Source organism: Macrotis lagotis, chromosome 1, assembly GCF_037893015.1.
Source record: "Macrotis lagotis isolate mMagLag1 chromosome 1, bilby.v1.9.chrom.fasta, whole genome shotgun sequence".
In the NCBI taxonomy this organism is placed as follows: Eukaryota; Metazoa; Chordata; class Mammalia; order Peramelemorphia; family Peramelidae; genus Macrotis; species Macrotis lagotis.
Genome location: NC_133658.1, coordinates 775,784,895 through 775,856,983, shown reverse-complemented (window position 1 = coordinate 775,856,983; position 72,089 = coordinate 775,784,895). Strand labels below are relative to the sequence as shown.

The 72,089-nt window shown below is 34.6% G+C and overlaps 1 protein-coding gene across 1 annotated transcript; it reads left to right on the top strand.

Annotated features, from left to right (window-relative positions):
- Window positions 1-17,254: 17,254 nt before the first annotated feature.
- Window positions 17,255-68,682, top strand: MMP20 (matrix metallopeptidase 20). The gene is made up of 10 exons (XM_074188147.1): window positions 17,255-17,380; window positions 24,243-24,490; window positions 29,736-29,884; window positions 31,575-31,700; window positions 33,969-34,130; window positions 35,194-35,335; window positions 51,726-51,862; window positions 53,964-54,120; window positions 67,322-67,425; window positions 68,582-68,682. Exons 1-10 carry the CDS (start codon window positions 17,255-17,257, stop codon window positions 68,680-68,682), a joined length of 1,452 nt encoding a protein of 483 aa, XP_074044248.1.
- Window positions 68,683-72,089: the final 3,407 nt, after the last annotated feature.

The following is a 72,089-nucleotide window of genomic DNA, read 5'->3' as shown; positions in this document are numbered from 1 at the left end:
TATACTCACATTGAAAATTTAACAATTTGCTCTTGAAACCTAAACTACCACACCCCTTGCTTCATTCCTCTAGTTATCTTCCCAAGTCATTGTCCAGCATCGCTTCCCCAAAGATAGACCTTTTAAATGCAAGGCTTCAGCAACTGCTATTCTAGAATTGTAGCAATTACTATTCTAGAAATATCTCTGACCCCCAAGCCTCTGAAGATTCTGGAAACCAATTATTGATTTACATGTAAAGGAATTATGCCCCTGGGTTGAAAGTCATTGACTTAACAAATCTAAAAAGCCAAGATGGGAGGATTTTTATTTTTTTTAAACCACAAATATTTGCCAAATGTTGCTTAACAATCTGAAAACACAGCTGGGTTTATTTTCCTAATTAAAACTCTGCATGATAATCAGTCTGGAATGTGGGACTGTGAATCCCTGCTGTGTCGTTCTTTTCTTTCTCTTTTCCTCTAAAAGGAAACAAAATTCATTAGACCTGACTTTAAAGAACATTCATATCTCTAGAATTTTTAAAAACTATACTGTAACAACCCAGAAACTCACATTTTGAAAAATGACAAGTGTCCTAGGAGACATTAGAAATGCATTTGATATCAGCAATCAAGGGCAAGAGCAATGCCTATTTCACAACCAGTCAAAGGAATGAAAGGGGGAAAGCCCATCAAATGAGTCATTTTTTTTATCATGAAGTCCAAAAAAAAATGAAAAGACTTTAACTATAACTTAAAAAAAGGAACTCACCCAACTTCAGTTATAACTATGATTGCAAAGTTATTACTGAAGTCCATAGTGAATCCTAAACAAAAGTATCTTAGTATAATGAAAAAAAGTATCAGAAAAGAAATCTTGGATTCTAATTCCAATCTGTGCCACTGATAGATCTCAAAGTAACATTTTAAAATTAAAATTTTCCTCATAACAATCCTGGGAGGAAGATAATGCAGGGGAAGCCTGAATCTCGGGCTAAGAGACTCACCTAGGATCACAGCTCAAAAGCCTCAGAGCTAAGTCTCAGAAGCCAATATTCAATCCACTACCAAACTGCTTCTAACTAGTTGAAAGATATCAAATTAGCTGCCTTTTCCTGGAATCAGTTTCCTCTCCTTTAAAATGAGGTGGTTGGACCTCTCATGTCCTCCATAATTCTATGAGATTCTGTAATTCATAGTGACTGCAGGGTCTTGTGCCTACCTTGAAAAAAGGCAGGTGGCCTATCTTGTGAGGATGGTAATAGCTCTGTTTTCATTGTGCCAATAACTGATGCTTCAGTTATGAGAAATCAAATTTTTTTAGAAATAAAAACAAATGCAAGGGAAATAATGTAGCAGTTTGAGCTGCAAGGTCTTTGTGTGGAGGAAGGAAAAAAACTTGAGATTTTTGTTCTTTTTTGAAATCAGGAAAGATGAAAATAAACACCCTGACCTGAAAGAAATCAGGGCAGACCTAGCAAGACTCTGGCAGTGAATATAATGAGAATCAGGCAGCAGGACTAATGAGAGTCAGGAGGGAGGACAGCAGACAAGGAATGAGATATATGACTGCAGATCCATTCTGGTCCCTTTATATTCAGTTTTCATGGGCTTATGTGTGTTTGTAGAAAGATGTTGAATTTTTCTATTGATCCAGGATGCAAAACAATGAGGGGAAACAGGCCAAAATAGAAAATATGACCAGGGTCAATGTAAACATTGCTGCCAATGGAACTGATTAATAATTTTATTTCAAAATTTTAAAAACTCAATTGGGGTCAGTATATATAGTCAATATAAGCTGAGTACCCACTATGCTCAGAGTACCATCAAAGGTGCCATGAGAAGTCACAAGGAAAAGAGAAATTTTGGGTTTTCAGTTAACAACATAAACATCAGTGAGGTATTAAATAGAGCAGGGGTTCTTAACCTGGTCCACAGACCAGATTTCAGGAGTCTGTGAACTTGGACAGCAAAAAGATTATGTCTTTATTTCAGTATTATTGGTTTCCTTTTAATGTCTAGCATAGAGTAGGTGCTTAATAAAAGGTCATTGACTCACTACTATCTATTTTGTTTTATGCATTTTGGAACATAATTCAAAGGAGGGATACACAGATTTCTCCTGACTGTCAAAAGCCACAAGAAAAGATTAAGAACCCTTGATATCGAGTCAGTTATCAAATATTTATTTATTTATTTATTTATTAGCTATCTACTCTATTATAAGCACTGTTACATGCACATGCAGAGTGTACAAAGATAAAAATAAAACAGTTCCTGCTCTCAAAGAGCTTACATCCTGTCTGTGCAATAGAACTGAATTTATCATTAGAAGATCTAGACTTGACTCCTGAATTGGGCAAATCATTTCACCTCTATGAGCTTCAATTTTCTTCTCAGCAAAATGAGAATAATAATTCCTTCCCACCCTTACTTACAAGGTTGTAGAGAGTTCATACAGCTAACATATGAGAAAGTACGATACATCCAAAAAGTATTATTATACATCCATATACATATATATGTGTGTGTGAAGTGAATGAAGTTGTTCAGTTTTGAGATACCTACTTATCTGTTCAGCTCCTATTTTGTTTTTTACTTTGGATTTGATTGATAGAGACAGAGAATCTTGATTCACAGAGATAAGCAATTTAAAGTCTTAAAGGCTGGAAGCAAAAGGAAAAAAATCATCCTTGGGAGGATTCAAGGAGAGGCTACTTCTAATACTGTATATGGGAGGATTCAAACAGAACAGTAAATGAATAAACTGGGTATGCCCGTTTCCAAGGAATGAACAGATTTATCCAAGCACTACTTTTCTCTGAAATGCATTTCAGGGCTACTTTGTCATCTCATTACAAAAACATCACCTATTCCCTAAATTGGCAGGCCAAGTCTTCTTTAAAATGCATTGTTATTCTTGTTGAGATAATAGTGGAGTACAAATGAATCCAACTTAAGGACTGTCTTCTTTATCATTATATCCAAATTAATGAGAAAAGAAGTTAGCAAAACATCATTTGAGGATCTTGTTTAACCATTATTATATTCTTCAGAAATGATTATTGGAATACTGACAAACTTCTACATAATTAATGATAAAGTAAAAAGATAAGTTTTATGCCACCAATGAAGGTGGCATTATTTAAAGTCAACATTATTTAAGAAGTTTGATGAATGTAGAAACATATCCATATTCAGACCTCATTCTCTAGGAACACTGCCTGAGAAATCCTGTTGTTTTTACTGTGATTATGTGGTATGGGATAGGCAAAGGTGTCATTCATATTTTTTCAAGGTCAATAAATATTTATTAGGCACTGATAAATATACAACATACCAAATATTTTGTTAGAAATGGATTCCCAAGTTTTCTTCATCTCTAAACCCATTGACTTTCAGTAAACCTTCTGGTACTGCCCTCATCAAATGTGAAAAGAAATAAATTGTAGAGTTTATCAGTCATTTTATTATAAAGAAAATTTGGAGATCAATTAATTTTTCATAAAGAAAATTTTATTTGACATATAACAATTTGATGTCATAAAGCTGTTAGGTATTTATCAATATTTAGTCAAATGAAGCAGAATCACCTTTGATTCTGTTTTTTGCCAACCAATGATTTCGGCTTACAGTTTGTTCTGTTTCATTTTTGAGATTTCTATGTATATTCAATTTTTATTTTGTTTCTTACCTTGGATTTGATTGAGAAAAAGAGAGAATCCTGAATTGCAGAGATAAGTTTCATAAATTAAAGTCTTTGTGAAAAAAGAATGGCATATACTTCTCCAAGGTACAGCAAAAGTTTTGTAATTGGATTGGAAATTCATATTGTTTCTGATCACTGAAAATATCAGTTAGCTTATCTTTCACTGAGTCAATACCAAAGATTTTTTTCTCACCAGATATGAAAAAGGGTTTTAGCTTTATTTGGTTTAAGTCAGTTGGAATTATCTCTGTAAAAATTAGCTCTGGCCCCCTTGTTTCAGGATCAGACCTAAGACATTTCCCCCCCCCTCAGGTTCTCTACCCTGAATAAGTTAGGGTATCTTTTTTCTGCCATCTGTTTGAGAAGCCACAGCTGTGCCCTCCATTTTTAATGTCCATTAAGGTGATTTTTATAAAAAGATGTTGGTTTCCTAGATATATCTATAGTCTGGGGACCTGGAAGCTTACAACTATGTAGCCTAGTCCCATCAAGTTCATGTCCAAAAGCAGTATCAATGCTGATTTCTAATGGGCTGAGATGAGGATGGTCATTCCCTATATCTGAATGCTCCATACCCCTGGGTTGATGATGCTGGAATAACTGTAACATCTAGCCTACCTTCCTGGAATCCTATATTCCTGCGACTCATACATCCACTCTTTGTAACTACAAGGCTGGAGCATTCAAAGGACCTCCTTTTCTCATGGGAAATCCCTTTTTGACTCTTTACTATTCTGACATGGTAGATCGACAACATTGCCTTTGAGGCAGTATTTTTGGTCCACTGAATCAAATATAATAAATACAACAATTTAATTTTGTAATGCTATTTGTAGTATTTAATTTATGGAACTTTCCATTTATTTCCTTAAAGAAAATATTTATGATGCCTACATATGGACATATATATATATATATATTAGATATGTATCTAATATATATATGTCTCTATGAAACCTACATGTCTTTGTACCTGAATCATATTTTCTAAAATAATAATAATAATAATAACTGACATTTATATGCTGCTACATGCTGGGCATTTTGGTAAGCACTTCATAATTATTGTCTCACTTGATCTTCACAACAAGACTAGGAGTAAGGTGCTTTTTTTAAATCTCCATTTTACAGATGAAGAAACTGAAATAGACAGACTTGCCCAGGATCACACAGAAAGTATCTGAGACCAATTTTGAACTCAGATCTTTTGAACTCAGGTCCTGGCTCCAGACTTGGAATTCTATCCACTAGGTCACCTACTTGTTCATAATATGTTTTTTTCACCATCCATTCTTATGGCCACCTTTACATTAAAGTCACTGAAGATCAAAGTATATGTTGATTTTATTTTGCAATACAAACTTATGTCGCATTAATTCATGAGTAGTATCCATAAAAAGAAAGTCAAAAGCATTTTAATATTCTTTTCTGCTCAGCCTGCATCTAGAGTATTTTGTTCTGTTCTCAGATAACATTTTATAAAGAACATTGGGAAACTAGTGCCTAAACAAAGTAGAGTGGCCAAGAAATCAAGAAGAGTGAAGACAGGGCCACATGAGAGTCAATTGAAGGGACTAGAGATATATATCCTAATGAGGAGAAAAAGAAGGAAGATGGAGGAGGAGGAGGAGGAGGAGGAGGAGGAGGAGGAGGAGGAGGAGGAGGAGGAGAAGGAGGAGGAGGAGGAGGAGGAGGAGGAGAAGGAGAAGGAGAAGGAGAAGGAGAAGGAGAAGGAGGAGAAGGATGAGGAGGAGAAAGAAGGAAGAGGAAGATGATGATGAACAAGAAGAGCTAACACACAGGAAGCAGTGGGTTCTCCCTCAATGAACCTCTTCAAGTGAAGGATGCTTGTTCAGGTATGGGTGCAACATGATAATCCCTGAGGTTCCTTCCAATTCTGAGAAACTATGAATCTGTGAACTTCCGAATTCAACTTTTTCATTGAGCTTACTTTTCCTGCCTTTAACAAGAGTGTGTTATCTAACTCTTTTATAACATGACTCAACTTTCTTTACAAATTTTCCATCTTCCTTTTACCCTATGAAAGTATAAACTCCTGCTCAATTTATGACTAATAAGTGGGAGTAAAACTTGTGTCTACAAGATGTTAATACTCCAAAATGGGAAATCACATTAACATGGATATTAACAATTTCAACAGAATTTCAATGGATGTATATCAATCACCATAATGAGTCATAGCATTTAAATAATGCTTTAAGGGTTGTAAAGCAATAACTCTGGGAGATAGGTGCTACTATTATTATCATTTTCTAAGAGAGAAAAAACTGAGGTTTAGAGAAATTAAGTGATTCCTTGGCTTCACATAGCTAAATAGTATCTGAGATGACATTCAAACCCGGGTCCTGTTGTCTGCAAGTCCAGGATTCTAGCTACTGGGTTACTCTTAGTTGATTCAAAGAATCTAAAAACAGCCTTAGTTAAGAAAAACCTGATCTATTTACCAACAGAGAAACATGGCAGCCAAGACCAATACTAGTTGATGATAGATGCCTAATTTACTAAAAAGTTGGTAAAAGATGATGGTAGAGTCAGATATGACAAAAAAAAAAAGACTGAATAACAATGCCAACCGGGAAAACAATCTTGTAATTGGGAAAATCAGATCCATCTCCGTGCCTATTTGCAAGTTGCATAGCCCAGCATAGTATAATGCAGTATAATAGTATCATTAGTTCCCATTTCATTGGGAACTAATTTGTAGAGAGGATTCCTAGTCAGGTACAGATTGTGATATATCATGGAGTTATTGATTTCGGATTAGACTAGACCTTAGAGATTAGATTTAATCAGACCTCTGGTTTTACAGATAAGGAAAATGAGCCTGTAAAGGTGATGTGATTTGTCCAGAGTCATGCAGTCAACAAGTAGCAGAACCAAGATTTGGGCCCAAATCAAATGTTTTTTCATTCATACGGTGCTGACTCTCCTCTTAGCTCTCTTCCAGTTCTGAGATTCTATAGCTTTTTCCCAGTTCCCTCCTCCCTGCCTATAGAAACTGCCCTATATTAAAATAATTATTACAATCAAAACTATCAGATTAACTGTGTTCTAGATTCAGTCTTACTTTGAATTGCTATTAAAATTCCCACTTATAAAATTATTTTGCTTCCAAACTTCATTTGCTATTGTTGTTGTTCAGTCATTTTCAACCATGTCTGACTCTTTTTGATCCCTCTTTGGAGTTCTCTTGGGAAAAAACACTGAAGCAGTTTGCTGATTCCTTTTCCAACTAAGATAAATAGGATTAAGTGATTTGCCCAGGGCCACACAACTAGTAAGTGTTTGAGGCTGCATTTGAACTCAAATCTTCCTGAATCCAAGTCCAGTTCTCTACCCACTGTATTACTAAGCTGTTCTAAACTATATTTAAATACATTTAATTTAAATATATGCTTCTCTACATGAATCTTCAGGAAATACTAAGTTGCTTATAAAATACTGCATCTACATGGTGTTGCTCTTTTGTTATTCACCCGGCAGTTACCTCTCAAAATGGTTGAACTACCAATGAGAGAAGAATTACCTGCTGAAAAGATGGAAGCTTCAAAAGAAAACTGCTGGGCTCTCAGCTTCCAGAAGATGCTGAATCATGCCCTGAGATAGGTCTATAATTTGGCAAATTAACACACTAGAAGCACGTGAGCAGTCTAGAATTTTTGAGGAATGTGTTCTAATCTGCTTTTGCCATCCCTCCTTCCCTCTCTTCTCTGTAAACATATTTACAACCTGCATTTCTGTGTTTTTGAAGGCTGGTGATCTACAAGAATAAACAGAAGTGTTAAATATTTATGCAGAAACATGTTCTCTTTCCATCATCCAGAATCCTAAGTGAATATGAATGTTATTTGAGGGACACCATAGTGTGTATGCATAACAATAGCCCAGCTGACTAATATTCTAGATTCCTTCCCATCTGTCATTGCTTCTAGTGCATAATGTAAGGACAAATTTTTGCATCAAGATTGACATTCAAATTCTATCTAAGATCTTGCATTCTATAAGCATACTGGAAAACTATATATGGATTTTTCTACAGAATTATGTGAAATTATATATGTTAACAAAGCAGCTGGAAAAGTCAATTAAGTCACCCCTCCACTGGTAAACAGATAATAAGATTTTAAAGTTGTAAGGGAACTTTGAGATGAGTGTGGAATTGAAGATAGCTTGCTGTTCTCTGAGTAGGGAAGCCTTGGGTTTGACTTATGCTTCAAGTATCTATCACCTATGTAACTATGGACAAATGACATTTTTTCAATGTCCCACCTTCTAGCTCCGAATTTGTAATTCTATTTCAATCACCTCTATTGCCACATGGAAAAGCTGAGGCATACAGAGGCAGATATGACTTTCCCAGTAACCTACAGATAATAAAAGTGGTCACACAAGTAGGAAGAATCCCTTCTTCACCCAATCTTTTCACCTCACATCCCCCAAATATTATCTCTACTATTTCTCCTTTACTAAAGGATCTATTAAGATGGAGGCCTATCTTCTTGCCAACCTTTTTACTTATATCTTGAGTTCCCTCCTTTCATATCATCAATATTTTTCCTCTCTTTTATTCCCTCTCTCTCTCTCTCTCTTTTTTAATATTCAAACTCTTCTTCTCTACTGTTTCTAACATTTAATCAATCATTGTTGAATTAGTTGATTTATTGCAACAGGCTAAGAATATCTATTTTCTTTTGTTCTCTTCTTGGTTAGGAGGACAAAAGCAGGTCACCTACTTTGGCAATGAGCTCACTCAGAAACTTCCAAAAGACTACATTCATTTTCTACTAATCAGGAGAATTCGAGCAGAACCCGGAGAAGATTTCAATCAGGAGTTGGGAGGTAAAAATGCAATCCTTCAATCAATAAGAATTTATCAAGGCCTACAATGTGCAAAGTACTGTGCTAAGTGAACGAGGTGCAATCACAAAGAATGAAACACCCACTAATCACAAGATGAGAAGGGAATGAGGTATAGGCATCAAGGATAACCAGGACAAAGCCCTAGAGATGGAGAGATGTAGTGTTGTAGGTACAGAGAGAAGACCAGTTTGACTGGATCACAGAGCACAGAATGTTCAGAGAAGCAGGAAAGAAAGGTTAGGGCCAGGTTTTGAAGAACTTTAAAGACTAAATAAGAGGAGGTTACATTTTAGCTTAGAGGTGCTATTGGAGCTCTTTGAGCAGGGTCCTAGCAAAGTCATATCTATCACTGATGAACTGGAGTGGTGAAACTAAGAACATAGTAACAAATATAACAAAACTTAATAACAATATGAAAAAATAATTTAAATCTGGAAAATTAATAAATTGAAAAAGGTTTATAAAAAATAAAAAATTGCATAATATCAAAAAAGAACCACAATAACATAAGACTATGGTGGAAATGTCTCCTAAGAGAGGTACTGAAAGAAAGGAAGAAAGAAACAAAGATAGAAAGATAGAAACAAAGATAGAGAGGAAAAAAGAAAGACTAGTTCTACATACTTTTTTGCTCTTCAGCTTCAAGGATTTGTAATTTCATTGGTGTATAAACTCCTTGAACCATTGAAGATATCAACACACCCATGCCATAACAGATGGTTTTCGTGAGCTTCTGTGACCAAAAAAAAAATCATTATCCAGCACTCAAACTTCTGGCAACGACCCATTTTGAACTTTGCTATTTCTTGCACCATTGGTTGTACAACTAAACCACTCAAGGGGCCTGTCTACAATCACTCCCAAGCTTTTCTCTTCTGAGATATGTGTTGGTACCTACAGGCATTTATAAACTAATGTCTATCTGGACACATAGCAGTAGCTACTATGAACACATAGCCACTATTAGAAGAATTCATACACAAGTACATATTCACTCCCTGGTTCTAGAAGACCTTAGGGTTTCAGCAGGCACCCTAAGGAGGATCATCTCTGAGTTCCAAGGCAGTAAACAAATGAGTAATAATCCCTCTGCTTCTTTTCATTTTAAGTGATAAAGTGTGAGTTTCACAAGATACACAGATGTAGAGGGGTGCATACTGATCTGCATACTGATCTCATTATATCATTTCCCTAAAGCTCACTATTCTTCTAAATTTCCCTATTTCTATTGCACCATCATTCTTCCAGTCACCCAGGTTCTTGGTATCTTGGTATCATCTTTTTCTTTTGACTCTCCCTTACCCTTCAGATTCAGTCAGTTGCTAACTCTTCTTGATTCTGTCTTAATATTAATGATCAAATCTGTCTCCTCTTGACAGCCACGTCTATGGATATACAAATATCCATCACCTCTTCCCTGAACTTCTGTAATTGCCTCCAAAGTGGTATTCCTGACAAGTCTCTTCCCATTTCATTGTCCTTTAAGTTGCAATGATACTTATAGTTTCCATATTACTTCTCTGCTCCATAAATGCCAGTGGTTCCCCATTGTCTTGCAAATCAGATAAAAAATCCTGTTTAACTCTGTCTCTCCCTTTCTCTGTCTCTCTCTGTGTGTCTGTCTGTGAGTCTCTCCCTCTTCTCTTTTCTCTTTCCTCTTTCTCTCATTCTCTCTTTCTCTCCTCTCCTCTCCTCTCTCCCTCGCTCCCCTCTTCTCTCTCATTCCTCTCTCTCTCTCTCTCTCTCTCTCTCTCTCTCTCTCTCTCTCTCTCTCTCTCTCACTTTTCTCTCCTCTCTCCTCTCCCTTCTCTCTCCCTGTCTCTGTCTCTCTCTTTATCTCTCACTCTCTGTCTCTGTGTGTGTCTATAATTTCCTCTCTCTTCCTCTCTCTCTCCTCTTTCTCTTTTTCCTCTCTCTTTTCTCTCCTCTCTCCTCTCTCTCTCTATCTCTGCCTCTCTGTCCCTTTCTTGTCTCTGTGTATGTGTCTATATGTGTCTCTCTCCCTTTTCTCTCCTCTCTTTCTTCTCTCTCTCTCTATCCTCTCTCATTTTCTTTCTCCTCTCTCTTTTTTCTTCTCTCTCTCTCCTCTTTCTTTCTGTCTCAGTCTCTCTCTTTGACTGTCTGTCTCTGTCTCTCTGCCTCTCTTTTTCTCTCTCTTTCTCCCCCCCATTCACCCACATATAATATTTTGTCACCCCTCATTTCCCTTCCTACCCTTTACAATCCTAAGAAACTGGATTTTTCTCTACTTCAAAAATGGTACTCCATCTTTCCTCTCTGACTGTCATGCCTGAAATGAACTCCTGCTTCACATCTACCTCATTCCCCTTCCTTTTAGCTGACCTCATATTTAACTTCTTAATTATTCTGTAGTTAATTATATATTCATGTTTCCCCTAAGAGAGTGGGGTTTGGTTCATTCTTTGTATTTGTATCCTTAGTACTGACATGTAGTCGGAATTTATAAATAAACAAATAATACATACATCATTGGTGCTTCTTAAACTTCTTTTTTTAAAAGATGGGTTGTATAAGCTAAAAAAGTTTGAAGAGCATCGTTTAGTCAATAGATATAATCCATCACTGGTCCTTTATTAAAACTATCAAAACTTTTTCTCCATTGGCAAAGATACTGAAACTTCAAGGTCAGACTCATACTAAAAATGAGGCATCAGGATTTTAGTGGAAAATTTGACTTGTATTTATCTTTTTTAAAAAATGAAGGATAGGGGCAGCTAGGTGGCGCAGTGGATAAAGCACTAGCCCTGGAGTCAGGAGTACCTGGATTCAAATCCAGTCTCACTTAATAATTACCTAGCTGTGTGGCCTTGGGCAAGCCACTCAACCCCATTTGCCTTGCAAAAAAAAAACCCTTAAAAAATGAAGGATAGCATAAGTTTCTCTCCATCTTATTCTACCTGCTAAAAAAGCTCTGGAGGAACCAAAGGAAGAAATAAAACTATAGGTAATAATAATAATAATAATGGAAGAAGTAAAAATAGTAGTAGACATAACAAAAATGAGAAGATGGTTGCTGGAATCTTTTAAGTCTCAAATTCTATAATTCTATGAATAGACATGCATAGCAGAACTAAGAATCAATGGCAAATAACAAATATTGCAACTAATTTATAGTTTAAAAAAGCTGATGCAACCATGCAACCCAATGAAATTTGGATTAACCAGACAATTTATGGAATGGAAAAGAAAGTCATTGTTCAAATCTAAGAACCTGAGTATAATTTTAACTATTACTTATTTCATATGTGGTCCTTGACCAGGTCACTCTGATGTTTCCTTCTAACTCTATACATATGATCCTAATTAACTACATTTTATGGTTAACTTGAAAACTATAAGCAGAGAAGAATATTATTTGAAGAATCAGGATCTTGCTGACCTCCAGAGTAATCAATATGAATGGTGTAAAAGATCCTAGATGTAGTCACTAGGATTAAAATACAGATTTCTAAATTGACATTTCTCCCTAGATACCTAATAGTTATGAGATTATGGGTAAATTGTACATCTCAAAACCTCAGTTTTCTTTAAATAAAATAAGAATAACACTTGCACTCTCTACTTCATAAGCACATCAATTGAAAAGCTCTTTATATATATCATAAAGCCCAATATAACTGTTTTATTTTTATTTATACTAAATCTAGGACAAATCAGGAAAAGTATGCAGGAATTTTTCCTGTTGTTATTCAATCATGTCTAGTTCTTCATGATCCCATGAACTATAACACACCAATGCTGACAATGGAGTTTTCTTGGCAAAGATACCAGAATGATTTGCCATTTCCTAATCCAGTAAATTAAGATAAAGAGAGGTTAAGTGGCTTGCCCAGAGTCACACAGCTACTAAGTGTCTGAGAATGGATTTGCATACTGGTGTTCCTAATTTCAGGCTCAATAATCTATCCACTGAATCACTCAGATGTCACCATTTACCTATATTAATTTGCTTTCTTAATCTTTTGCCTTTTTTCACAGAAGTATAGAAACGTACCTCAAAAACCTTTGGATCCAAATAGGATATGAACAAGAATTCAATGTAAAATATGCCCAATAAGTGATCATCCAGCCTTTGCTACAAGATCTCTGCCCATCTTCATTCCCTCTAGTGAAGGGAACTCACTATCTACCTGAGGAGTCCAATGAAGATCATGCTCATATTCCCAAAATAGTCTAATCAGGATATAGTGAAGTAAAATTATCAACTCCTGAGGCTTTAGTTCTGTGCCTTTCTATTTTTTTTTTTTTAGTTTTTGCAAGGCAATGGGGTTGAGTGCCTTGCCCAAGGTCACACAGCTAGGTATGAGTCCGAATTTGAACTCAGGTCCTCCTGACTCCAGAGCCAGCTCTATCCACTGCCCCAACTACCTATCCCCCTCTGTGCCACCTAGCTGCTTCCCCACTGTGCCAACCAGCTGCCCCTGTTCTGTGCCTTTCTAACTGAAGCCTAAACTCTTTAGAGAGCTTTGAAGTTGTTATTTCACATTGTGGTGAAATAATTACAAGATAACAATCCACCTGAAAAGGTTCTGGCCATTCTTTTTGGACTTGCTGTTCCTTGGAATACTCAGGTAACTGCTATCTAGTAATTGTCTAGTTTGCCTCTACCTTCTTGGATTTTTGGAAGTTGATTTCCTAGATCACAAGGGAAGAACTTTACATTCATATCAATCAAAGCTGAGACACTGTATCATCTGTAAATTTTCCAACAAGTCTTTAGGAATTGGTCATTCAATTCATCAAACATGTACTGAGATTTTACTAAGTGCTAGATGTGATATTTTTCCTTTGTTCTCAAAGAAGACTATGATATCAGGGAGGTGATGCCATGGCAAGAACATGAATTGGATTTGAGTGAGGCAGTGCTGTGCTAGGTCACCAGCCTCACTTTCTTTTCCAAAGCCATCTGAGTCCATCGGTCAGATATGAATCAGGATGACTGGATATAGCCCTGGATGAAAGGCAATCAGGGTTAAGTGACTTGCCCAAGGTCACACAACTAGTGTCAAGTGTGTGAGCCCAGATTTGAATTCCCATCCTCCTGATTCCAAAGTCAGTACTTTATCATCTGTGCCACCTAGTTTCTAGGTGTATATATATATCTATATATATATATATATATATATATATATATATATATATATATATTGCAAACACATGGCACCCTGCAGGAGTAGAGAAGGGAGAGACAAATAAATGCCCAATGTAAAAGGTGACCTTTGAGTCAAGTCTTAAATGTAACCAGAGATCCCAAGAGGTAGAAGGATCATGTGAGGAAATAGGATGAAATCCCTTAGCTAAGCTCTAGAATTCACAGTCACTGATTTGTCCAAATCATTGATAATATCTTTAATAAATAATCTGCTTTAGAATTATGCCAAGAATTGAATTCAATCTCACTAGCTTAAAATCTGCAAATTTCATTCTACTACTTTTAAAAAGAAGAATGTCTTGCTCTTTTCTAGACCTGCAATATCTTTCCCATTCTTGAAAGTCTTTCAAAGATTACTGACAACTATTTTTATTATTTTTTCCATATCCAGGATTATAGTTCATCTGAAACTAGAGTCTGATGCTAATCAAGAAGCTGGGTGATTTATTTATTCTATATATTCTATTATATATATATATATATTTATTTATAAATATTACTCTTTTCTTTAGTAAGAATGTGTCAGTTGACTGTTGTTTTGTTCCATTCATTATCTATGTGACTTTCCAGGCATTACTCCCTGATCTGGCTACCACACTCCTGCATGCATTATCTTCCTCTACTTGAATATCAACTCTTTGAGGGTAGAGACTCTCATTTTTTGTATTTGTATTGTCCAAGCTTGGCATAGTACATGTGCTGTTAGCAAACATTTAATGAATACATCTTATTAATTAATTCATTCCACTTATCTTAGGTACAACTCTGACATTTTTGTTTTGGTCTTCCCAGACTTAAGATAATTCTTACTGGTAGAGAAAACAAAACAAAAATAATAATGAACAGCTTCTCCTTCCCTCGATTATTCATTATTATCATCTCATCCACCCTGGAGTGGACCTATTCTTTCTTTGATCTTCTTTCCCTACTATGATCCTCTTCTTCTGATTCTTAGTTTTTTTTTTACTTCATTTTGACTTTTAGAATTCCTGACAATATTTTTTCTCTCTATTGATGGTCAATGTCATTTTAATAATATTTTATTAATAGTTTGTTTTTGAAGCACATTAATTTCAGCATAAAATTCTTTTCCCTACTACTGGACCTGAATTCTTTCTGTGTAAAAAAAAGTTAAAACAAAAAAATCATTGACAATAATTACATGTAAGAATATCTGTAATATTCTGTCTCCATGGGTTCCTCCCGAAAGTATGTTTCATTAACTCTTCTTAGGAAAGAATATTTTTTAAATTATAATAATCAGAATTGAAATTCTCTTGTTCATTTACATTATTGTATATATCAGTATGTCATATATACATTACATATAATACATGTATTAATGTATAACATTCTGGTTCCCTTAATTTCATTCAACATTAGTCAATATAAATTTTTCTATTTTTTCAATAAATCTTAATTCTTCATATTTGCCATTTGTTATTGAACAATAACATTCCAGCCTATTCAGATACCACAACTTGTTCAGCCACTCTCCAATCTGTGGACTCTCACATTTATAGCTTTTTCTTGCCATCAAAATGATTCTATGAATAGTTTGACACTTATTGTGTATACTTTTCATTCTGATTTTAACTTCGAAGCATATATCTAATAATAGAAACAGTAAGGCCCAGTTTAGTGAATTTTCCTCACATAATTCCAAGTCACTTTCCTGAATTGTCAGACTAAGTCAGAGATCCATCAAGAGTTTATTAGTATCTAGCTTCCCATATCTCCTCCATCACTGACAGTTTCCTTTTTGCTTAATCTTTGCTAATTAACCATATTGTGAAATCTCTATTGAAGCATTTTTTCATATTACAAAACTATTTAACCATTGACAATTCGAATTTATTCTCTTGAAAGCTGTTTACTTATGTAATTTGATCACTTACCTACTGGGGGGTACTGACATTCCACAGATTTTATATTTATCCTCTATTACCATCTGTTTCTTTCATTTTCTGCATAAGTTTTTCCTGAAATCTAATTAAGCTGATGAGTTCCCTGTATATTCACAGTGGTATCTTTAGATAACTCCCCTTTCCTATCCTCACTGGAGTTATTTTTCAGTGTGTTTTCAAATTTTCATTTTTGAGAGCTTTCCCTTCCTTCTGGACTACATTCTATTGAATTTTAACTTAGGACACTCTACTTGCTCTTTCTCTGAATATTTTGAAATTTGCTTTCTCAAAATGTAGGCAGTATATCAAACTATATATGGATTTCCTCTCTTCTTCTATCTTTTTACTTTTATGGTAGATTGGCTCATCCCTGTTGTTGGGAATAAGATACAGAATAGAATTTTCTCTTGTTGATTCCTACTCTTTGAAAGGTAAAAATTATCATTAAAGCTATTAGTTTTTGTGTTTTTTGCAAAGAAAGAATCCAATCAAATGTTTAAATAATTATACTCTCCGTCATTGTAATACATTTGATTTGTGCCTCATGTGATCTATTTTCCAAACTCCTCACCTCCACTTCTCTCCATGTGTTCTCTTGTATACACCAATGACAATATCATAGTTCTGCTTCTATTAATCTTCATCCATATGTTCACCATCAACACTTCCTGAATTTTCTCATTCATGTATATTTTTTCTTAATATATAATGCAATCTCCCGACACCCTATCTACATAACAATTGTGTTTCTTTTGAATGGAAAACCAAAGTCCAATCACAGATCTCATCCCACTAAACTTAGAGGTGCCTAAAAGGTCAAATTTGCTTCTGCATTCAGTTCTTTAGTTCATCTCTTTTGCCACTCGTTCTTTCCTCATGTGTGTATAGATTTCCCATTTCATAGATTTCATTACTGGATCTTTTTGTAAATCTCATCTCTTATGAATTTCTGGATTCTCCTACTACTGTGCTTCTCCCTGTCTTGTAGCTATGGCATTTAGACTGGTAGATAATTAAACAGTCCCTCTCCTTTCTCATATCTTCCTTTTCAATTTAAACTCTTTCTAATTAGATTTGTAAGACTCCAGACAAGTCCACTCCATGCCTGATCAGGAACCTGCCATTCCTGTGTTGTTCCTGTTGCTTTTCTAGGAAAAAAGAGGGGGATGAAAAATTACAATAGATTTTAGGTTTAGTTATAGACTTAGAGAATGTTAGGGCTAGAAGAGATTTAACTCATTCATTTTATAGAATAGAAAACTGAGACCCAAAGAAATTTATTGATTTCTGGTTAACTGAATTCTTGCCATTTGTAATAGGTTTTTTCCATCAGTCATAAGAAATAGTTGTTTTTTCTTTCTATGACTTTTCCAAATCACCAAGAATGAAGCTTTTCCTGAAACTTGTGAACCATTGTGATACCCCTTCATCAAAGATAAACAAAACAGCTGTATAATTACCTTCTGAGACATGAATCATCTTGGCCCGGAGTTCACAGACCTGTTTGGCTTTATAAAAGCTTCACAAGGTCGAAGTGCAAACGTGTACTATCTGCTGCTTGCACACTGACTGATAGGGTTTCCAACCCAGCTTTAAGGAAATGAAGATACTACAGGCATCTGGCCTTTCTTTTCTCCTGATCACTGTTTTGAAATTGTCAGCTGTAGCCTCGGCTTTATTTGCATCCCCTTCCAGGTCAACAAGGAGGGACTATTATATTGCACAGGTTAGTGAAACTTTGCACATTCTTTTATCTGTGAAATTAGAGAGACTATAAAGAGAAAATAAACTGCATTGTTCATAACTTCTAGACTATTTGGAGCAACTCTTCTTCAAATCATAAACCCTAATCTGTGTTTTTCCTCAAGGGTTGAAATTCAGGGCTTTATAGACAGTAGATACTCAATGAATAACTGTCAAATAAACAATTGAATGAATGAGTCAATGTTTGTTTGTTTGTTTTTCTTAAATTCCTGGCTGCCTTACTTTCAGCATCATTACATCCCCTCTGGTGTGCACTCTTCCATGTCTCCAGAGGCTTAAGGCTTCATTTCATTTCCACTTCTATTAAAAGATAATATCATTTGGAAATAGATCTTCCACAATTTATCCCCAGACTATCTTTCTGATATTACTTCCCAATATTTTACTTTCCCCTTCAGTCCAGGAAAGTGGGACTATAGGATATTACTTGAGTGTACTCTGCCTTTGTTGTGACATTTCCTCTCTGTGGAATGCTTTTCCCTGTAATTCTGCTTCCCTTACTTCCAGGCCTCCAAGAAGCTATCATTATTTCTCCCAGGTGGAAGCAATCTCTCCCTGCTCTGAATTCCTCTAACACTCCATTCCTCTCTAACTGCACTTCCACATTTGATCTTGAATTGTAATTATGAGTGTACCTATTAGCAGGTAAGCTCCAAGAATGTAACCACATTTTACTCAGTTAAGTATCTCAGTATATCATAAGGGATTGTGCAAGTAGAAAATAAACATTATATAATGTATAATACATAATATATGATACATAATAATAGTAACAGAAAGAATTCTGAGGGTTTCTTAAAATTTTTACTCAGTTCTCCTTCTCCCTGACATCTTCTTTTGATACTTTTAACATCTATCAATCCTTCCTCCCAGGAGCTCCCTTCTCTTTGCTCCACTGATCTCTTCCAGGTGACCTCCCTCTGATCACTCCTCAGTCTTCTTTGCTGAACCATTATCCAATATCTGCCTCCTTAGCATCAACATGCCCATGATTCTGTTCTGGACTCTCCTCTCTTTATATACTCTCTGTTGGAAATCTTATCAGTGCCCCAGCTTCAAGTATTATCTCTATGCAAATGATACCTAAATCTGCATATACAACCCTGATTGCTTTGCTGAGCTATAGTTTATATAATTTACCATCAAATGATCTTGAATACACATTCCTGGATATCCTATCAACATCCCAAATTCAACATGACTAAAACAGAACTCATTATCTTCTTGCCTAAATCCATCCTCCTCCAACCTTCCTTTATTTTCTGTTCAATGAATCACCATCCTCTAGCCATTCAGATTTATAAACTCAAAGTCATCCTTGACTCTTTTCTCTCTCTAACTTCAGAATCAGTTGCTAAAATGTGATTATCACACTTCCATATTTCTTATATCTCATATGCTTTAAACAACTTCATGTTCTTAGCATATCTTCCCTATACTATTTATAATAGTCTCCTAATTGGTCTCCTGGTTACCAGCTTCCTTCCATCCAATTCAGTCTCCTAAGAAGAAAGTCTAACTATGTCACTCACTCACTCAAAAACCTTCAGCAATTTCTCCTTGTCTATGACATGCATTAGAAACTGTTTAGTCTGGTATTTAGGAGCCTCTAGAATTTAATTCCCACTTATCTTTCAAACTCTATTTCATACCACTCCTCTTCATGTTATATCTACATTCTAGTAAAATTGGACTAGCTGCTCCCAGAATTTGATATTCCATTTTAATACCTACATGTATTATTTATATAACTCATCTCCCATCACCTCTATAGTGTTAAATTTGGAGACAGAAAGATAAGTTAGATTGTAGCCTTAAATGCCAACTAGCTAAGACTCAGGCAAATCATTTAACCTGTTTGCTTCAGTTTCCTCATCTATAAAGTGGGTCTCATAACAGCACCTATCTTCCAGGGTTGTTGTGAGACTAAAAGCAGATATTTTTAAAGCACCTTTTTAACATTAAAATACTATATAAATGCTTTGTTTACTATTATTGTGGTTGTTCTTATTATTCGTTTCCTTCAAAGATCAGATCAAATGACATCTAAAAATTTTCCTGATCTTTCCTCACCTGTTTTTAATTATTTTTCCATCCTTAATATTCCTTGAACCCAACTTATATAAATGCATACGTGTCCCATCTGTTGTTGTTTGTCTGTCTTTCTTGAAGAGGACCATGGCATTAGGAAGGTGATGCCATGACATATAAGTGAATTGAATTGAAGTGACGGGAGGGTTATACAAAGTCACCAGCCTCACTTTCTCCTCTGGAGCCATCGGGATCTAATGGCATGATATAGATCATGATGACCCTCAAGGCAGTGGGAGATCATGGTCTTTTTAAACTAAGATCTTTCCCAGGTCTCAGTTTGACTGAGGCAATACCCGTTCAGTAATTAAGGCTAGATAAGAAATGATGTAATGTATAGCCTCATTTACTTAGTGTCAAAAAAAAAAAAAAACCAAAAATCAACTCAGTCAGGAAGGGAAAGACTGTGGGAGTTCCTGGCCAAAACAGAAATAGTTATTTACATTCACTCTGAACCATGAAGGCAGAAACAATAACCAAGTTGGATTTGAACTGGAATCTATTGTTGGTCACTCAATGAGAGTCAAAGTGATTTGGGTTTAAGGTTTGATCCTTAAGAAAGAGATCTTGGTCATAAATCCCAAGATATCTTGAGAGATTTCAGGATTCAAAATTTACATTTCTTTGGGTAGAACACCACAGGTAAGGATATGATCCCTATGTAGACAAAGGAAAAGAAAATGAGGTTAAATGACTTGCCCAGGGTCACATCCACAACTAGAAAGTCAGGCTGATTTAGCTCAGTGAATAGACCTCTGGGCCTGGAGTCAGGAGGACTTTAGTTCAAAAGTCCAGCTTCATACACTTACTAGCTGTGTGACCCTAGGTAAATCACTTACTCTCTATTTGCTTAATCCACTGGAGAAGAAAATGGCAAATCACTATCTTAGCTAAGAAACCCCACTATTGGCATGCTTTAGCCCACAGGATCATGGTAGATTAGTTTGACACAACTAAATCATTGCACAACACCATCAACAATTCCTGACTCTAGACACTACCCACTGTACTACATAGCTGCCTTAAAAAACCGATCCAAAGAGAGTTTCATAGGTTAGAACAGTGGGTCAGAAATGAAATGAAATTTAAGAGAGATAAATGTAGCCACATGACTGCTCATAAAACCAATTTTGGAATCATGAGATTGAGGGAACAACAAAGGTCTTTACCAAAGAGCTGTCAATTGGAAGAGGAATTACACTTGTTCTGTATGGCCCCAGAAGGGATTTATGGAGAAGCTATTAAGGTTCAATGTCAAGAAAACTTTATAGCAAATAAATATACTCAAAAATGGAATAAGCTTCTTAGGGGAGTAGAAGCAACCTGGTGGTCCAATGGATAGAGTGCTGGACCTAGAGTCAGGGAGGCCTGAGTTCAAATTCTACCTCAGTGTGGCCTTGGGCAAGTTACCTAACCTCTGTCTTCCTTAATTTCCTCATCTATAAAATGAAGTTCATTATAGTGCCTCCCCTCCAGGATATTTGTAGCATGCTTAGTACAGTTATCTATCCCATGTAAGCACTTAAAAAATGGTTGACTCTTTCCTTTCTTTTCATTCTAGGGTATGTCCTAGAAAGGAGTTTTTGTTCATATTCAGATTGCTTCCAACTGTAAGGCTTTGAGATTCTTTGAATATTAGCAAAACATCTAGAGTATATCCTTGCATCCTGGAAGACCCAAACATAGTACCCTACATACTGTCACTCAGTATGATGTCACAAATATAATAGAAGACATTCAATATAATAGGTCTAGATGAAGATATAAAATAGAAGCAGTGAAGTTTTGAACTTGGCACCAGCAAAATGATTTCAAATCTGACTTCTAATTCTCATTAACTGTGTAATCCTAGGTGGTCAATTAGATGCAATTTTACTGGAACTTGTTTACTAAGTCACTGATGGTTTGCAGTCTACACAGGTAAAGGAGTTCTCATGGGGGAGTTCTTGAACATTAAAAAGTGATTGTAAGATAATTTGGGATGAATTTAAAATAAAACAAATCCATTTAATGTCACTGGGTCCACTTGGGCTGTATCTCTCCCTTGTAATCTTCTATTTCCATAGCAAGTAACAAATAGCTGATTTTAATCATAGATTTTTTTAGTAGAAGAGAAACCCAAGACATCATCTGATCAACATCATATCTTATAGATGGGGAAATTGATTTCCAGTAGCAGAAATGACAGCTCAATATAGCAGAGGCAGAATGTGAACCCAGATGCGCAAATTACAAATCCAATGCTCTTTCCACTAATCCACACTGGCAAATGTTTATCCTTAATTCTTGAAGAAGACCACAATATCAGGGAGGTGATGGCATGACAAGTACATGAATTGGATTTGAGTGAAGGGATGCTGTGCTAAGTCACCAGTCTCACTTTCTCAGAACCATCTGGTTCTAGTGGCCAGATATGAATCAAGATGACTGGAGATAATCCTGGATGAAAGGAAATCAGAATTAAAGGACTTGCCTAAAATTACACAGGTAGTTAGTATCAAGTATCTGTGGTTGGATTCAAACTCCAGACTCCTGACTCTGAGACCAGGGTTCTATCCAATGCCCCACTAGCTGCCCTAATACCTGTAAATAGGGACATTAGAGAGTTCTATACAAATCCTGATTACTTTTCTCCCCCAAATGGAGCAAACTCTTTCAAAAGACAAGTGATTTTAAGTTAATTTATAGTCAGTCCACTATCTTATAACATTTAGATTAATACCAGAATGCTGCCATCAAAAGGAATCTGACTCCAGTGACAATACCTAGGTTCAAATGCTGCCTCAAATCCTGTCATTTTCTACACATGTGACCGTGAGCATCCAATGAGCCTTCTTCCACAATAAAATTCAGAGAACTAGACTAGTTTACCTCTAAGGCTTATCCAAGCTCTCAATCTATGATTGTGCATGTAAGCATATCATACTTTTCTTTATTATATTAAGTAATAGGCTCATAAAACTTAAGAAATGTTAAGTAGATCACTTAATAATATATGATTTCATAAATATCTCCATATAGATACTTGTTTTACCCTAGGACTTTTATATGAAGCCTTAATTTAACATTTTCCATTTTGAAAAAATAATTATTTTTTAAACATCCTTGATATAGATATTTCCTCCAGATGAACTTCCAGCCTGCCTACATATGATTACCCTGTAAAAATTTTTTATGTTCTCCCATAAATTCACTACAAAAGGCACAATTTAACATGCTGAAGACCATCTTCACATTTTCTTGCTATCTTGACAATATCAGTAGAGCACATGAGCTATCCAAATGTTATTCTTCCTTCTGATATAATATATATATATATATATATATATATATATATAGCCTATCTTTTGAGTATTTTTTGTATGTATGAGTATTTGGGGGGGGAGGGGGGTTTGCAAAGCAATGAGGTTAAGTGCCCCAGGTCACACAGCTAGGTAATTATTAAGTGTCTGAGGTCGCATTTGAACTCAGGTCCTTCTGACTCCAGGGCCAGTGCTCTATCCACTGTGCAACCTAGCTGCCCTAATGTATGAATATTTTTGACTCCTACCTCTCTTTGATGACATCCTTTGTACCACTTAACTTTTATAATCCCAATTGTCATTGTGTTACAGTGTTCACATTCATGACAAGTCTTTCCATTGCCTTCTATGTAATACCCATTTTCAAGTCTTAATTCTTATCCATTAGCCATTTATCAACTGGAACCTGAAAAATGGTTGTATGTATAGAATGATTTTACATATTATATGTATAAATATATATATATAGATATATACATATTTATATCTAATAGTAGCCATCTCAGGTGCAGGATGAGAAGAAACAAAGGAAAAAAGAAAGCTACATGATAACTATTATATATTTAAAAGATATAGCTAGTTGAACAGTAGGAAAAAACACTAGGCTTGGGGATTTGAAGACTTGGCAAAGTAATCTTAGTTGAGTAAGTCACTGCTCCTCACTGAACTTCATCTATTCAATGGACACAATTATATCCTCACTACTAGATCATGAAGACTAATTGAGATAATACAAGTAAAGTACTTTACAAATTGTAAAGTATGATACAAATGTAAGGTAATAATATTAATAGTAAATAAAAAATACCATACCAAACTGCTCATCAACACTTCATTTCACAGAAAGAGAATGTGTCATAGTAGATAGAATGTTAGACTTGCTTGGAATCAAGTAAACTTGGGATCAAATTTTCTAACACAAGTTACAGTTGCCTCATCTGTAAAATAGATCTGTAAAATAACTTAAAGGGTTATGACAGGGAACATATGTTATAATGTATGTAAAGAGCTTTGCAAACAATAATGATTGAATTAGGATTTATTAAGTATCTGCCATGGTCAGGTACTGTATCAAAACTGGGGGTACAAAGAAGGAAAAAAGTCCCTGTTCTCAAGAAACTCACCATATTATGTTTAGAAGTACAAAGGTTGATCAGTATTTCACTAAAAATGACTTCTAACATCAAAATACTTTTAGAATTTCATAGAGTATATTTATATTAAATATTCATATTGGGCGGCTAGGTGGTGCAGTGGATAAAGCACTGGCCCTGGAGTCACGAGTACCTGGGTTCAAATCCGGCCTCAGACACTTAATAATTACCTAGCTGTGTGGCCTTGGGCAAGCCACTTAACCCCATTTGCCTTGCAAAAACCTAAAAAAATAAAATATTCATATTAAAGAAACATTTGCGTCTCTCTTCCTTATAGGCTTACCTTGACAGATATTACACAAAGAAAGGAGGACACCAGATTGGGGAGATGGTTGTAAAAGGACACCACACCATGGAAAGGAAAATTAAAGAAATGCAAGCATTCTTTGGCCTCCAGGTCACTGGGAAACTGGATTATTCTACGATGAAGGTGATGAAGAAGCCGCGATGTGGTGTTCCTGATATTGAAAATTATCGTCTGTTCCCAGGTGAACCCAAGTGGAAAAAAAATACTTTGACATACAGGTAATGACATAAGAGTTTTTCAAGAGTCAGAGAACAATATATTTTTTGATGCTTCTTTGATAATCTGAGGAATGAATTTGCCAATATACACTATGTTAAGTGTACACAGAAGGGGATGGAAATCATTTAATATCATGACATCATGGACAATGAACTAACTAGAAGGGGCCTTTGAAGTCACATGATTCATTCCCCCCCCCCAATTATTTTACCGATGAGGACACAGAGTTTCAGAGGTTTAGTGACTTGTTCATGGTGAGATACTTAGGAAACAGTAGAGCTCAGAATTCAAACTCAGGTCTTTTGATTCTCAAACCTATGTTCTTTATTCTTCATCAATTCCAACTTTCATAAAAAGCAGGCAGGCTTTATGAGGACACATTCTCAGGATGATTGTGACATTAGGCAATTAGGCACCAAATAGGATCAACACATTAAATGTGGAAGGGGAAAAAAGGAATCTTTGAATCAAGTGATTAAATGATGCTGCCTTCCAATTAATTTTTTAGAACTTTTGATATGATAAAGATTTCAAGGATATGATAAAATCTACCTTTTTGGTAACCCTTGAAATAAATGTTTAGACATGTATGGTCATAAGATGGTTAATCAAGATGTTTTTCTAGGCAGTGAGTAAAATACTATGGCTCTGTGTAACCGTCAGATGGGGCTCTGAAAATATATGATGAATCTAATTGAACAAAATTTTAGCCAGTTTTATTATGTAAAGAAGACTGGATTAAGAGTCAGAAACAATAGATTAAGGTTTATTAAGTGCCTACTTTGAGTTAGGCACTATATTAAGCACCTTATAAATATTTCATTTGATCCTCAAAAGAAACCTGAGAGGTAGGTGTATCTATTATCCTCATTTTATAGCATTTCTGGATGCATTAGATATTATGACCAGGTAAGATCAACACAAGAAATGTGGAAAAGGAAATAAATTCAAGTGATTAAAAGAAGGTGCTGTCCAGCTACATTTTTTTAAAACTTTTGGTTTGAAAAAGAATTCAAGGATATTATAAAATCTACCTCTTTTGAAATAGGAATATATATTCAAACATGCATGGTCATATGATGGATAATCAAGGTGTTTATGCAGTGAGTTAAATGATATGACTCTGTATAGCCATCAGGTGGGGCTCTGAAAATATATAATGAATTTAATTGAATAAAATTTTAGCCAGTTTTGTGGTATAAAGAGGACTGGATTAAGAGTCAGGAAATGACACCATGAAAATTATTTTGTAGAAAGCTTTCTTCAGGTTAGAATAGGTGGTTTCAGGGAGACTTCTTAGGAACAAGGAATACTGAGTCTTGTACAACAGATGAGGGGTAAAATAATTATCTATAGTAGACTGAAGCATTTTTCTATGTTTTTAAAGAATAAACGATGCCTGAGAATGAGTATAACTATAAATGTGCAACAAAGGATCTAAGCCATAGATAATTTGGTACAAACAAATTTTTAAAATCTTTTGATTTTCAAAAGTATGAAGTATTTACCAGAAAATGGAGTGATTCTTCTGCTCCCCTCACTCACCCCAGGAACAAGATCAGTCCCTAGTCAGATGCAAGTGGTTACCCTCCTTCCCATACTCATAACCCAAGTAAGTGCCTTGAGGTCAATTTATTTATTAAGTACTATACTAGGCACTTAATAAACATTTCCTGAATTTAGCTAAACCAAGGGTATTTCTTCATATTGTCCCACTGGATCTCATAGAATCATAAAATTTGACAGTGGAAGGAATCTCTGTGATCATTAGTTCAATCCATAATTGAAAGGAATTCTTACTATAATATGTGAAGCTAGTAATTATCCACTCCTTGTTTGAAGACATAGAGCCTGACCTGTCTAAATATTATATAAATTCCTTCTATACATACATATATACATATATACATATATACATATATGTATATATGATCTGGCAGTTGAGTGAAAGATCAACTCGAGTGGGAAAAGATAAGCAGTAAGATCAACCATCAATGTGGCAATAGTTTAGACAAGAAGTGAAGAGACCTTGCTTTGGATGGTAGCAGTGTTAAACAGAGGACATACAGTGGCTAGACTATAGGGTATATAAAAGGGAGTATGTTTAATAATCCTGGAAGGGCATATTGTAACCAGATTGTGAAAGTCATGAAATGCCAAACAGAGCAGCTTGTATTTGATTGTAGAGGCAATAGCAAACTACTAGACTTCATTGAGAAGGGGACTCACAAGGTCAGACTAATGTTTTAGGACTATCATTTTGGAAATTGTGTGGAAGATAAGTTGGAGAAGGAAGAAAATCAAGGAAGAGACACCAACTAAAAGACTATTGAAATGGTTCAGGGTTTTCTTGTTTTTTTTTTAATTGAGAGAGGAAGTATATATGAGTATTCACTGAAAATATATTTTTAAAGAGGTGATGATAATCTGATTAAACTTGGTGGCTATATGAGAGGGAAGAGGATAAAGTGCTTTATAGGGATAATAAAAACAATACTATCCAAAACTATATAATTATCTCAATAGATGAAAATAAATCTCTGACCAAGGACAACACTCATTTATGCTAAATTTCCTACAAAGTATAGGCATAAAAGACTTTTTTAATATCATAAAAATATTTAAAACCAAAATAAAGTATCACAATGAATAAAGAGATATTAGAAGTTTTCTCAATAAATATAGGAGTTGAACAAAGTTATCTGCTCTTGGGGGCAGCTAGGTGGCACAGTACATAGAGTACTGGCCCAGGAATCAGGAGGACCTGAATTCAGATCTGAAACTTGACACTTACTTTGTGACCTTGGACAAGTCACCCATCCTCATTGCCTCAAATTTTTTTTAATTTAAAAAATTTTTAAAGATACCTACTCTCTATCATTTCATGTAGAAGTAAAAAGGTCAGTTAAAAATATTAGTCAAAAAGAAGATAAAATTAATTATATTTGTTGATGACATGGTGTTTTATTTAGGCTACAAAAGAACTTTCAAAAATCAATAACATTTCTATATAATAATAATTACAAAACCATAAAGAGGGAATCCCTATTCAAAATAATAATAATATGCACAAAATAATAGCAATCTACCAAAGCACAATGACTCAGTGGAATTCAACAACCCAACATTCAATAAGCCAGACAAAATAAATTATTTGGGAAAGAATGCCCTATTTGATTAATAAAAAAAAAACCTTCTGGACATAGAGAAAAGCAGCCTGTCAGAAATTAAGTTTATACTAATATTTTACTCCAATTACACAATAAATTCAAAATAAATACTGACTTTAAAAATGTATTAAAGATCATATTATTAAAAAATAGAGTATATTATACATCTCTCACAGCAATGTAAAGGAGATATATTCTTACCAAATAAGAAATAGACAAAATTACACAAGATATACTAGATAACTGATTATATAAAACTGAAAAACTTCTGCAGTTATAAAATTAATATATCTAGGTCAAGAAGCAAAGCAGTTAAGTGGGAAAAAATCTTTACAGAAAATTCCTCACATAAAAATTTTATATTCAAGATATAGACAATTAACAGATATATGTACATAGGAATATAAAATGTACATTATATATTTTATACATATGTGTATAATATATATATATATATATATGATGAAAAGCTGTTCCTCATAAATAAGTGATTAACGGATTTGAAGAAATAGTACTCAAAAGAATTGCAAACCACTAGCCATATGAAAAAAAAAGCTCCAAACCTTTTTTTTTAGTTTTAGCAAGGCAATGGGGGTTAAGTGGCTTGCCCAAGGCCACACAGCTAGGTAATTATTAAGTGTCTGAGGCTGGATTTGAATTCAGGTACTCCTGATTCCAGGGCTGGTGCTCTATCCACTGCGCCACCTAGATGTCCTTCCAAATCTTTAATAGAAAATTAAATGCAAACCCAAACAACCCTGAAGTTTCACCTCATACTCAGCAAATTGACAAGATATCAAAAATGGAAATAATCCATGTGGAGAGGTTGTGGGAAAATAGAAAATCAGTAGAAAGTTGGTAGAAACATGCATCGGGGGCAGCTAGGTGGCAGTGAATAGAGCTCTGGCTCTGGGATCAGGAGGACCTGAGTTCAAATTTGACCTCAGACACTTAATAATTACCTGGCTGTGTAACCTTGGGCAAGCCACTTAATCCCATTGCCTTGCAAAAACTTCAAAAACAAAAGGAAACATGTATCAAAATAATCATTTTGGAAAGCAATTTGAAATTATGCAAACAGCAGTCCTTACACTCTGACTTATAAAGTCTCATTACTGCTTTCTCCATCTATTATTGGTCTTTAAAAAAGAGACCCTTAGCTCTACACAATTGTACCTATCAGTGTCATTAGCTCATCTAGTCCAACTTTTTTTTGCTTGTTCATTTAATTTCCAGAATAAAACAAGCATTTCCATAGCATAGTATAGAAAAAAAAGATGATTACATATGAAACTGCAAAAAACATTATATACAACTTGCTATTCCTTTTAAATACATAATAAAGTTATCATGCATTTTTTGCTTTTTTTCCTCCCCCTTCCCTCCTCCCTAGAGATAGTTACCATCTTTTTTAAAAATCTAGATCTGAATCCCTTTCAGCTTGGACTCTTTCCAGAGATAAACAATACACCTAAGTATGTTAACAGCAATTGGCCCTGGTTCTCAATTGACCCTCCCTCCTCTGTAAAATGAAGAGGTTTAACTAAGGGTCCTTCCAACTCTAAATTCTATTTCTTATGTCCACATTGTTTTGCCATAGAATATTTAGTCTAAGTTCCTTATCTCTCTATTTGACAGTGTTCATACCTTTTTTATCTTTTATTTTCAAGAAATGTATTTAAAAGATTATGTATTTAAAAGGATTATGTATTAAAAGATTATGTATTTAAAAGGAATAGCAAGTTGTACATAATGTACTTGCAGTTTCATATGTAATCATCTTTTTTCTATACTATGCTATGGAAATGCTTGTTTTATTCTGGAAATTATTAATTATTAATATTCATTAAATTAAAGAAGAATGTTCTTAAGTCCTTTGTTTTCTCACCTTTTATCTCAGTTCTCCATTTTAGTCTGTCAGTTTTCTAGAATATTTTATTTAATCAATAATAAAAAATACTTTCTTAAAATAAGGTCTAAACAAGAAAAATTTGTTTTTTTAAATTTAAAAATATGATTGTCTCATTATTAATGATTCATAAAAATGGAAAACATTTTCTTTTTATTTGTACAGAATCTCAAAATACACATCCTCAATGAGCCATGCTGAAGTTGACAAGGCAGTAGATATGGCCTTACAGGCTTGGAGTAATGCTGTCCCTCTGAATTTTGTTAAACAAAACACAGGAGAAGCAGATATCATGATCTCATTTGAAATTGGAGGTAACATTTCTTTTTTATGCTCTGTCCATAACCAGCATACTAGTCCATCCTTGGGTGACTTTGAATGAAGTCATTCAGTTCATTCTATTCATAATGAGATTTGATCAGTGGAGACCCAGGTTACAAAAAAAATTACCATAATTGCTACCTATGCACTATTTGAACCAGAAGTTACAGCTTAAACAGTTCTCAGAAAGTTTTGGTCCTCCAAATTGATTTGAATAGATCATTTATCATTTAATTTTAATGCTTATCCTTGACCTTTATACTAAGACCTACTTGATTTTATTCTTCCTTTTCAATAGAGACTACTATACCAGAATGCCACCCTTAGGTCTATATTCCAAAAGAGATGAAAAACAAAAAAGGAAAAGGACCTATATATATATCCAAAAATATTTTACAGAAGCTCTTTTCTGGTGGCAAGGAGATGGAAATTGAGGGAATGCCCATCAATTGGGGAATGACTGAACAAATTGTCACATATGATTATGATGAAATAGTATTCTGCTTTGGGAAATGATGAGCAGGATGCTCTCAGACAAACCAGGAAGTTAAGTCAGCTGACTTAAAAGAAAATATACTATGTACAAAATAATAGCAATATTGTAACATGATGATCTGTGAATGACTTAAACATTCTCTGCAATACAATTATCCAAGACAACTCTGAAGGACTTTTGATGAAAGAAAGAATCTGAATACAGATTGAAGCATACTTTTTTAAACTTTATTTTTCTTAAGGGTTTCTTAATTCTATGACTTTTGTGGAAATGTCTTGCTTGACTCTACATGTATGACCTAAAGAAAGAAACTACTATACCTGATCTGTGAATTTATACCTCCTTTTTTTCTTGCTCCTTTCTTTCCCACTGCCTGTCTTCCTCTCACATTCTTGCTGACTCAAGTCATGTCCAGAGTTCACTAATGATGTGATTTTCATGGGCCATGCACTTTGGCCAGTCAGTGACTTAGACAAGGCAGGCAAGTGAGAAAAAAAAAAAGAAACAATCCATTCTAATACTAACCAGTACTCAAGAAAAAACCTGAGATTCAAATACTTAATGATTCCTCAAGGCTCATCATCACCATTATCACCATCATTAAGGCCCAAACTTCTTAACTATTCTTTCATATACGCCTCTAAGAAGCCCTTTCATGACTGCTTTTGACCATTAGGCTGCTCTTGATATCCATTTTAAATTAACTGTAACTGGGGAGAAGTAGGGTGAAAAAGAGGGAGAAATACAAATTCTTGGTGGGATCAGAATAGGCATGATGAAGAAGATAAGATTTGACCTTTAAAGGAAACTAGGAATTCTCAGACACAAAGTAAGAAATTTACCTAGTCTCAAATTCCTAAATTTGACCATGGATATTGGTTTATCTTATTGTGGGAGCCACCAAGAATGCATTATCCATCCTAATGCTTTTTTTACTTTACCTTGAAAACTCAAGAAGCTTTCTCTTACTGAAAGAAGGGAGAATTAAGCTTTTATATTCTTTTGTGACATGGTATTAATCTTCTTTATCACTTTTTCTAGTGTCTATTATACTGAAATACAATTTATACAGTATACAATGATTCTATTTTATCAGGATCTGTGTGCATGGTTTGGGTGAAATATGTTGAACTGAAACCAAGGGATGTCATACTAAATTTTGTTGGCATCTTTCTCATGTTTGGTAGATCATGGGGATTCGTACCCATTTGATGGTCCTCGAGGGACTTTGGCCCATGCATTTGCACCTGGAGAAGGCCTGGGAGGAGACACCCATTTCGACAATGCTGAGAAGTGGACTATGGGAACGAATGGTATATATGCACAATTCACCATAACCTGGAAAATATTGTACCTTCTCCTGGGCCTCCAACATGAAACCCTGTGGCTCAACGGTCCAAGCCACCCTTTAACTAGGGGACCAGGCTAAGGAAAACAAGTAAGCCAAAAATCACAAAGGTCATTCAACCCTATAAGGGGAAAGCTCTGCCCTCAGTTTTGCTGCTGAAACCTTGTTTGATCTGTTTCACTTCAGCATAAGCCATATATTCCATTAGAAAGAAGCAGCAACAGTCTCTTCTCCAGCCATTGTCACCTGCAAGTAATTCAACTCAAATCAACAAACTTTTATTCAGTGCCCACTAAGTGCAAGGAAGGCATTGTGGAATGCATAGACAATAGGCTTCAGAGTCAGGAAGACCTGAATTCAAGTTCCACTCCTCTCATCTACTGGCTGTGTCATTCTGGACAAGTCATTGAAATCCCAGTGCCCCAGGAATCTCTCTGAGTTGAAAAGCAGTTGCTTATCCACATTCATAGAGTGTTATCATCACCTGGAGTTTCCTACACCCATGAAATCACAGGTCCAAACCACAAAAAAAAGACAAAGCATTCTACTAGACCCTAGAAAGATTTAAAAAAAAAGCTTAACTGTTCCTTGCTTTGAAGGAGTTTCTATTCTGGATAAATAGGAGAAAAGGAGAAGGTGATACCTATTGACTCCTTAAGAAAACATATAATGTTTTGAAAGGGAAGGATTTTCCCCAAAGTGTCTGAAAGAAAAAGTTTTGGGATGGCCAATCCATAATATGAATAGAATGTGTGTGTCTTTAATGAGGAATTGGCTAAGTTTTTATTCTAAGAGACAGAACTAAAGGTATGGGGAAATTCATAGATCCCACTCTCCATCTTACTTTTCAATTGATTTTAGTGTCCTTCATTAAATCATTTAGTAAGTAATTATTATAAGAGCATGAGGGAATGGCTTAGGGTAGAGGGTGCCTTAATGGATAGAAAGCTTTCTTTGGAGTCAATAAGCTAGTAATCCTAGGAAAATCACTTAACCTTTTAATGAGCTGGATAGCTCTCTTGGATTATAAATTATAGAACAGTTATGAATGGGTATTGGTAGAGTCAATTTGCACACCAGCAGTTGAAATGATTATATTATGGGATGAAATTAAATGCTCTACCCAGAAAACAAATAACTAGCAAAATTGACTAATCTATCTTAGCTCCTCTCTCTTTGCCTTAGGATTTAGTTATTGCATATTAACAGATTGCATCAAATGAGGGATTTTTGGAACCTGGAAATTAGAGTCTTGTTAGGATGAGACAAGTGATTCAGGAAAGTCTAAATAGGTCTAGGAGAGACCTAAGCTGATGAATGGAGAATCAAGAGAATATGACACATCCAGTTACAGAACTCTGGTTGATTATCAACATCTGGGAGTTCTAAGTCTAGGAGAAGTTATCTCAGTAGCTTGATAGAACACAGCATCAGGGTAGCCTGAGAGAAGAAGGCACAGACAAAGCAACAATTGATATATATGAAGAATTTGTCTGTGTGATCTATGATTTACTAGAAGTTCTCCAGTTTCTTCTCTGGAAGATATGAAAATTAGGACAAGGTAACAAGACAGAAACTTATATAGGGGAAGATATGGAACAGAGTTACTGGTACTGGAATATATAAAATGGGGGTTGTTCACAATGAACAAGGCAAGAGACCTGTAACTAAATCTAAACAAAATTGAAGAATAGACTTATAGACATAGAAGGGATCTCAGGGGTCATTCAGACCAATGATTATCTAATGAATTTCAGTGACAGGGAATTCACTATCCCCAAAAGTAGCTCATCCTATTTTTGAATTGCTCTCATTTTTTAGGAAAATTTTCTCCCATATATTATCCTGTAATTTCCACCCATTGATCCTCATTAGTCAACTTGCATCTTCCCTTAGTGGACCCATCTGTACAAATGTATGGAAAAGGATTCAGGTCAAACATTATTAAACTTCCCACTTTCTGATGGAAATGGAAATTTTTTTAAATGACACTGGAAAAGTATAGTTTATGAATAATTTATGATCGATGATAACAAACTTTTGCTTAAACAAAATGATTGCAATGAAAGATACATTGAGTTCAATTTTAATTCCCCAACATAAAGAGATGATGAAAATGAATTATGATAATGCTTCACAGATCTTAAAATATAGAATCACCTATTATTGTTATGATGATATTGAAATTATAAATCTATTTCCATACTAATCTTATTCTTTCTGTGTCATTTAGGATTCAATTTATTCACTGTTGCTGCCCATGAATTTGGCCATGCATTGGGATTGGCCCATTCTAGTGACCCCTCAGCACTGATGTATCCAACTTACAGATACCAACATCCCTATGGATTCCGCCTCCCCAAGGATGATGTGAAAGGGATCCAGGCACTATACGGTATTAACCCTAAACTCATCTGGTCACCAAGCATAGATGACTGATGAAGGAATAACATTTGATTTCCAACAACTAGGGGGTTTTAAGCTTTGACAATCACTACTTAAATAGATTAATTAAGATTAACCTTCTCTCAGCCATATTTTTCCCATTTTTGCAAACACCTTTGTCTTCTTAAATTTGTAATTAGAGTTGAGAACTTTTATCAAAAGTATATTAGGGGGCAGCTAGGTGGCACAGCGGATAGAGCACCAGCCCTGGAGTCAGGAGTATCTGAGTTCAAATCCAGCCTCAGACACTTAATAATTACTTAGCCATGTGGCCTTGGGCAAGCCACTTAATCCCATTACCTTGCAAAAAACCCAAACATATTAGGGGGGTGGCTAGGTGGTGCAGTAGATACAGCACCGGCCCTTGGAGTCAGGAGTACCTGAGTTCAAATCTGACCTCAGACACTTAATACATACCTTAATACATACTGTGTGGCCTTGGGCAAGCCACTTAACCCCATTGCCTTGCAAAAACTAAAAAAAAACATAACAATAAAAAAATATTAGACCATGATAGTATAGAGACAGAGAATAAAGCTTCACATTCCCTAGAACCTTAGATCAGAACTCACCTAATGAAATAAGATGCATGTTTATAGCCATGTTCAGAGACCCACCTTTTGCATATAAGTGAACTTGTATTTCTTCCAAATAAATGCTCAAGTGCAAAAACCAACATAAGAGTATAAGCAGATTTTCAAAAGACAACTAATGGCAGCTTACCTGATTCCCCATAGCAGATTAGACAAACCTACATTATAGTTAATTGAAATAGAGTCTCAGTGGGAATCAAATTCTCTTTTCTTAGAGTACACAGTGCCCACCAACTAACTCTATGATTTTGGACAAGTCATTTAACTTCTCTGAGTCTCAGTTGTTCCATCTCTCTAAAATGAGTAAGGTGTTTTTCTAAATGATGAAGAAATCATACAAGTATCCTGAATATCTGCAGTCAAAGGACATAAGGGACTCTTTAAGAAGTCTGTTTTGCCAATTTTGTTTTTGCATCCTAGGATCTCGCAGGGCAGTCACTGAAAAACCTAATGTACCTCATGTCCCTCCCCACAAGCCATCAGACCCTGATATCTGTGACTCCACCTCTTCCTTTGATGCTGTGACAATGCTGGGGAAGGAATTACTGTTCTTCAAAGACAGGTGAGTTCAGTATGTATGTATATACATATATATATATATATATATATATATATATGTATATATATATATATATATATGCAACATCAAAGCATACAAGATTCCTGCTTGATTTCAGAGATCCAGATCAGTTGGAAAAGTGAAGAAAAAGCATTACTTCAGGCAGCCATCTACTTAAAAATAACCTGCATACTGAAAAATGACATACATGTAATCTGGAGCTACACATCAATGATCACTAGACTCTCCTACTCTTCTATTCTCTCTCTGCCCTCCCCTTCACACACACACACACACACACACACACACACACACTCTCTCTCATTCATTCACTCACTAAATATCATTGTCTTGAAAATCTGCTTGAAAACAAAAAAAAATAAAGAAGTTGTGGATTATAAGGGAAGAAATTGAGAAGAGCAGAAGTAGCTTAGGTGAGAAGTTTCTTTAGGAAAAAAAGAGAACATGGGAACATAGATTTAGAGCATTTATTGATCACTTACTAGATATTGGAATATTACAAGTCATCAAGTACAATTTTTCTAAATCATCAAATCCTTATTTTACAAAAAAGGAAAACAGATAGGGGCATCTAGGTGGCGTAGTGGATAAAGCACCAGCCCTAGAGTCAGGAGTACCAGGGTTCAAATCCAGTCTCAGACACTTAATAATTACCCAGCTGTGTGGCTTTGGGCAAGCCACTTAACCCCGTTTGCCTTACAAAAAACTTTTAAAAAAAAGGAAAACAGAAGTCTAGGAACATTAAGTGACTTATAAGTAAGTACTAAATGTCAGAGATCAAATTTAAGCAAAGGTCTTCTGATTGCTAACTACCTAGGCATCCAAGCAACAGAGTGAATAGAGCGCTAGACCTAGAATCAGGAGACTCTAAGCTCAAATCTAACCTTAGATACTTACCTTGTTGTGTATTCCTGGGCAAGTTACTTAACAGCAGTTTAACCCAGTTTCCTCATTTGTAAAATGGAGATAATAAGGTTATTAAGAGGATCAAATGAAACAACTGTAAAGTGCTTAGTACTGTCCATAGTGCACGTACTAGTACATAAATTTTAGCTATTATTATTATTATTATTATTATAATTTCAACATTCTTTTCCATTGAGCCTAAGTATATATGGACGTATATACTAAGCATATAAGATGTAACCCACGTATCATCATAGTCAATGATATTCAGTAACTACTGTGGCTAAGTCCATAGTCTACTGTGCTAAGCAGTAAAGATAGATACAAAGAAAGGCAAGAAACAGGAGCTTAATTTCTAATGGGGGAGACAACATGCAAATAACTTTGAATATGATGTTATATGTGTATATATATATACATACATATACATATTACAAGTGGATGTGATTCATTTCTCACCTTCTTTCAGCTCTTTCTCTCCATAGCTCTATGCAGGGAAGAAAAGTGAGTCAGATCTGATGCTTTACATGGAATTGAAAAAATCCTGACTTTTTGAAGACTGGGACATTAGAACAAAACAGCCTCCCTTTTTACTGCATTTACTGCATTACTGAATTTGTTTTATTGTTTCTTGATTTCTCACAAAGTTTTATTTCACATTAGTTTTATTCTACATTTTTTTAGGTTTTTGCAAGGCAAACGGGGTTAAGTGGCTTTCCCAAGGCCACACAGCTGGGTAATTATTAAGTGTCTGAGACTGGATTTGAACCCAGGTACTCCTGACTCCAGGGCCGGTGCTCTATCCACTGCACCACCTAGCCGCCCCAGAGTTCAACTCTTGAAGAATTAGATGGCACCATAGTCCATGGAGCACTGAACTTGAAGTTAAGAAATCCTCAATTCAAATCTGACCTCAGAAACTCATAAGCTGTGTGACCCTGGGCAAGTTACTTAACTGTAGGATTCAGCTTCCTCATCAACAGAGATCATAACAGCACCTACTTCTCAGAGTTGTTGGTAATATCAAATGAGAGAATAATTGAAAAGTGTTTAGCCCAGTAATTAGAACTTACCAATCACTATTAAAATGTTAGTTATTGCTATTATTAATCTTTATTATTATATTGACTTTATGATCCACTAGTTGTATAATTTCTTAGACAAATCTTAACCCTATTACCTTCAGCAAGGCATCTGCTTCTTAGAGTTTAACTTATCTGTGAGATAGGGGAAATAACATTTACACTAATGATGTATTGGGATGTTGCAAGGAAATCCAGCTATCTAAATCAGAATCATGATTATCTCTTTTCAAAATGCAAACATTATAGGTATCTACTAACCATTTAGCATGAAAATTGTGAGATATTTTTATATACAATATTGAATATAAGGGATGTGCCATTTTTCATCTTTGTCTGGAGTACAGCACAATGCTTTACGAGAGGAGAGGAGAGGAGAGGAGAGGAGAGGAGAGGAGAGGAGAGGAGAGGAGAGGAGAGGAGAGGAGAGGAGAGGAGAGGAGAGGAGAGGAGAGGAATCGTAAACTTCTAGAAAATGTAGTTTCCATTTACTGTCTCAATTTTCTTACCTCCTTATGTCCTATTTAACCCTTGCAATTTGGTTTCCTTTCCATTTACCTACTAAAACTACTCCCTTAAAAATCATTAATTACTTCTTAATTGCTTAATCCAACAGCCTTTTTTGTGATGTTTCAGAAATATTTCCCAGGGCTTATCATCTCTTCCTCTTGAAATTCTCTTCTCTCTTCTCCTCTGGTTCTTCTGCTCTAACATCTCTTCAGTCTTCTTTCTGTGTCAGTCAATAAAGGGAGGAACTAATAAGATCAATAATGAGGTAAAATAAAAGTCAATAGAAGGGATTCTTTCATTTTGTTTTTTAGGATGAGAAGATGAGCATATTAAAGACAGAAAGAGTGGTGGCTAGGTGGCACAGTGGATAGAGCACCGGCCCTGGAGTCAGGAGTACCTGAGTTCAAATCTGGCCTCAGAAACAATAATTACCTAGCTGTGTGGCCTTTGGTAAGCCACTGTACCCCAATGCCTTGCAAAAAAGAAAGAAAGAAAGAAAGAAAGAAAGAAAGAAAGAAAGGAAGGAAGGAAGGAAGGAAGGAAGGAAGGAAGGAAGGAAGGAAGGAAGGAAGGAAGGAAGGAAGGAAGGAGAGAAAGAAAGAAAGAAAGAAAGAAAGAAAGAAAGAAAGAAAGAAAGAAAGAAAGAAAAGAGTCTCAAGAAATCAGTATAAAAAAAGAAAAAAAAGAAATCAGCATGGACTCATGTACAGAGAAAATTGACCTTTGACTAGAGTTAGATATTCAGAAGGCAGAAATAAAAAAAGGATATCATTGGGGGTGGAAATTAAGAGAGAACTATGCCAAGTGGCATAGACATGAAAGGCAATGTCATGTGTTGCTGACAAAAGGGAGATTAGTTTGGAAGAAATATTGAGTCTATGAGGGGGAGGAAGAGACAAATAGTAAGGGATGAGATATTATTAGAAAAAGTTCTAAGAGAGATGAAAGGACTGATATGAAGGATCTATAGGGACAAAAAACATCAAATAACTAAAAGAGAAACTGAGGCAGAGCTATGAGCCAAAGCACTTTATTAAAGGGACCTGACAGTCTCTAATGAAGTAGACCCAGACCTTCCTCATGGTCTAAGGTACCTCCTCTTTCCAATGCCTTATAAGACTTGATGTCAGATCTATTGCCTGAACATTCAAAAGAGGCTATACAAATTATAGATTCCCATTGGTTGATATATGACACATAAAATGGTATGTCAGCAGGGTCACAAGTTGGGTGAAGCAGTAAATATCTCTGCTGAGTAGGTAGTCATAAGATGGATGGGGTTGGGCAAGTGGAGATGATATAATCATATATACATATGTTACAAGAACAAATAAGGAGGAATTTTCTGTGCATGCCACCCATGCTTGGTTTGGTAATAGAATTTGAGCAAAATAGAATGGATATATCCATGTCAGCATTCCTACACAAGTAAGCTCCTTAGCCAGTAAACAAGTGGTAAATATTACATTAAAGTTTGAATTCTAATACAGGGGCCCAAAGAGGCCTATATTCCTATGCGAGTTATACAAAATATAGATTAAGACATTTTTTCTTATGTCTATTATTTGATGATTGACTAAATGTATATTATTAAATGAGTATAATAAAATAATTGCTAACAATCATTTCACTTTATAGAATTATAACAAACTGACAATACTGAGTAGAGTTTGAGTAGGGCTCCTTAATATATTATCTCTCATACACCCAAGGGTAAGTATGGCCTTAACTTCCCCTGAACCCAGGGGACAGCATAGGTGAAGGCATATTTTTTTCACTGTGAGGGAAGGGATCTGAAGGAAGTTGTATCTGGAAACTTCGGTCTTCTCAGTAAATGTTAAGAGGTTTAATCTGCATAGAAAGGGGTGAATTGGGGCATAATGTTGAGTTTGGAAGTTAATGAGAGAAGGCATACTGACCTAATTTCACTTATATCTGTTTCTTTCTCTCTTCCCACACAACCATCACCCTCATCATCTCTTATGACTGACTACAAGTTGCCTCCCTAATGGTCTTCTTGACTTAAGTCTATCTTCAATATACTTCTATCTCCCATCTCCTAACTAACTAGCTAGCTAGCTAGTTGTCTGTATCTATCTCTCTGTCTGTCTATCCATCTTTCTATCTAGTCTATCTACAATCCATCTTCCATACAACTGTCAAACATATTTCTTCTAAATGTGATCTGTCCCATGTTCAAGAATTTCAATGTATCTTTCTTGCCCTTAGGAGAAAATACAAACTCCTCTGTTTGATATTTAAAGTCCTTCCCAATCTAACTCCAACCTCTTTTTTCAGATTTTTTGTATATTATTCCCCCTCATAGACTCAATATTTCTTCCAAACTAATCTCCCTTTTGTCAGCAACACATGATATTGCATTTCATGTCTATGCCACTTGGCATAGTTCTTTCTTAATTTCCACCCCCAATGATATCTTTTTTTTATTTATGCCTTCTGAATATCTAACTCTAGTCAAAGGTCAATTTTCTCTGTACATGAGTCCATGCTGATTTCTTTTTTTTCTTTTTTTCATGCTGATTTCTGGAAATGAGTGCACTATCCCCACCTCACCCCCATATTACTGTGTATTTACATCACATATAATTACTTATCTATGTACATGCAGTTTTCCTCTAATAGAATATAAGACCCTAAGTTAAAGCATGGTTCAATATTCTCATAAATATCCTTCTGTGGCTTAATTTCATATAGTTCTTTATAATATCCCATTATAAAGAAATTGTTTCTTTAAGAAAATTTGCTCTACATTTCAAACAAATGACACAAAAATGAATATTTGCAGCACAACCCATTGATATGTTGTAGACTACTAATATTCTTACTATAAAGCCCTTAAGAAATATTATCTCAGGGAAGCTAGGTGGTGCAGTATCTGGCCTGAGACACTTAATAATTACCTAGCTGTGTGACCCTGGGGAAGTCACTTAACCCCATTGCCTTGCAAAAATAAAAATACTTTCTCATAAGGAGATTTCAGGAAGACATGTTTAACTAGCTTGACTACAAGATTTTTCCTAGTGATATTAACTTTTCTTAAATTGTTCCATCCATGACTTCTAGAATTTTCATATATTTGAAAGTTTTCCTGACAGAAAATGAGGAATATTTGATATGGAAATGGAATCCTGTTAACATTTCCTGTTAACTACCTCTCCATCATTCAACTAAAACCATCCCCACTTCTCTCCTTACCTATCTTTTGGGTATAAGATAAAGTCACTATGTTCTAGTGAGATAATGATGGAAGAATAAAAATTCTTGACATTCTTGTCCTTCTCCATGAGGTTCTCACATTCTGAAATCATTGATTTGGATAGTATGCATCATTGTTTCAATGACAAAAACAACTCTTTAAGTGCAAGCAGATCATGACGTAGTTCCCTGAAGTCTAGTGGTTGGGTTAAGCTAAAGGTTGTTTAACATGTCTCTAGAGGAAAGCAACTTTTGTGACTTCTTGACATATTATTTGGTGAGAGCCAATGGGATAGAACAGATGATTTCTAAAAACTGGCCCATACTAAGATATATGGGGGGGATATAGAACTAGAAGACAGGGATTTGTGATTGTAGTCACAGCTCTGACAGTAATTTCTTGATCTTTGGCAAAGTCTTTTCCTTTTTAAATCTGAGTTTCCTCATTTATTGATTGAACATGTCAGAAAAAATTATCTGCCTAGCTCTAGGATTCAATGATTTTTCGGTTTCACATTTCTTGACGGTTCTCTTTGTATTCTAATGAAGTTTGCCTGAACAAAGAACAAAGCATTCTTTCATGACCCAGTAACAATGACAACCTGGGGATTTCCTGATTGAGGAAAAAAAATCCAAGTATTTGTTCACTCCCAAAACTTATTCACTTTCACTAGCCAGCTTGAAAATTCCCATCATCAATCATAAGAATATCTAAAGGATTTTGGGTTAATGATTGGATATCTTAAACAAAGGAGAAGAAGGAGTCAAACAAAGTTTTCAGCCTGGGTGACTGGAAAGATCTTTCCTGTGTCATGTTGAATATGTGGTTCTAAACATAGTAAGTTGAATATCTGAGTAGAAATTTTGAGCAAACAGATGAAGATATTAAAGGTATGGGTCTTCTATTCAGAAGAACAATCAAAGCTAGTGTCTGGAATTGTGAGACTGAATGATAATTCTATGGAAAGAATTCAATGAGAAAGGGAATGTATAGTTGGGAATTAAACTTCAAAACAAAAAAGTGAGAATTGGAGAAGAGAAAAGTTAGCAAGAAGAAGGACCAGTTTTAGTGCCAAAGGACAAATTTTGAGTCAGAAGAGGAGTCATTGCTACTGAGAGATTAAGGAAAAGGCTTTAGTTTAAAGAAATTAGGGAAGTGGTTTCAATAGAGAGATGAGAAGAGAAGCCAGATATTAGGTGCTGAAAGTGATTCTTGATGTTAAGGCAGGAAGCATAGTCTATTCATAAAATATTTTTGTCAGTAAGAGGAATGAGAATGGGTTAGTAGCCAGAAAAGAAAGTAGATCAAAGAAAGGTTTTTCAAAAGAGGAAAGACAGAGCATATTTGAAGGAAGGGAGAAAGGAAGTGGTGAGCAAGAGAGATTTAAGAATTAAGAAAATGAGGTGATTAAAAGAGTAAGATTCTGAAGGAGGCAGGTGAAAATAGATTGATGAGGCAGGAGAAAAAAGCAAAGAGATAACTCTTACCCTGAGAGAAGGGGCAAGGGCAAGTTGTTGTTCAGCCAATTCAGTGCTGTACAACTCTCTGTAACTGCATTTGGATATTCTTGACATAATTTTGACATAATTTTTTTTGGTTTTTGTAAGGGTTAAGTGACTTGCCCAAGGTCACATAGGTAGTTATTAAGTGTCTAAGATCAAATTTGAACTCAGGTCCTCCTGACTCCAGGGCTGATACTCTAACTACTGTGTCATCTAGCTGCCCCTGCATTTGGATATTCTTATCAAAATTACTGGAATGGTTTGCCATTTGCTTTTCCAGATCATTTAACAGATAAGGAAACTGAGGCAATCAGGATTAAGTGGTTTGTCCAGGGTCTCACAGCTAGTAAATGTTTGAAACTAGATTTAGGCTCAGACTAAGTGGCACAATGGATAGAACATTGGGCCTCAAGTCAGGAGGACTCATCTTCCTGAGTTCAAATCTGGCCTCAGACACTTACACTGGACAAGTCATTTACTCCTGTTTCATCTGTAAAATGAAGTGGCAAAGGAAATGATAAACCACTCCAGTATCTTTGCCAAGTAAAAGTCAAAAGGGGTCACAAAGAGTTAGACATGATTGAAAAAATGACTTGAATAATAACAAAATAAAGTCTTCCTGACTTTAGCCCCAGAATTCTGTCCTCTACTCTACCTATAAAGGACATAAAGATAAAGATAGTTTGAAAGGAAGAAGGTAGATGAATGGGTTCATAACAGATAATCTTGCTTTTCTCAGGGAAATAGGAAGAAAATTGATTCCTGAGTGTTCAGTGATTGGGGCAGGGTGACAAGAGTTGAATCTCTGTGCAGTCGTGGTATGTGGGGCGGTAAGGTATACCAGAATGAGCATTAATGCAGGAATTCAAAGATCTTATTTCCCCAAACATGAGGCATTACTGGAACTTTAGTCAGGAGGTAGTCTTCCTGTAGCTATAAGGTGAAACTGGAACTTTAGTTCCTGTTTGTTTCTAAACCATTAATTCAAGGCCATTTGGAAACTCCTTTAAATCAGGACTTTTTCCAAACAATTCTGATTTTCATTTGCATTTTCATTATTTAATACTTTGATGAAGCTGTGATTACAAACATAGGGGTTCACTGTCCAACAGTGCAGATCCTATCCCCATACCAACCTATTCTGTGTTTTTCTTATCCTCATCTTCCCATTAATTTTCTACCATGTATCCATTCATCATTGTAGTGGTCTTCCTCTAGATCCTTGACATTACATGTATCAATTAATCAGACATTTTGCTTTTATAAAGCATTTACTGTTTACTCTAGGCACTGTGGTAAACCTTTGGGATAGAATGAAAAACAAGTAAAACTAGTCCCTGCTCTTATGAAGCTTACAATCTAATCAGGGAGATAATTATATAATCAGAGCATACAAGTTAAATACAGAGTAGAAGGAATACAACTTTAGAGGGTATGGAACTTAGCAGCCAGGGAAATGAGAAATGGGTATATACACATGGACCATCAATCACTTTTCCCTTGCTCATGTCATTTATTCAACTTCCTTTCCCAATAATATAGCTCTCAGATTTATTATACCATTTTTATTGTGCAATTGTTTAGTGTTAATATATGTCTCATGACTACCCAATAGACATTGTCCATTGCCCTTTGGGTGAACCTAAGATTTGATTCTTCAGAGACTATGATATTCTAAGATACCAAGTCATGGAGTATTACACTAAGATTACCTATGTTTAAAAAGTAGCCCTTTGTTTCAGGGAAAAGCTTGTGATAATTAAGATAATCAGACAATTTTTCAAAGTTAATCTGTCTTATTTAGTTCTGGTTAAATCCTTTGTTCATCTTCAATATCTGGGCAAAATATGTGTGTACTGATGAATCATTCCATATGTCATCCATTCAAGTGCAAAGTAGAATCAGGAAAGTAGAAATTCTTTATTTAGTTTTTTCCTGCATAAAAAAGGTTACGCCAAATTCTTTTAAATGATTATGTATACCATCTAGGAGGCTCTGCAATATATTTTTTTATAATTCATGTCTTCCTTGATAATTATAATCAAGGTCACCAAATTAGCTCTCTTCTTATATCTTTCAAATCATTTTGTGTAATATTAAAATGAGTTAAGGGATACTTTATTAAAAGAAAGGCTTTTTCTCTACCAAATAGGTTGTTTTTTTATTTCATTTATTTTATTTTTAATTTGTGGAATAAAACAAGTGTTTCTATAACTTAATATAATTAAAAAGATGATTTTACATGAAACTACAAATCTATGATATACAACTTACTATTCCTTTAAAATATATAATAAAGTTATCATATAAATTTCTTTTTTTCTATTTCTCTGCTACCCTAGATATGGCTACATTACACATAAATATATATATAATATATATATATATGTGAAATTACTTTATTTATACTTCTCTTTATCAGTTCTTTCCCTGAAGGCAGATAGAATCTTCATCCAAATGTCCTTTATAGGACATATATATATATATATATATGTATATGTATATGTATATGTATATATATATATATAATTTAGGTATTTATAATAATCAAACTGTCTTATTTCTCAATTATTCTTAAAAAATATTGTTTTGGGGCAGCTAGGTGGTGTAGTGGATAAAGCACCGGCCCTGTAGTCAGGAGTACCTGGGTTCAAATCCAGTCTCAAACACTTTATAATTACCTAGCTGTGTGGCCTTGGGCAAGCCACTTAACCCCATTTGCCTTACAAAAACCTAATATGTATATACATACATATATATATATATATATATATATTGCTTTTACTGTATACAATGTTCTCTTGGTTCTTATTTCACTTTTCATTATTTTGTTCAAGTCTATTCATAATTTTTTTCTAAGATCATCGAGTTCATCATTTTTATAGCACAATAGTGCTACCATCACATTTATTTGCAACAGCAAGTTCAATCATTCCCCAATTGTTGACCATCCCCATGATTTCCAGTTCTTTGCCATCACAAAGAGAACTGGTATAAGTATTTTCCTTTTTCCCTAATCATCTTTGGAATTAGACCTAGCAGTTTAATAACTCTTTGGGTATAATTCTAGATTGCTCTCCATAATAGCCCTAGAACTCTCTCCTCTCCTCTGCACCACCTATAAAGGATATAAAGACAAAGATCATTTGAAATGGAAAAGGTAGATGAAGGGATTCATTCACCATCAATGACTCAGTGTCCCAATTTTTCCACATCCCTTCCAACATCTGTACTTTACCCTTCAATCATTTGTCCCTATGATTTGCTCTTTAATACACTTATTCTTTAAGATTAGATTGTTTAATTGTTCCAATTTCCAAGTATTTGGCTAATTTGATTTTTTAAAAAGAGACCAAAGAAAAAATAAAATAAAAAAGAGAGGCCAAATTATCAGTTTAAAAAATGAGAAAGGTGAATATGTCACTAATGAAGGTAAAATTAATTATAAGGAGTTATTTTGCCCAAGTATATGCCAATAAATTTAATAATTTAAGTAATATTTGAGAAATTATCAATAAAAAATTTTGGTGGCACTGAGCATCCTTGTTTCATACTGATTTTACTGGAAGGCTTCGAATTAATCTCCTTATAAATAATGCTTTCTGGTAGTTTGGGATAAATGTTTCTCAGCTTAAGGAAAAATCCAATTATACCTCCACTTTCAAGTGTTTTTAATAGAAATAAGTGTTGTATTTTATCAAAAGCTTTTTATGCATCATTGATATAATCATGATTCTAAAATTTTTTGTTATGATATAATCAAATATGTTAATAATTTTCCTTATGTTAAGAAATTGATACATTTCTAATATCAAATCCACTTGGCCATAATGTATAATCTTTATAACATATCATTATAACCTTTTAGCTAGTATTTCATTTAGAATTTTTGCATCCATATCATTAATGAAATTGATCTATAATGTCTTTCTCTGTTTTTCCTCTTCCTGGTTCATTAGCATCATATTTGTTTTATTAAAAGAAATTTGATAGAATCCCTCCTTGGTCTATTATTCCAAATAATTTGGTTAATATTGGAATTAGTTGTTCTTTAAATGATTGCTAGAACTCACTAATAAATTCATATAGATTTTTCTTAGCAAGTTAATTTATAAACTATTCAATTTCTTTTTTCTAATTATTTAGTTAGATACTCTGCTTCTTCTAATCTAGCAATATATATTTTTGTAAATATTCTTCCATTTCACGTAAATTGTTGTTCATTGACATAGAATTAGACAAAATAACTATAATTACTTTTATTTATTAATTCAATGATTTTTCCTCTCAATTTTATTAATCTCACCTTTAAATTTTAGTATTTCTAATTTAGTATTTAATTGGAGATTTGTAGTTTGTTCTTTTTTTTTTAGATTTTTGCAAGGCAATGGGGTCAAGTGGCTTGCCCAAGGCCACACAGCTAGGTAATTATTAAGTATATGAGGCCCTACTTGAACTCAGGTACTCCTGACTCCAGGGCCAGTACTCTTTTCACTGCACCACCTAGCCGCCCCTGTAGTCTGTTCTTTTTAGTTGCATAACCACTTCTTTAGTCTACTTTCTCTATTTTATTGATGTAACCCATCAGAGATATAAATTTTCCTCTGATTATTGCTTTTCCTATATTCCATAGGCTTTGATAAGTTGTCTAATTATTGTTGTTCTCTTCAGTGAAATTATTGTTACTATGATTTGTTCTTTAACCCACTCATTCTTGAGGATTAGGTTGCTTGATATCCAATTATTTTTTAATTATATTTCCATGATCCCTTATTAAATATAATTTTATTACTTGTGATCTGAAAAGAGTGTTACTAATATTTATGCTCTTAACTATAAAAATTTTATGTACTATTATATGCTTAGTCTTTGTAAAGATACCCGGGACCACTGAGGAAAAAAGTATGCTTCTATATTCAAATTGAATTCATTTCGTTGAGGTTTTTCTTATTTAGCTTTTGGTTGGATTTATCATCAGATGATTTTTTTAAGAGTCAAGAAATAAGCATTGGGGCAGCTAGGTGGCGCAGTGGATAGAGTACCGGCCCTGGAGTCAGGAGTACCTGAGTTCAAATCCAGCCTCAGACATTTAATAATTACCTAGTTGTGTGGCCTTGGGCAAGCCACTTAACCCCATTTGCTTTGCAAAAAAAGAAAGAAAGAAAGAAAGAAAGAAAGAAAGAAAGAAAGAAAGAAAGAAAGAAAGAAAGAAAGAAAGAAAGAAAAGTATAGAGGATTCCTTATACCCTCTTTCTATTTCATTCATTTTTATGACTGTAAAGATGTACCACCTAAAGAACATTTGTGAAAGCGTATATATGTTCTCTCAGTTTTTCATAAATTATGACCCTCCATGTATACAGAGATTATTCTCATAAAAATTATGTGGAAATGGAAAAAATAGACATACTGTTGAATATTCATTGATATTTCCTCAGCATTTTTGTATCAATGGTGTTCTTTTTAATTTTCCAAATGTTTTATGCTTTTCTATCTTAAGATATCTTGAGATCTTTTAGTGATCTTAAAATAGTGCTACTCCAGTACAAACATCCTATGAATGCTTATCCTGTCCAACTTTTCTTCCCATTTTTTCTGTCAATGTCAGTTCTTTTATTCATTTCCTATTTTTTTGCTGTCAACAACTTATTTGAACAGGTTAGATTATAACGGCTGCAAATGAAAAAAAGTATCAATATTTTTCTGATATTTATTTTTATCTTTATGCTAACAAATCAGTGGTCTGACTGTATACAGACAATGACCTGGAAATCACTATGATATTACTATCCAGCCATTTCCTATTGGTTAAATTATAATGATTGCTCTTCTATGATATTATTTGATACTTCTTCTTATATTGGACACCTCCTGACTCTTTTGATTTTTCCTTCTATTTTTTCCAATTATATGAAAAAGATAGTTTTCAACAATCATTTTTTGTAAAATTTTGAGTTCCACATTTTTCTCCCTCCCCATGACATCAAGTAATCTGATATAGGTTATACATGTACAATCATGTTAAACATATTTCCATATTAGCCTAGCTCTCTTCTTAAAGAAAATATTCATAATGTATGGGAATGAAGTTTATGGACAGTCTGTGATCTTTGGTCTTCTCGTTTTGAACTCTAGGATCATTTATTCCAACTATTTTTAACTCTCCTTCTATATATCTACATTTGCACTTAAGTTACTTGATATTAGAATATATTAATTTACATCTTATCAAGTTCTTTAAAAAACAGTCCATTTCCTTCTCAAATTCTTCATAATGTTTGCACATAGATTATATTTATCTTAATTGAAATATTTTTCAAAAGATTAAAATGAACATTACAATACAAGATAGCTAAGTGTTCCATTAATTGATTATTGTTGCTTTTGAACAATTGTGATAAAAACCAGCTTTGCCCACTTCAGGAGTCTAATGTATTGAGTAAAATGCTAGACTTGAGTCAAGAAGACCTGGATTCAAATCCTGTTACAAGCATTTACTATATGTCTCACTCTGAGCAAGTCAATTAACTTCTCTATACCTCAATTTTCTTATCTTAAATATGAAGAGGTTGTTTTGTATATGCATTATGACCTCTCCTCATCCTAAATCTATATCTATACTCCTTAGGTCTTTTATATATATCCCCAAGAACCTGTGTTTCATCTTCCCATTCAATTTCATTTAGTCTTCTAGTTTCATTAGTAGATAGAATATGAAGGTTGTTTTAATACAAACCCTCCAATTGTCTGTCCATTCTTTGCTTTACTTCATTTTCCAACATTATTCTGAAGGTTTTTCAAAAGCAAAAGGAAAACTCAATGTTCTACTGCTGACATTGCAGAATCAGTCTGGTTCCAACTGAAATTGGAAACAAAAAAAACAGAAATCACCATTCTTGTAATTTAATCACAAGCTTAAGCAACCATTCACAGTGCATTGGCCATTTATGCACATTCTTTCATTCATTGCACACACATACACATACATACATACATACATATACACATACACACAGAGAGATTGAATCCATTTAGTTAGTGACTCCTTAGGGATTCATTGTCATTTTGTCTTTTTAATGTTGGGAAAATAGTCTAATGGGAATAGCTCTGGGGTTGAGCCAGAGATTTCAGGTTGAGTGAGCTAGAACAAGTCACTTCACTCATGAGGTGTTGGTTTCCTCAACTATAAAATGATTATGATGAACTAGATAATTTCTAAATTCCCTTCCAGCTCTGGGTCCTTTAATTCTAAATGGATGACTACTTTCCTGGGATTTTTTTTACTTTCCAAGTCTGAATATGCTATTGGATCTATTTTTAATTCCATGTTGAATTGCAATGTAAAACCAGAATTAATGGTATAAAACTGATATCATTTTTGGTAAACAATTATTTAAATTACCACCTAATCTACTATTACTATAATTGTTATTATTATAGGTAATAATTAATACCTTCCCTTTCCTTAATCATATACTTTATAAATGATAATACTTTTAAATGAAAGGATCATAAATTTAGAGCTAATTGGGATCTTAAAGACCATCTAATCAAATCTCTTCATTTTGTAGATGAGGAAATTGGGTCTCAGTGAGATTAAGTAGTTTGTCCATAGTTAAATATTTAGTACATAATAAAAGTAGGATTTGAATATGGTTCTTTCTGACCTCTAACTCTCTAGCTACTATGCTATTTTGTCTCTATAAGATATTTTTTGTATCTGAAACAAAAACATGAAAGGGAAACCCACATATAGAGACAATGTAGTTACATTTGTATCTTCTCCTGATATCAGTCCATCAATTGGTTAACAAAGATTTATTCAGCACCTCTCATGTGAAGGAACTCTGCTCAGCACTGAGGATACAAAAACAAGGTGAAATGGTCCCTAATCTCAAGTAGTTTAAATATTAGTGAAGTACATTAGATGGAATAACTAAGGCATAAATATTCACTAAATTGGACTGAATATTAGGATATTAGGTTCATATTCTTTGAATAACAGAATTTAAACTAAAGGTGGCATGAGCAATACTTTGTTTCAGGATACCAACATCTAGGGGCATATCTTCTCCCCTCAACAGAAACGAATACAAGTAGTCCTATGACTTATGCTCCTTGGTCCAAACCTATGCCACATAACCATCCTACTTCCCATTCTCAGAGTCCTGACATCACGTTGCCCTTCCTCAAGTCCTACCTTGTCTCCCAATTCACATGGGAATATAGGTCAGATTCTTTAAGGAATATACTATTCTTCAACCAACACAATTATAATGATTATATATTTTCTATAGTGCCTTCACTATAAATGCTATTTTCCCATTTTCCATCCATTTTTGTCCCAAGTAAATTAATGCCTAGTTATGGATCTGCATCATCATTATCACCATCATTGTCTGCATCATCACACTTACCATTTATAAAGTGGTTTAGGATTTCAAAAGTATTTTCCATGGATTGATTTTTATTCTGTTATTTCATATCACAATATTTATTTTCTGGGTCTTTAAGTAAGGATAGAGTAAAAAATAAACAACAGGGAAGTAAACTTTATCAAGACACTAGTTATGAACCAGTCAGTCAATAAACATTTCAGCTAAATGCTGAGAATTTTTTAAAAGTCAAAAGACAGACCTTATCCTAAAAAAAAAAAATCTTGCCATCTAATGGATAAGCTAATATTTAAAAGCAAGATATAATCAGAATAAATTGTGAATAATTAAGAGCAAATTGTTAACGCTTCTGAGTTGTAAAATGAGGTGGATAAAATAGAAAGACTCTAGAATCCATTATAAGTCTAAATCCATGATTTTCTTAGCTTATTAAAAGTATGGCAAAGGGGCAGCTAGGTAGCATAGTGGAAAGTGCACCAGCTCTGGAGTCAGGAGGACCTGAGTTCAAATACAGATTCAGACTTAATAATTACCTAGCTGTGTGACCTTGGGCAAGTTACTTAGCCCCATTGTCTTGCCAAAAAGAAAAGGAGAGAGGGATAAGTATGGTAAAAAAATCTCAGCAAAGCCAAAGGTCATTGTGAGTTCAGGACATCCCAAGGAGATTCCACAGTGATCTGAGATCTATTTTATTTCAGGTTCAAGTCATGTTTCTTACCAGCTATATTTCTTTTTGACCCTGTTTTGGGTAACCAATAGGCTTTTCTGGAGACGGCAAGTTCACCTGGCAGCTGGAATTAGACCCAGTACCATCACCAGCTCCTTTCCCCAGCTCATGTCAAATGTGGATGCTGCTTATGAAGTGACCGAGAGGGGCATAGCTTTCTTTTTCAAAGGTACCCAACCAAATTCCCTACCACTTTGAAAAATGCAGTGGCAGTAGGGACAAAACCCATGTACCTGGAGAGCCAAGTGCTAGAGATATTTGTTCAGTGATGGAGAAGAAAGGATCCTTGTTGCTCTCTGCCTGTACAACTATTGGTTAAATTCCTTACCAATAATATTAAGATAAAGATAATAATGATGGCCAAAAAGAGATACCCTTATCTGCATGTGGTGCTTTATTAATCATATATATATATATATATGTATATATATATTATATATACATATTCCCTGATCCAAAAAGTTAGCACATAGAGCAGACAATAAAGGACTGGATTTGCAGTGGAAGGATTTGGGTTCAAATCTCAGCTCTGCTATTTTGCTACCTGTATAACTATAAGTCACTAAAATGTGTAAGGACCAAGTTTTCTCATCTGTAAAATTGGGGGATTGAGCTAGGTGATAACTAGAAGGAACTGTATAGACCTAAATCTGTGCTCTTACAATGTGTCTAAGAGTTCTTTTAAGAATAATTTAGATAGTTATGCTAAAGAAATCAAGATAAATGAATTCATATTGAACTCATAGAAATTAATATGAAATAGTTAATCCTATTTTTAGAGTGCTTTATGTTTTACAAAATGATTTTCTCATAATCCTGTAGAGTTTGTGCTATGATTATTATTATTATTATTATTATTATTATTATTATTATTATTATTATTGCCATTTTACAGTTTAGTAATGTGAAGCAGAGCAGTACCTCTCTCAAACTAATGCTTTTTCCTACTATACCACAATGCTCACATTTGGCAGTAGCAAAGGCAGGATCCAGAGGTGATAAAAGTGGGAAAGGTCCTAGACCTCAATCCAAATCTTGGCTCTGGCATTACATGTGTGATTTTAAACATGTCACCCAATACCTTTGGACTTTAGTTCAACCTATAATCCTATGATATTTGCATTTCAATTATTCTATGTCTCCTACAGGACAGCTAAGTTACCCAGTGACAGAGTGCTTAGCCTGGAGTCAGGAAAACAACTTCCTGAGTTCAAATTTGGTCTCAGATACTTACTAGTTGTGTGACCCTGGGCAAGTGACTTTACCCTGTTTGCCTTAGTCTCCTCATCTGTAAAATGAGTTGGAAAAGGAAATAGCAAACCACTCCAGTACCTTTGCCAAGAAACCCCAAATATGGTCACAAAAAGTCAGACACAATTGACAATGACTGAACAAAATGACTCCCACAAAATTTTGAAAAGGAAAGATAGAGATGCAAATATCTTGAGAGTTAAAGGCCTAGGGGTAGCTAGGTGGTGTAGTGGATAGAGACTGGCCCTGGAATCAGAAGGACCTGAGGCACATTAATAATTACCAAGCTGTGTGACCTTGGACAAGTCACTTAACACCATTGCTTTACAAAAAAAAAAGAGTTAAAGTCTTATAGGAACTAATAATGTGATATGAGAGACACTGGCAAAGGAACCAGTACAGCATGAGTTCTTTGACCAAGAAGGCACTGTGTTCTATGAGCATAGCAGAATTGCAGCAGCACAAAGAACTTGTGAAATGTGTAAATTTAGGGAATCCACCTGAAATGTTCATATGAATTATTTATGTAAGACCTATGATAGAGCATTCAATTAGCCTGATGTAATTTCATCCTAACATAGTGCTGCCATTTTTGGTCCTCTTCATGAGCAAAGGATAACAAACAACTAACCAATCAACCAGCCAAGCTATTTTTGGTATTACCAGAATTTTCACCCATAAGTATAGCTAAGCATCTTCCCACATTCTGAGACCTATTCTCAGTAGTCAAGAATCTTGCTAGATCTACAGTTGAGTATAGAGTTATATCCAGGAAAACTGCCCAAGAAATGTGCCCTAATTAGGATACTGATCTTTTTTTTTTCAGAAGGTAAGTGGGATTTCTAGAGTAGTTTGAATGACAAAAGGACTATACATGCTTGCAGTCAAAGGGGTAGATGCTGTTTGTGAGGGGGAATCAAAAATGGAACTTGGTACTTAATAGAAAGAGTAAATAATGCTTCCTTAGGTGAAAACATTGTGAAGTGGTTTATTTTTTTAACTCTTTGTTCTGTGCACAGGTCCTCACTATTGGATAACAAGAGGATTTCAAATGCAGGGTCCTCCCAGGACCATCTATGACTTTGGGTTCCCCAGGCATGTGCAGCAAATAGATGCAGCTGTCTACTTAAGAGAACCCCGAAAGACACTCTTCTTTGTTGGAGAGGACTACTACAGGTATTTTTACTACTCTTTTTTTTAACATAACCAATGGTATTTTTAACATAACCAATGGTATTTTGTTTGACTGGATTTAAAATCCTATTGTGGAGAAAAATGTAGAATATTTTGTGAGTCAACTAATTGACCCAGACCACTTATGCCTCATTTACAGGCTCCCCTGACTGTATCTGGGGCTGAAACACACAGCTGGGAAGTGAAAAATTCATTCAATAATGCCATTCGGTAGCTAGGAGACCAGTGTGCAAGATGTTTCAATATGCTAACTAAATCTAAAGCAATGAGTGCAAAAACTCAGACATTGCCATCAGGAATAGCATGTGAACAGAAACTGTAAGATCACAGATCAAGAGTTAAAAGAGGCAGTATAATTAAATTACCACCTGTAGCTCAGGTCACAGAGGATAAGGGAATGACAAAGGTGAGTAGGTCTCCGACTCCATGTTCAACTTTCTTTCCATCTACCTACCTATCAGCAAGACTTTAGTTCAGCAATAATGTCAGTGGCACTACATCCAAATCTTTATATCTCAGGGAATAGTAATTAGCTACAGAGCTCTAAGGAAGAAATGTACTCCCTAAAATTAAATGAACTGTTTACTAGTTGAGAGAAATGGGGTAGTATGACAATGAAAACTGAGGAGACTATGAAGGCAGGAAGATCTGGATTCAAGTCCTACCTCTAATACTTTCTAGCTATGTGATCAATGGCAACCCTCTCCATATTATCACAAATCAATTCAACAAGCATTAATTAAGCACCTACTCTGGCCCAGGCATTGCTCTAAACACTTGCTGTTTAGTCATTTCAGTTTTATCTAACTGTTTCCCAATTGAGGTTTTCTTGGCAAAACACCTGGAATAGTTTGCCATTTCCTTCTCCAACTCATTTTACAGATAAGGAAAATGAGAAAAACAAGGTTAAGTGACTTTCCCAGGATCACACATCTAGTAAATGTTTGAGTCTGAATTTGAACTCAGTCCTCCTGACTCCACAGTCAGTACTCAATCTGTGTTATAATCTAACTACCCTAGCTCTAAACACCAAGAAAACAAAGGCAAAAACATGCCTTCCAAAACTCATGATCTAGTGGTGGAGGGTAAGGGGATACAGTTGTCAAACTGTTTTAATAGAGACATTTTTTCCCATGCAGAAGGAGCCATAGGTATAAATTTCTATCTTTCCCAAAATAAAATAAAATCACAGAATCTTAGTTAAAAGAAATCTCATAGGCCATCCAGCCCAACCTATATTGAATAAGAATTTCTACGTCCTCTATAAAAGGTACTAAAGCCATCCAATCTTTACTTGAAGACCTCCAGTGTTGGGGAACTCATGATCTCCCAAGATAGCCTCTTCTTTCAATACACTATAATTGCTAGCAGGATTTTTCTGCAAATCAAGCTCAAAAATGTTTCTTTGCACCTTCTACTTATTCTTCCTCAATCTTTCCTCTGGAATCAAACAGAACAAATCTGGCCCCTTTTCTACTGGAAAGTCTTTCAAATACTTATACAGTTATAACTATTGCTGATAAATCAAGTCTATTCATTTCCAAAATTTTTGCTAGCACAATGAATTATTTTCTTTCCAAAGGGCACAAGTTAATTATATGATCATTGTGACTGTTCCATTATCAAATTATTTTAGGAGTGACTGAGCCCCAGTCAGAAGAATAGCTCAGCATCCATTCATTCCCTGCATAGATGGAGAGATCTGTGTTCAAAACCACCTCAGAAACTTAGTGGCAACTTAATCCAGGGCAAAAAAAAAATGAAAGCAGCTCTGTACCTGAGTTTCTTCAATTGTAAAATGAGAGTGTTTTGTTTGATGTATCCTAGGGGCCCTTCCAATTCTAAATTTATGAACTTAAATACCAAGGCCCGGCTAGATAGTCCCAATGCTCCTTGGGACTAAAATGTACCTTGGGACCCAGACAGATTGTATATAGAAGATTTTCACAATATCTTATTACATTCCTTAAAGATGAGGAATCCTTCCCATGGATTTCAAACGAGAACAAAAAGGAGGAGGTTAAGAATATGACAATATTAAAGACTTTAGATATAAAAGAATAAAACACAGTCAGAGGAGGGGTAACAGCAAACCATTTTAAAGAAAGACAAAAATTAATGAAGTTCTCATCTCATAAAATCATAAATTTCAACTATAGTTTTCTTATAATGCTTCATGGACATAAGTAATCTTGGATTCAAAGGTTAATCAATAAAGGAAAAGCTCTATTGAATTAGTGAACTGGAAAAACTTTAAGAAGAGAGATGATGATGAAGAGCATACCTGTCATCATTAAAAACATAGCTAAGAGAAATTTGTTACAAGGATGACCACAGGCAATGGAACTTTTGGCCACAGTTCTCAAAGATCAATTACTAAGTTATCTGGGTTTGCAATCTGTGACAACAGAGGAAGTAAACATACAAAGAAATCGTTAAATCTTAAGTACAAAAGAATAACAATGAGATATTAAAACTAGAAGAGAATTTGAAAATATTGCAATTCAAGCTCTAAGTTTTATAGTTGATAAATTTGAGACCCAGAGAATGGAAATGCCTTCTCCAGGACTGCACATATGTTTAGGCACAGAATCAAAGACAGACATCCAGGTTTTCTGCCTCCAACCCTGATGCTCTTTCCAAGCACAACACAGCCTTCCAACATCTATTACTGCCTTGTACCTACAAATCCTCTAACAATTCATACTTCCCATCCATCCCTTTAGAGAGTGATTATTTTCCCATTTCAGAGTTGCTAGAGCACAGACAACTAGGCTCAAAGACAGAAAAGCCCAGTGTACCAATAGAAATACTGTGGAGAGGAATAAACTGTGAATTCTAATCTTATTTCTAAACCTCAAAACCACACCATTTCTTTCTCAGACCTTTCTTTTGGAAAAATAAACCCAGGCTGTTTGAGCTCAGAATGCATTTCCATGGGAAACCACAGTGTTTACACTCACTGCGTCACCAGTATTAAGCAATTCTTCCTTCACTGTGGACTTTACCAAGAAGTAGACAAAGGAACAGGTCCATTCTTTGTTATTCATTACAAAGAACAAGTGGAGCCAAAAATAATGTTTTATTATAAAGTTTCTGATTCTTCATCTGATAGATTAACATCACTCTTCTTTAGTTGGTCTCCGGGCCTTTAAATCACCTCCTCCTTCATTTTCTCTTTCACCAAAGTCCTAAGAGGTCACTTCAATGTTACAAATACAAGCTAACATTTGTACAATGTCTGAAAGATTGTAAATGCTTTCCTAATAAGAATCCTATGAAGTAGAGAGTGCAAAACCCACCCCATTTTACTAAGAATTTGAGAAATTAAATGAAATTTAATTAAATTAAAATTAAATCTAGTAGATGTCTGAAGTGGGATTCAAATCAAGGTCTTCAGACTCCAAGTCCAGAGGTCCTGTATCCATCCTACCCTATTCCTACTCACTTGTGGCTGTGCCTTATCAACTTTTCAAGTAAAAAGGTTAAGTTTGAAGAGATGCTGAAATTATCTGCTACAAGGAAGCTTAAGAATTCTCATTGGATTTCATTTATCTGTACTATTTCTGTCTCCCCTTCTGTAAGACACATTAAATTTACTGACAGAACAATTGCTATACTCCCCTTCTTGCCAAAGACAAAACTGTGACTTTTGAGTTGGCTTTATTTAACAAGTAGCATCTTAATGAAGTATGCACAACTGAAATGCATAGGAAGCAACCTAGGAAGCTAAGGAAACCTCACACCTCTCTCTGGATATGCCTATAGTCTCTAAATATTCAGTTTAGACTAAATTATTCATTAGAATTAAAAAGCTTATTGGAGGCATAGAAATATATATATATATATATATGAATACATGATATAAAGATAGATGGATAGATAGATAGATAGATAGACAGACAGACAGAACTACCAGGCAGACATTAGACACACAAACTTTTTGACTCAGGCAGTCATTGAATTGAACCAATTATTGCCTTTCACACCTTAAATAGAAAGTCCGATGGAATGGAAGACAATGAGGAGGAAAAAGAAGAGAAGGAAGATAAAGGAGACGAAGGGAGAGAAGGAGGAGGAGAAGAAGAAGAAGGAAAAAGAGAGAGGAAAGAAACTAAGAAAGGAAGAAAAGGGGAAAGAGCAGGTGGAAAAGGAGGGAAAGAAGGAGAAAAAGAGGAAGAAACTCATTTCACAAAAAAATAATATTTTATATTTTTTTAATTTTCTCACAACAGTACCTTAAGGGAAACTATTAACCTCTGTCTTAGAGATGAAGTTACTGATACTCAAACAGATTAGTGACTTCCCCAAGGTCATATAACTAAGACTCATAACAGCTCCCATTTATAAAAAAAAAACTTTAGAGTTTGTAGAATGTGTTCTTCATGAGAAAACAATATTGTCTGAGCCCCTGCGATTTATGTGACCTTGGGCAAGCTACTTACCTGGAACTCAACTTCAAATAAATGAGAAAGTTTGACTGAAGGTGCAATCCTTTGCAGTTCTAAATGTATGGTCCTGTGATAAATCCTATAGAAAAATTAGGAAACCAAGACTCATAGAGGTTAGTGTCTGGGTCCCAGTGTCATACAAATATTTCCACCCTTACATCATATATAATCACTACATAATAGTGTTTTAAAGAGGTGGCTAATACCTATATTCTTACACTCTTTTTACAAATGAAGAAGCTAAGTCTCAAAGAGCATAAATGAGTTGCCTAAGGACACATAGCTAAATGTTGGTAACAGAACTCAATCCAGTTCTTTCAACTCCACATACAGCAATGTTGACACTGTACCATAGCTGTTCCCCAAAGTTTTCTGCTTTACTCACACTTATTCCAGTTTTATCTATTGGGGAAAAAAGAGAATAATGGAGACAAAGTCTCTAGAACATTGACCTAAGACTTGAAGGTGAGGAATAAGTTATAGTAATGTCCCTGGTAATGAACTGACTAGCAACTGGAATATCATTCTTAATGTGACCTCACAGATACATCATATGATCTCTAGATATTGTCTGTCTTTTCATTTAACAATCCCAGATTAAATAATGAGGAATTATTCCATTCTCTAGACCCTCTTATTTTTCTCTTTCTAGCTTTCTTCTTCAGTTTCCATGCAAGTCTAGTCTCTGGAACAAATAATAATCAAAGAAAATAGAATAAGAAATAAAATACTAGAAATTATTTAGTTTTTTCTTATGGAACTTCTGGTGAACTTATAATTTTTCTGAGTTATTTCAGTGATTAAGACAGCCTTGGAAAATTTCCCATTATAGATGTACCAGGTACATCTACAGTTTTGGATTATTAGATATACCACTGATTACACAAGGAACCCAAAGGGGAGGAAATCCCAAAAGTAAGTTCAGAAGGAGTAAACTGACAGGGCAGAGCTATGAAACCCCCTCCCAACAAAAATAACTTCCATTACTACTTTATTTTCAAATAAAAACTTACTATTGATATCTGTTCAGGAGCCTTTCCTTTTTCCAACCTTCCCACATCTTCATCAGAAAAACCAAATATATCAACACATTCCTCTACTCCCATTCCCAGAATCCTGAGAAGATGAATTTATGACCTGATTATAGGTATAGAGAAGCTAAAAACTGGAGAAATTAAGGAAGGAAACTGTAATGTAAGAACATAATTAAATCCACTTAAAATGAAGATTATTGATAAAAAGGAGTCATTTATCCAATAAATTGTAAATATAAGTGTGTGATGTCATAGATACTTGAAAAACATCCCAGGTACTATACTAGAAGATTAAAACTAATCAAATAGGGGCGGCTAGGTGGTGCAGTGGATAGAGCACCTGCCTTGGAGTCAGCAGTACCTGGGTTCAAATACGGGCTCAGACACTTAATAATTACCTAGACGTGTGGCCTTAGGCAAGCCACTTAACCCCATTGCCTTGAAAAATCTAAAAAAAAAAAATTGCAATCATTAGTAAGAATTAATCCAATTGTTATAGGTTTGATCACATTAAATAATGAATAAAATTTTCTCTCCACCTACTCAACCACCAAGAGAATATTTGAACACACCAATGATTAATCATTTCTTTGTATGATTTTTGATCAAAGGATCTCAAGATCATAGATTTAGACTGGAAGAAACCTTGGAGAACTAGTCAACACTTATTTCACAGATGGGGTCATACAAGACACAGAGGAGTTAAGTATTTTGCACAGGTTCAAATGACAGAGTAAGGATTCAAACTGAGGTCTTCCTAACTCCAAGTCCCTCACACTCTCCATTATACCACAAGTCATGAGTAAATTTAAAAGGAGCACATAAAATGGATGTAAATAATCTTTTATGTATCTACCATTTTTAAACATTTGCATGCATATGCATGTATTTTTTACTTAAATCTAATCACCTCTTCATCTTTAATGAAAATCTTGATGTCTGAGATTGCTATCCAATCTTCACCAGGAGTCAGAAGATTTTTTTTCTGAGACCCTGCTCTGATACTAACTGCTGATCATTCTGGGCCTCAGTTTCCTCATATTTTAAATATGCCAAAAATACTTGTACTACTTCCTCAAAAAAAGAAAATATACTGTAAATCTAAAAATACTGATAACTTAAAGAACTAATTGCTAAAAGTTATTAAAGCTTAAAACTGCATCAAGACTTTCAGAATACCTTGAAAATGTCAATTCATGTGGAATCATTAATTTAAAGACCACTTAATCCAATCCCTCCATTTTTCTGATAAGGAAACTGGCACTCAGAAATGATCAATCATCTGCCTAATATCACAAAAGTAATGGTGAAATTTTAACCTAGTTCTTCTAACTCAGGAAGTCAGTATTCTCTTTATATTGTGTCATCTTTACTCTCCTTTTTTCAACTCCTTCCTCTATCTAATTTGGCCAAAGGTGTCACCGCTCTAAGCAACACCCTTTCTTCCAATACTTTTCTTATCTCAGTCTCATTTCTTCCATATCTCTCCACACTCCCCACCACCACCATTGACTATGTCCTGCTATGTTATACATTTCACATTATTCAAACAAAGAATTTCCTAAGAGAAATGTCATGCCCCTGGGTGGGGCCTGGATCAGCTCACAATGTCAATCCAATTTAATCATTGAAAGACTGAATTGATGATTATTAGGACTGAGATAGTGAGCTCATAAAATTATTAGCAATATTTTCAGGGCCTTCTAATCCTTATGTTCCTGAAAATGGAATCTCTTTTATGATATCATGGAATAATGATTATACAGTCTCTGTTTGAAGGAGAACCTACTACCTTAATGGACAGCATATTCTTCTTTGAGAAGGGTTCAGGATTTGAACCTAAAGTTAAGTTAAATATTTCATCTTCTCCAGTTTACCTACCACTTACATAGCTACCATTCAGCTCTGTTTTGAAATTACCTGAATCACTTTGTTTGTACTTTGAAAAACATGTTTAAAAAAATACCATGATCTAAAAACAAAAACACATGGTCATAAAATCTAAAATTAGAAAGATATCAGAGATCATTTTTTCCAGTCTCCTCACTTTTAAAATCAGGAAAATAGACCCTTGATGGATAAGCAACTTGCCCAAAATCACAAAGGTAGTAAGCATCCAAAACTAGATTTGAATCTCTAAATCATCCTTCATTGAACATCCAAGAATTCTGATGGTAAGGAACTGGAAGACTATAGCTTTAAAAAAATAGCTGGTTTTATAATTAAAAAAAAATTTTAAATGCCTAAAGAAATACCAAAAACAACTATGGAATCCAAGATCTCAAACTCCTCATTGATTTAGTCTTTAAGATCTTGGTGTCTTCCAATAGAATGCAAATGCCTCAGGATAAGATACCATATTAAGCTGTGGGATGGTAGCACCTTAGGAATAATTTAATCTACAAAACAGACCATTCATCCTTGACAATAGACAGACAAGGCACAGAACCCATGATGGAGAGAGTAGGAAGGCAGGTTTGGTAAAGACACTAAAAAGACCTTGAAATATTCTCAACATTGATAATATCTACTTCCCACTTCTATCTAAAGTCTTACCCTGGAACTAAGAATTAAAAAAACAATCAAAATTATATTCATAAGACATAAGACATCAAATCAGAATGAAGTCTTTGTATCCAGTTCAGAACAATGAATTACAATTTCTCAGTCAGTGAATTTTGTTTTTTCAAAATTTTGACCAAAACTCTTTCCTATGAAATAGGAATATCTGAATGAATATATCTGTTAGATGCAGAAAATTCCCCCTATTTTCAATAGAACAATTCCCTTTTTTATCAGAATTGAAGAGTCCATTTCAGATTATTTAATACCAATAATATCAAGCTATTATTTTCTGGGACCATGTTCTTTTTTCTCTTTTCTGAATATTTCCTTGCCTTCACTTGCAAAACATTGAATCATATACACATAAACTGTGAAAAATTTTCATATTTTCATATCTATTTTCTATGTACTTTAAATTTCTAGAGAAACCTTTATCATTTCAGTTCCTTTTAATACATTCCATTGCATGTTTTGAGGTGCCCATCCAACTTCAAGTAGTCTTCAATTTGGGGGTGTTCCTCAAATCCTAGTGTAATACTGAACCATTTGGAAATAGAAGGACATTTTCCTTTATATATATAATTATCTAATTCTTTATTAAAGCCCAACATTGAACAACAATATGACCAACTAACCTTGTATGGTAACAATTTAAATTTAAATTTATTTACTTCAATGCATAAAATGTCATAAGAGGTTTTCTATTCCTCTCTAAGTCCTCATTAGGAGTCGTTGTTTTCTCATTCCTTCTCATCAACCTTGTCTTTTATAAAGTGCCTATTCCAATGTCTTCTTTTCTGGATACACTTTTTCCCTTTAATTACTTCACAAATATGTTTTAGATTAATTTTGAAGCCACTTTGGAAACTGAGTCTCCAGAAGCTTTCTGGTTTCAAAAAGGAAACCTGAACTGAATAAATAATTAGAAATTAAATAATTAGGAAAATGTATATTTTCCTAGACAATAATAAGTTAGACACTAGCTGTGTTACCTTGGGCAAAGTCATTTAACCCCAATTGCCCACCAAAAAAAAGTATATTTAAATTTCATCAAATTAATTACAGAAAAATAGGAGGATTTTTTTTCCATTGACCTTAAAACAGCATCAAAGTGATTGACATATATGCATGGAAGGGACGGGAATCCAGCTAAGCAGTCAGAGAGAACAATGAATAATTGCCTCCTCAGCTTATGTCTTCTTGAAAATTCACCATCAAGTTAAGTCAGAGAGGATTTTGTGAATATTCAGCTTCATTATAGAGGTAGACAGATTACTTCACACAAAGAAAATAATTAAATTTATTTATTTATGTAATGAACTGTGTATCTTACATTTAAAAAAATTAATATGAACTATGACTTCCTCTTGTTATCTTAAATTGTTTTACATGTTTTTAATTGAATTTTCAAAAATTTGTCATATGCTCTTAAATTCTCATCATGAGACTATACATAACACACTGAATATTGAGCATACATTTGACAAAGATTTCATTTTCCCATCTAATGTTGATTATAGCCCATAGATTTTCAATGGAGTTTAAATCAAGTTAGTTTTCAGGTCACTTAGAGGATATTTATTTCTATCTCTTTGGGTACATTTCTTAAGCTTTTATGACATGTGACATGGTGTAAGGATGTGTTGTAATATCCCATTATTTCATTTCCATTTGGTAATTTCTATAATTTAGCAACAATTCTGCTCTTCCTTATATCAATCTATCAGAATTCATTATTTCCCTAATTGGAACAAGACCCACTGGAAGTAAAAGATCCCCAAATAACTTTTGAGGATAAGTGTTTTACATTCAAATGAAGATTCTCAACTCTTATAGGCTCATCTGAATCTCCTCTGAAAAAATTTTGGCAAAGACCTAGATGAAAATGTGAGTTTCGCCAGTAAAAATTCTCTATTTCTAGTTTTGTGTAATTCATTTTGTATGTTCTGGCCTGTGGCAAGTGCTTTTTTGCTTTACTTTAAAAGAAGTTTGAAATGCTTACCTTCCTTATATCAACCACTGCTACAATATATCTAGGAATCACTGAGGTCTGCTCCTTGTGAGTTTCAAGTACATTTCTTTGGAATAATATCAATTCTTTAAAATCACAGAATCAAAAAAGAACAAAGAAACACAAACACATAATACAAAATCCAACTCAACCAACAGAACTAAAGGATTCTGGTTTCTTTTTGAAGGTCAAGGTCAGATGTTCTGAGATAGTCTAATGTCAGTAGAAGTGCATATGCATAACCATTGCAGGTGAAAAAAAATTATTATAGGTCCCAAGTAATTCACACATGACCATATTATCTAGGGCCAGTCATGTAATCCTGCAATATCATTACATAGGTTTCTAAAAGAAAAGCTACTTTTATTCTGGGAATATTGTGCATGACTTTTGCTCTATATTCTCTATAACTGAAAAGTTATTATCCTTTCCTTCTTGAGAAATGTCCTAGGCATTCTAACCTGGTAAACTGGTACTTAGAAGGCCAATCTCTGAAATTTGTGCATATAAGGGAATAATACCCAACAGAGACTGTATATTAAATGGTCCCCAGTTAAGGGGAAACCTTTTTTCTGATAGAAATAAATTGATATGGGGGTGGCTAGGGGGCATAGTGGACAGAGCACCAGCCCTGGAGTCAGAAGGACCTGAGTTCAAATCTAGCCTCAGACACTTAATAATTGCCTAACTGTGACCTTGGGCAGGTCACTTAACCCCACTGCCTAAAATTAAAAAGAAATTAAAAATAAATAAATTGATATGTAGCAATTAGTTTCCTAGAAGAGACCATAAAAATTCCATTTCACTTATTATGTACCTGAATTGTAGCACTAAAAGCACAAGCTTAAGTTCTTCATTTTAGGACAATTGCTGTATCCTAAATGAATTCACCAGATTAAATCAGGAAATAGGTGGAGTTTTTATCTCTGGCATTCTTCCACTTTTTCTCTGGATTTGTAGTGCTCTCCTTAATTTGATCCAACAATTATTTTTAAAATAGTTATTATAAGCAAGGCAGTCTCCTAAATTAGAGATTTTAAAAAGGAAAAAAAACTATAACTTACTTGCCTTCAAGGAGTTTATAATCTAAATTAATAAAATTAGGCTTTTTAACAATGCTTCATATCCCATCCATTTGTCTATTCTAATCATCTTACCATCTGCCTTGCAACTTTTGTCCAACTGGTATAGCTTTTCCAAACCAGAACACCAGAAAAAAAAATTACGAAATCTCTTGGGGGAATTAATTCACTTAGCTTTGAAATTCCTGTACAAGATTGAGCTACCTTGACTAAGGGGGGTAAGTGGATGTAAACTCAACTTGTACATTATATTTTGCTGGGTCCCAAACCACTAGATCAGATTAATTTTACATTCTATTCAACAATTCATATCATTGATCTGAACATCTCCCTTGAGGCTGCAACTATTCTTCCTAACCCACCCCCTACATATACTTCTGTCTTGTTCTGGACTCTGCAATCAAATCATTCAAAAAGGGATGCCAATTGACACCCCTGTGAATCAACTCATGATCTCTGTTATTCCTCAAATATAAATTAATATAAAACAAAAGTATTTGATGAAAAGCATAGTAAGAAAAGCCTGGGCCACATTATACCACCAAAAAAATGAACTTCATCATCATCATCATCATCGTCATCGTCATCATCATCATCATCATCAGTCGGTATAGTGGAGATATATATATATAGGGATTGTGCATGAGGTACAAATACAGAGCAAAAATTCTGGTCTGAATATAGAATACATGTCAAATCATGTCTTCAATGCAATATGTTTTAGCTATGTCATCAAGCTTCTCTCACTGGGATTCTTCTCTATCTATGCTGTGATATCTATGCTGGGTAAGTTACTCTACTTGTCTTTGAGAGAATTTTGTCTCTTCTTTTAAGCCATTGGGGAATGGCTTAAAAACCTGGAATAGATGAATGCAATGGAATATTATTATGCAGTTAAAATTACAAATATGAAGAATTCAGAGAAATATGGGAATGAATATAGAGCAAATTAAGCAATTCCATGGGAACAATATGAACAATGATTACAACAATGCAAATAAAAAATTCTAAAAGAAAGCTGAACACTGGATAATTGAAAAACCAATGAGATCCCAAGAAATGAAATATATGTGTGTGTGTGTGTGTGTGTGTGTGTGTGTGTGTGTGTGTGTGTGTGTATACATATATATTTACTCAATGGGAAAAAAAGTATAGAATATGGTATCAGTGTCAGGTACAATCACTATCAGATGATTTTGCTTAGTTGGCTTTTTTGTTACAATGTAGAGCTCAGTTTGAACTTGAAACTATAAAATAAAGATAAAAAGGATTGATAAAATATTCTATGAAAAGAAAAATAAATCTTAAAGAAATAAAAATTATATAAAGTATCATAAGAATTTTCTTATCACGTTGTCCAATCTTACTAATACAGCAAATTATAAAAACTCACTAGCCTCTTGAAGAGTCCTAGCAAAATTCTAGAACATATTACTAAGACAGAAGATGGTAAGCATTTGGGGGGGGGGGGTATTACTAGAAACTATCATGAGTTCATTAAGAATAAACCATTACGGGGCAGATTAGGTGGTGCAGTGGATAGAGCATCAGTCCTGAAGTCAGGAGGACCTGAGTTCAAATCTACCCTCAGTCACATACTTAATAGTTACTGAGCTGTGAGACCTTATTGCCCATTGCCTTACAAAAAATTTTTTAAAAAAGTAGAAACCATTATGGATTATCTTCATTTCCCATTCTTTGTTACTGTGGCAGGAAACAGTGATATTTTCTTAAGTGGGAGTACTCACTGTGTGACTTTGGAAAGATTATTTAACCTCCAAGAATCTGAGTTTTATCATTTGTAAAATGAGTTAAGTTATGCACATTATATTCCTTTCCAGTGCATAATGGACATCAAAGGAGATATTGTTTAAAAGAACTTTGAAAATTTTACTTTTATATTTAATTGACAGATGTGAAAACAAGGGATTAATTAATGAAATACATACTAGTCTTGTAACAGGAGCTTCTAAATGACCATAGTGGTCTTCCTTTGATTTTTATTGGCCCTTTTATTTATGACATATTTCATTCTTCTAGCTATGATGAAATAAAAAGGAAAATGGAAAAAGATTACCCAAAGAATATTGAAGAAGAATTTTCAGGAATAATTGGCAAAATAGATGCTGCTGTTGAAGTGAATGGTGAGTATCCTAACACTGAAATATATAACATTTAGAAAAAAATGTTTGTTTAGAATAGGATTTCAGGGGTTCACTGAGTCTAGACTGAAAAAAAATACATATGCATTTCAATATAATTGTTTTCCTTTGCAATCCTATGTATTTTATTTTATGCATGAACAAAAGCACAGAGTGAAGTATAGTATGTTATAAATATATATTATACATACCATGTAAATATATATTTATATGGAACCAGAGAGAGAAAGGGCTAGAGACTTGTTCCCTGGGGAGCTGAATCAAGAGTGTGTGGAAGTTGAAGAGGTGAATTTAGACCTGATGTCAGACAATTTTCTTAACAATGCTACCCAAAACTGGAGTAACCTGCCAGGAAAGTTACTGGGTTTTTCCTGATGGAGGTTTTCAAGAGGCTGGTTGACCCCTTGTTAGTTATTTTATAGCAGAAGTTCTTTTCATCTATGAGTTGAACTTTTTGGTCACTGAATCCTTCCCTACACTTAGATTTTATGATCCCTTAATTCTAGGACTATTTAGTTTCTTACTTATATTCCCAGTATCTAGCATAGTGTCTGACATGTTTCAGTTCAGCCATTTTTCAGTTGTATCTGATTCTAAATGACCACATTTAGGGTTTTCTTGGCAAAAAAATACTGGAGTGGTCTGTCATTTCCTTTTCCAGCTCAGTTTACACATGAGGAACTGAAGCAAATGGGGAAAAGTAACTTGTCAAGGACCAAATAAATAAGAAGAGTCTGAGTCCAGATTTGAACTCGGGAAGATGAGTCTTCCTAATTCCAAGTCCAATGTTCTATCTACTGTGTGATGTAGCTGCTGGAATATAATTGGCATTTAATAAGTGCTTATAGATTTGAAGTGAATAAAGGCTATGAAAAAACTTCTATCATGATACGGGAAGAGGACATTGGACAGAGCAGTCATACTAAATCAGAGGGATCACTTGGAGAACAATAGGATGAGACCACATTATGATAAGCATTAAAAACTAGCCTAAAAAGTTTACCCAACATTCCAACTAAAAAATTCTCAATTGCCCACTGAAAAAGTACTACTTTTATAAACATTGCTAATTCTCTCATTTGTACTCTCTTAAATAATTTTATTTTTGGCTGCCAAACTTTCCATTTGTCTCTTTTAGGTTACATTTACTTCTTTTCTGGACCAAAAGCCTATAAATATGATATAGAGAAGGAAGACGTGGTTAATGTGGTGAAATCTAGTTCCTGGATTGGTTGCTAAATCAACACAAAGTATGAAGATCACTGGGAAAAGCTGACGACTGGATCATGAGAATAGAAGCATAATGTAGGATAGAATTCTTCCTGGAGGAACTGATATTTTAGAGGCCACTGCCTTATACACTGGTAGCAGGAAACTACTCAGTGCAAAGGAAAACTGTGCTTGTCAATTCCATCACCATCATTGATTGGACAAGTTCAATCCATGTCAGAGTCAGTTAATTTATCGTATCATTTTAATGATCAGTATGAACTCCCAAACTCAGCATCTCAATTTTCCCTTCCCCTTGGCTTTACTAAGAATTTTTGGGTTGTTATTTCTTATCAGGAGGATACCTATGACAAACATTTTCATTGACTGGAAAAAAATTTTGACTGCATTGTCAACAATATTTTTGTAGGCAATTGACATTTGCAGTGCTGCAATTTGCTGTGCATTTTTTTAAATTTCCTGTTACTATTAAAAATGCCATACAACCAACTATGATGTGGTTAGTTTGTTTTTTTTGTTTGTTTGATTTTCCAATTTAGTGTTTAATGCTCTTTGAAATAGATAAGGGCAGGCAAAGTTGTGAATTCTCATACTGGACCAAGAAAAATACTTTCTAACAGGAAATCTTTTTAACCGAAGCCAACAAAAATATTTTATTAGGGCATTTCCTCATTTTCTTTTCTATTAAGTATTGACTGACTTCCATCAAACTATTTTTTTAAGTGTGTGAATTACGTGCTTGAAGAGCAGTTGAAGAAACTAGAGCTGTTTAGACTAGAAAAGGGATGACTCAGAGGGGACATAAAAGCTGTCCTTGATTATGTGAAGGATTTTCAAATAGAAGACATTGGATTTGCTCTTCATGGACTTTGAAAGAACTAGGAGAAACAAGAGTAAAAGTTGCAGGAGATCAAATTTAGGCTTATATCAAACCCAAATGTCCTAGAAGGCTGGGGTTGGGGAGAGAGGAATAAAGTATTACATCTTCAAATAAAGATGGTTAGATACTTTCTGGTATGTTAGGCAACAAAAAAAAATTCTAATTCACTCTCCTAGTTGACCCATGAAGACCAGGACAACTTTGAGATTCTGTGATGACACTAGATAGAACCATAGAAACATAATCCTAGGAGAAAGCAAGGCAATGGAAAGATTTGAACTAAAGTCACAATCATAGTTCAACTTCTGCTTCAGATGTTTCCTACGTGCTCTTGAGCAGGTCATTTAAACTCACTGAGCCTCTGTTTCCTCATCTGTAAACTGAGGGGGCTAAATTAGGTAGACTCTGAGGTAATAGCACTGTGAACTAGTATGCCAGGCTCATAATCGTCTTCTAACTTCAGGCAGGACTACACTAAATGAAACTATTTAAATGGCATATCTAGTTCCTTCCAAATGATTTCTAGGAAAGTAATAACTAGTATTTTCTAAGCACACTTAAGATTTGCACAGTGCTGTACATATTTGTTCATAATGCATTCTGCAATGATCAACAACTCTACTAGATCATGCTAAATGCTAATTTGAATTTTTTTCTGCTGTTCAGTCTTTAATAGTGAAGAGTAAAACTGATTATCTTCCATATACATATGTTTATGGTTTTTAAAAAATCAGTATTCCCTTTTTTTATAAATTATTTTCTTGCTAAAGAGAACACTCTATCCCTAAATGAAAGTGATGATCCTTTTTTGAAAATACCCATGATCTAGTATTGGAGTTATAAATACTCCATCCATCCAGATATCCCATAGATCTTCCATATATTCTTGTTTGGGATAACTTTTATCCATATTTTGTCATTAATTTTTTCATGAAGTGTCACTCCTGTGCATAGAAGCATTCATCTGGTGCTTAATACCTTGAAGGTACAACTCACCACCCTGAATTAAAAATTTTCTATTTTAAATGGAAGAAAGTAGGCAGCTAGGTGGTACAGTGGATAGAGCACAAAGCCAGGAGTACCTAAGTTCAAATCTGACCTCAGAACTTAATAATTGCCTAGCTGTGTGACCTTGGGCAAATCACTTAATCCCATTGCCATAAATAAAAAAATAGATTATCATTATTATTAAATGGAGGAGAGGGCTTGAGAAAATACCTATTGAAAGTTTCTTTTATTGAATTTCTGTTACAAAAACTAGATAGGCAATGGTAGGCCCATATAAAATCTCCTAAATAAAATGTGTTTGACTGCATAAATGTAAGTTTGACTAACTTGGTTATCCAATGAATGATAGACCATACATTATTCAATAAGATGCTAGACTGGTTGTTTAGCCATGTACCCCATGGGCAATGATAGCCATGGAGTTTTCTTAGCAAGGATAGTAGAGTAATTTATTTCCTTATCCAATAGATTAAGTGACTTGCTCAGGGTCACACAGCTAGTATCTGAGGTCAGATTTTAACTGAAGTCCTCCAAATTTAAGATCTGGTGCTCTATCCACTGAGCCACCTAACTGCCTCTAGTAAAATGATGAACTAACCTCCTTCAAAAGCACTGAGTTGATCCTAAAGGTATTTTTGAGCTACTAGTCCTGCTAACGAGTCCTAAAACATGTCTATCATGTCAGTGGAACATCAAAAACAAATGCTCTTCATGGTGCTGCTATAATTTGTCTGCAATGCTAAATGACCTACTGTAAGTATAATACTTTAAGACTTATGTAATTCTATCATTCTTGGATTTTTTTGTTAACTAAAATTCATTTGGGAGGGAAGGCATATTTTTTGGAATAGCTTGAAATATCCCCTTGAAAAAATAAGACCTCCTTCACCCTTCATATATCCAACATTAAAGATTGCAGACCTTGAAGTTTTACTTTCCAAAATTTAGATAATATTAAGCCTCTAAGTTAAAATGATGAAAAAATATATCTTTTTTTGTGTATCAAATCTTGATGTCTACTGACAATGAGAAAATTCCTTCTATCAATGTATATTGGGCCTTGGAGAGTTACTTGGGTCACTGAGAAATTAAGTGATTTGCCCAGAATTATGCAGTCAATATGTATCAGAGATAGATTCAAAGTCAGGTCTTTCTGATTTCAAGTCTTTTACTCTAGCCACTAATCTGGAGTCCCTGAGGTTGTTTTTTTTTTTTTTTTGCTTAAATATTTTGATAACTATATTTCTTTCAGGGGAAGCTAGGTGGTACAGTGAATAGAGAACCAGTCCTGGAGACAGGAGGACCTGAGTTCAAATTTGACCTCAGACACTTAAAAATTATCTAGTTGTGTGACCCTGTATAAGTCAATCCCATTGCCCTGTGGGAAAAAAAAATGTATTTCTTTTGATTTGCTTCACGATCCTATGTATTTTATTTTAGACATTTAAATATATGATTCTAAGAAAGGATCTATAGACTTTTATTGCATTGCCAAAGGGGATTCTCTGAACAAAACAGTTTAGGAACT

Excerpts from the sequence above, each read along its gene's own strand:
- MMP20 (XM_074188147.1), top strand. The coding sequence starts at position 17,255 with ATGAAGATACTACAGGCATCTGGCCTTTCTTTTCTCCTGATCACTGTT. Across the intron at positions 34,131-35,193 it reads AGGGATCCAGGCACTATACG|GATCTCGCAGGGCAGTCACT; the intron begins GTATTAACCCTA and ends TTTGCATCCTAG. Across the intron at positions 35,336-51,725 it reads TTACTGTTCTTCAAAGACAG|GCTTTTCTGGAGACGGCAAG; the intron begins GTGAGTTCAGTA and ends GGTAACCAATAG.